This window comes from Lissotriton helveticus, chromosome 11 (assembly GCF_964261635.1).
Source record: "Lissotriton helveticus chromosome 11, aLisHel1.1, whole genome shotgun sequence".
Lineage (NCBI taxonomy): Eukaryota > Metazoa > Chordata > Amphibia > Caudata > Salamandridae > Lissotriton > Lissotriton helveticus.
The window spans coordinates 694,942,840-695,014,928 of record NC_136072.1 but is presented as its reverse complement, the minus strand read 5'-3'; positions in this window follow the sequence as shown (position 1 = coordinate 695,014,928).

Sequence of the window (72,089 nt, the reverse complement as noted above, 5' to 3'; positions counted from 1 at the left end):
CAGACAAAGATACTCGGTTGTACGGCTTTACAACGCGTCCTTTTACACCGCGTGCCGTTACAACGCGGTTTTTTCAACGCAAGTCGTTACCACGACTTGCGTTGGAGGGGTGCGGACTTAGGAATTTTTTTATTTACTATTCTAACACCAGCCTACGTACAGTAGGGAAGGTGTTGGATAGTAAATTTTAAAATTCCTTGTCCTGCAGCGCCCTCCAGCGCAAGTCGTGGTAACGACTTGCGTTGAAAAAAACGCGTTGTAACGGCATGCGGTGTAACAGCCGCGTCGTAAAGGCTGTTCCCCAAGATACTCTCATGGGTTTACGTCCTTCCAGTAACTTTATGGCTCCCACCAGCCATAAGGTTCTGGATGTATTTGAGAAAGCAGTGCAACAAGACTTACACTCGCTGTTTGACACTCAAACAAACAATCGAAGTAACCTTATGCTGAAAGAAAGACAAGCTATCAAACAACTAGCCAATAACCAAACATTGACTATATGTAAAGCTGACAAGGGCGGAGCCATTGTCGTTCTGGATTCTACGTATTACCAACAAGGTCTACACGAACATCTCCACAATCCAGACTTATACATGCTGTTGAGATCAGATCCGACGCAGGCTTTCAAAGAAGTACTAATAAAGATTATCAACAAAGCCGTATCTGCTAACACCATCACTGACAGAGACAAAAGATACCTCATCAAGGATTATCCTCAGGTACCATATATTTATTTAGTACCTAAAATCCATAAGAACTCCAGTCAACCACCATTCAGACCAATTGTGAGCACTACCAATTCAATACATGCCCCCACGGGCACCTACATTGACAAACACCTACAAGTAAGCGTTAAAGGTATGAGTACATTCATTCAAGATACTACCGATTTTTTAAACAAATTACAACAAATTGTAATCCCCAAAGACCAATCCATTGTCTTATGTACGATTGATGTCAACGCTTTATATACCTCAATCCCCCACAATTTGGGATTGGAAGCTCTTGAGACTGCTTTAGTACAAACTGACAAACCACTGGATCTCCAAGTGTTTATAATGGAATTGATGCAATTCATTTTACACCACAGCTACTTCAAAACTCCTGACAACCAGTACTATTTGCAACTATCTGGAGTAGCAATGGGCAACTGTGCTGCTCCGGCATATGCTAATCTTTTCATGTATGCATTTGAACAACAACATATACTGCATAATGCACTTTGGCAACCTTACATGCGTGCATACTACAGATATATTGATGACATTTTTCTTGTTTGGCAAGGTACGGAGACCCAATTTCTTGTTGCAATTAATCACCTCAACACTGTTAACGACAGGATTCAATTCACTCACACTCTAAACAAAACCGAAATTGCCTTTCTGGATGTACTTGTCAAACTGTGCGGTAACCAATTTACCACTTCCATTTTCACCAAAGTCACAGATCGCAATAATTATTTACACCACAAAAGTTTCCATCAACCCAGTTTGAAAAATCATCTCCCGTACTCACAACTATTGAGAGCCAAACGCATTGCTTCTACTGAGGATCTATACAACACCAACAGCTCAAAAATTGTTCAAAAATTCCACCAACATGGATATCCAGAACATATCACAGCCACTGCTGAAAATAGAGTAAAACTCAAGAACCGAGACGAATTACTGAAACCTAAATTGAAAGTCCAACAGCAAGTGACCCGAACTGTTTTTGTATCCAAATACTCTACAAAATCAAGACAAATAAAAGAGGTTATTCGCAAACACTGGCCATTACTGCAATCAGAAACTGACTTTAACCATATTTTTGAAAAGCCTCCAATATTTGCTTACCAACGCACCAAGACTATACAACAACTAATCAAGCAACCTACAATCACTGGACAAACCATGTTTAAAGGAACTATCCCATGCCACAACTGCAGCCATTGCAACAGCATAATTCCTGGATCCACTATGACCCACCCCACCCAAGGGACTACCATTAATCTTCGAGTTAATGCTACATGTGACACGAACAATGTTGTGTATATGATAAAATGCCCATGTGGTCTCCCTTATGTGGGCAAAACTGAACGCAAAATAAATATTTGGCTAAATGAACACCGGAGCAACATCCGTACAAAAAACTTAAAATCTAATATTGCCGCGCACTTCATTCAGCAGTCACACAACCCGAGTCAGATACGTTTTATGATTTTGGAAACAGTGGAGAAACAACCACACATGGGTAACAACAAACAGTTACTACAGCGAGAACTACACTGGATATATAGATTGCAGGCGGTTCAGCCTAAAGGACTTAACGAACGTCTTGAATTTGGATGTCATTTATGATTAATGTCTTGATGTAAATGCTCTGATACTAGTGACCAAGTATACTGTAAATATTGACCTCCATTTAGCTGTGATATGACAGTAATTTGTGAATACTTGCATTCGAACAGTATTTTCACCCGAGGGTGTACTTATACGATCGTGTACATTTCTCACTGTCTTACATTTATGCTTTTTTCATCTGACTTTTGTTATGGTATTATATGATTTACTTTAGATTGCGCCATCTTGCAGTATTTCCATTGTACCTCAGCTTCCTTTTCATGTGTATCTTTATTTCCATTTTCATTTTATTTTTTCCTGCTTTACATTTTTTCCTGCTTTACGTTTTTGCTTTCTATCAACTTTCTATGGTTTGGCTATAAGGGATGCATGTTACTTTTACTCTACAAGTCTATGGGACAACCTTCACACACACGGATGCCGAGCAGGTCTCTTTTCTATGTTCACTTTTCGAAACTCTTTTCAATGCGCTACTGCGCATGCGTGGCGTCTTCCGGGTTCCTGCTAGTCACGGAGCCTGGTCCTCACCAATACATGGCCACCGGAGGCTGATTTTTTTACCTTTTTGTTACTCTGGTAAGACATCGTTGATATCACCGTTTCTTTGTCACTTTATAATCCTTCGTCACTACGACTGTTTGTTTAACTGCACGGGGAAGCGCAGTGCATGGTTTCGCTATTCACCATACTCATGGTTCTTTCACACTTGTTCTCTCACGATTCATATAATCTGTACTACCTCAAATTTGGAAACAGACACCGCTTTTCTTTGGCTGTTCTTATTTCTTATTACCTATTTTTTATCTAGCCACTGAGGACATTCACGTGGAGCACCCCCATAACTACCTTTTGGTTTCTGCTTTATACCTTCCACTTTTCATTTCCGATCCATTCACCTTTTATTAGACTTGTATTCACTCGCCTAATATTGCGTGCAATTATATGTACTTACCGTCTCCTGGATATGTACTAGTGTACCTATTTTTGTTATTTCTATTCAATTACATACCCCCTGAGGAAGCGCACTTTTGTGCGAAATGCATTGGGGATTCCAAAATTATGTGGAACAGTAACATGTTTTTTGAGAAACAAATATGGAATAGAAGATGATATTATCCAATCATATGAATAGAATATGGTGATGAATAAATAAATGGTTTAAATAAACGCAAACTGTATGGAGCTAAACCTACAAGTTATTTTGGATTAACTACGTGCAACAATAGACAGCACAGTCGTGCTTTAAGAGTACTTCAGGTTATTCCTACTCGCCGTAGGATTTCCCGTCACTAACCACTACCCCATCCCTACTCCGGATTGCTCTGCCTAAGCTTAGCCTAGCCTCTCTACACTGGTGATTATACCCTTTAGCTAGTCTAGGTGGTTGTTTGCTATTTATGTTACAGGGCCTCAGGAAGAGCGGTTTTAGGAGGGAAAAGAGTTTATCATGGATATCAGTTATTACCCTTGACCCTGGGATTACTGGGGCTGCATCCTCCATAGCGGCGATTGCAATGTCCACCTCAGAGGTTATGATTGCCATGGATTCTGCGTTAGCCAGTACACACGTCCATTTCAATCTACGCATGTCGTTAGTCATGTCAGGCACCGGGGCATTAGTCAATTGAAAATTCCCTATTGTGACCGACCACCAGTTGTGGGCCACACAGAGAGGGTTATGGTCACTCTCCAGTCTACCCTTTACTTCCATATCACATACTAGCTGCCACAGGTTCAGGCTACAAAGGACATAGTCTATCCGGCTTTGGCTGCGACCATTATCAAATGTGCAGGCGCCTCCCCTGTCACTCTTTGTTCTCCCATTTCGGGCTCTTAGTCCCTGTTCCAGGCAGATGGCATTCAGTCGTATTATATCATTAGTCCACCGCCTAACAGGGGCCAAATCCAAAGTTGGAACGCTCCATTGCATATCCTCCTCCCGCCCCAAAGTATCGTCAGAGATATCTAGGGGTTCAAAAGTCCGGTTTAGATCGCCAGCAACAATAACATTGTTGCCCAAGGACTGTTTTTCCAGAAGAGAGGACAAGGCCTCTAGGATAGGTGACTTCCCTCTTATATTGCCCCTAACATAGACATTATAAATGTCTAATCCTTCCCTGCGGTCTAAAACCATTCTTATCAATTGGATATCGTTGCTACCCGATTCCACCACTTTAATTGTAACGGGTAGATTTTGACGTATCCAAATAGTTAGACCCCCCATGGGTCGTCCCTTGGCACCTTTGCTAGCCAGGATTGAGAAATGTAGGTAACCCGGGAGGAATATAGGGTCACAGGCCCATGTTTCTTGGAATAGACATACATCAAAACCATTGATGAAGTCTATCCAATTTTGGGATTCCAGTTTACTACTTAATCCTGCGATGTTCCATGAGACCATCTTACCTAGACTAAAACCATCTACGGGAGCTAATCCTACAGGAGAAGCCCCAGGATGACTAGTTGATGTTCCTACGTACCCCTCCTCTTCTAGATTTTAATCCTCCTTCTTAGTCGCAATTTTTTGAATGCCTAGAGTGCTAGTTTCATTTAAATCCTGATTTCCCAATACCCCGAAAGTTGATGCAAACTCCCCTAACCTTACCTCTAGATTCATAATTTCCCGATTTATCATGGTATGATCTGGATTGAGATTTTCATTGCCCAATCCCAGTGGATTGTTACCATTTTGTCAATCAACCCACCCCAGATCTGACATCACTTCAAAGCGATTAAAAGTTGGTACATTATAGAGATTTCCCTGCTGGTAAGGTACAGTGAAGGGGTCAGGTCCGGAAGTGGGAAGGTTGTAATAACGACCCACTTCTGGGGTGGTACCAAAATAAATACCAGGTGGTCTCGGGTAGAAGAAGGTCAGGTCGACTACACCGATACCAACACTACTTGTGCCCAAGTTCTGCCTCGAAATTAAATGAGATACCCTGGAATCCTTGAAGTTAACTACTACACAGTCCCCCTCAAAGCGCTTGGGGGTACTACCTACCCAACCTATCCTTCTAACACCAATGATCAGCCCATCCACTTCCCTGGGCAGTAGTCTACTAATCCTTAGCCAGTGCATTGCTTTGTTTTTCAGCATCTGGAAGGATTCTTTCTGCCCAGCCAACAACGGTGGTACGTTGGTAAGGATGGCAACAAAAGGATAGCAGTCTGGGGGCAGATTCATGGGTGGTATCCTGCGGGGCGCTTTAGTAGGGACTGTGCCGGGCAGACTAGAGGGGAGAGGAACAGGGCAGGTCGATGGAATTTGAGATGAGGCATTGGGGTTTTTGGATCCAAGATTCCCAGTTATGGGTCTATCATTAATACCCATGACCACAGTAGCTAAACGCTTCTTGGGTTGAGATGTATTAACCTGTGGATAGTCCGGAGGGTGGGGAGTGATCTTGGGGATTTTCCCTGAGAGACGGGGCCCCGTTTTGGTAGAAATAACAACAGGAGGAGGGGGCTCTGGAATTGGTACTCCACTTACCAACCCACTTATGTTAGTGGAATTATTACTGTCCCCCGTCCTAAGGTGGGTTTTAATTAGGGATTTGGTTGAGAAGAAGTTATCTAGGGTAGCCTGTTCAAAACAATCTAATCGATCGGCTAGCCTTTCAACTCGTTCTACAATGGGGGTCAGTAATGACTTCAGCAACTTCTCTAACTGCATAAGCAAGGATGAATCTAGAGATGAGGTCTCAGCAGGCCCTGTCACCGTAGATTCACTAGGGTTAGATGCAGAATTAACCAGGGTGACTCCATCTTTGACAACTTGAGCCCCACCTAAATCGACCCCTTTAGGCTTACAGGGGGCTCCCAGACCTATACCAAGTTTCCTAATTTTCTTAGGATGTTTGGGGAATCAACTCTTCCTTGGGGTAATGTATCTTTTCCTTTTAGCGCGAGGGTTTTTGGAGACCACATGGGATAACACACCCAATTGGGCAGTGTTTTCCTCATCGGTAGGGGAAGCATTTCACATAATAGACAAAGGGGGAGGCAAGGTGGTCGAGACAGCTACCGAAGGGGTATTTCCGGTCTGGAGGTCCAGACCTAGCTTGCCTTCCACCCTAACCAAACTGGGCGACTGTGAAGAGGTATGGGACTTATCTACTGGCACTGGCATAGTTAAGGGTGGTGAAGAGGGAACCGGTGCCAGGAAACCCAAGGGTGGCCGCTTCTCCAGAGGAAGTTTAGGAAGCTCAATAGTTTGCCTACGCTCGGCGCGTCTCTCAGCTAGGGCAATCTCTTTTTCGATATCACGGGTTGCCCTACTAAAGTACTTGTCTAGGGGGCCCAAGATTGAAATCCCTACCGTGGGCGGGAGGGGAGTCAGTGCGGGGGTGATTGGAGGGGAAAACATACCTATTGGTCAGGGCTGCTTGAAGAGTGGGCAAGAACAATGTAGACCAGAGCGGGTCCACTCAAAGCACAGGAGCGAACTAGAACTATGGTCCGTGTGATAGGTAAAACAAAAATGACAATTTGCCTTGCTTTTTACAGCGATGTCCGTTTGGCGATGTAGGATGACAGAGAGTGGGCCCAGCCTCCTTCAGCCCCTGACGGCCACAGATGGCCCGCCCTTGTCCCGGGCTTCTCCCGGGACGCTCCCGCGCACTCCCGCGCAGTGGTGTAGTATACCTGCTATACAGGGAGGTGAGATGATTAGGGGCGGGGCGGCCAGGCAGGGAGAGCGGACCAGGTGGTGAGTTCAGGTCGTACAGGGACTCCAACCCACACCTTCCCTAATCACATCGCTCCAGCGCTATTCCAGGAACCAATACTTTTAAAGAGTCCTCAAGCGGCGAAGCGGGACCCGCGAAGCAGGTCCGGCGAGCAGCTATGAAATCCTTTGGGCAGATCCTTATGCAGGGATGCGGCTGTCAGCTACAGCTTCTCACGGCTAACCACCGGCAACAAGGTAACAAGGTAAACCCAGCTGAGTCCAAGGGAGTGGCAAGTTTTAAATGCTTCGTGGTCATGGGGCGGGCGGCCAGGCAGGGAGAGCGGCCCAGGTGGTGAGTTCAGGTCGTACAGGGACTCCTGGGAAACGGAGTCCCTGTGTTCACGCTCGCAGCCCTGTCGCCGTTGCAACCCACACCTTCCCTAATCACAGCGCTCCAGCGCTAGTCCAGGAACCAATACTTTTAAAGAGTCCTCAAGCGGCGAAGCGGGTCCGGCGAGCAGCTATGAAATCCTTTAGGCAGATCCTTATGCAGGGATGAGGCAGTCAGCTACAGCTCCTCACGGCTAACCACCGGCAACAAGGTAACAAGGTAAACCCCCAATCAGATTATCGAGAGTGATAATATGTTTGCTTAGGAAATCTGTGTTTCTCCATTTTCCGGTAGGGTTATATAGTGGTGTTAACCTCTGGAAAGATAAGGATTTGCATACATGTCTTAACTCCTAGTACCTTTATCAGAAACATAGAAACTTCTTCTACTGTTTACTAGGCATATGTTAGCAAGAGAATAACATGGCAATGTTCAAAAGACCATAAGTATCATCTCAGGGTAAACTTAGCTGCACGAAATTGAGCTTAAATTTGTTTTTTATGATGCCCGAATGTTGTTTGGTATTCTAGCTTGAATTCTGTTTTCACAATTATGCCTAATTGTCTCCTGTGACTAAACATGAAGGTTTGACAGAATTGTTCTTTAAAGTTATTGGAAGATTAAGAATGCATGCATTTTAGTAAGATTCACACAAGCCATGGTTTACAAGTTTTTTGTTCTAGATGCCAGTTTGTGTGAGAATATTTGTTTTTTATTTTGTATGTATCAGATTGTGTAGCATTTTTAGAAGTTAATCAAGTTATCATAGAGGTTGCATTTTTTCTGGATCAATTTCAAGTAGCACTTTAGAAACTATCTCGTTATCATTGATTGAATTGGGATTAAAATTGAGAAGGTTTCAATTCACTTTTTAATAAATGTAATAAATAAAGACTATCTACTTGTAAGGATGTAAAATGTGCTCATTGAAGGACTGGGACGTGAAGGCTTCAGCTTAATTTTGAATCCCTGGACCTGAGAGGTTTCTCTAAGGGTGAGGAGATATGTTCATTTGCTAACTTACAATCATTAGAGAGCCCATATTCAGAGGGTGCTTCATTGATGTGGAGCTTATTTCCTTGGAATGGGAAAGTACCCCACTGCCAAAAAGAGCAATGTCTACATGGAAGGGAACCGATAAGACCAATGTTAACTGTTTTTTAGATCTGGTTTTACTAAACTATCTATAATATACTTACATATAGGGGCTTTCAGTCACCTCTCTTCATCCATTGGTCTGTTTATGTGCCATTCACATTTTGCTTCCATCCACTAAAGCATATCGCATGGGGTAGTGGGGCGGCCTTCCTAAACCACTGGTTAACTTCACTTTGAATGACTGCATTTTGCTCTCTCACAAGGAGCACATCTGCTCACCAGCTAGTTCTTTTCAGTGAAACAGTTTTTGTTTTCAATTATTTTAGTGTGACATTTGTGTTTAGAGCCTGATGTGATAGCAGGATGCTTCTGATACACATTCTATCTATGTCAGATCGCATCTCCTGCCACTGTAAATTCCTTTCAGAGGGTTTTACTTTTCTGACTGCTGCTATTTCACAGCATACCTGATTGTTTCCATTTGAAACTGTTCTGTATTAAGTTATCCCCTTTTTACTTTTTGCTTTATCTCATTTATTTTATTTTATTTTTTTTTTATTTATTTCTTTGCCACTATTTCTTCCACTCTGCACCTGTGAAAAGTGGAAAAACAGTATTGTTCATTCTGGAACCCATTGCCTAATGTCCACCAAGCTTTTTTTGGGAGTTTGAAAAACTTATGAGCTCCATGGAAGAAGTTGTATGACTTTAGGAAATTATCGGGAATTATTCAATTGAGGAGGACTGGGAAAAGATAGCAAGTCTCAAAGACAAAACTTCAAAAGACACGATTTCCTGGTTTGGCGAGCTTGGAGTTTTTATCTGTGAAGTTTCGAGCCTCTTATCTCATCAAGTCCAGCTAGGCCAAATCTGCTAGCCTTGCCCAGATAATGGATTTTGAAAATTTGAAATATTTAAAAGTCACAAACCAAGCTATGAGATCAAGTAACTGCAACAGAGTGTGCCCAACTAAAATACAGTTTTATTGACTATGATTTCCACCAAGTAGATTTTTCTACAACAATGTACAATCAGAAAATCAACATATCTTCCCCTTATGAATCCCAGCCAGGTCACATAGCACAATTTGACATTCAGAAGGAATGCTAAGTCTGAAGGCAAAGCTCTTACCTGACGTGACTTCATTTCTGGTTGTCTTCAAATGGTGTTCTAGTCTTTTTTTTTACCCATAAAACTTGAGCAGATGGAATCAACCTCAGCCGTGTAGCTAGGGGGGGCGAGGGGGGCGAGGGGGGCGGACCGCCCCAGGCGGCACTGTTTTGGAGGCGGCAAGCACGCACTTGTGGCCCGTTGCGGAGGCCTTAGTGGTTTATTTGGGGACACTCACTGTCTGACACTTTGTCAGTCAGTGTCCCCAGCCCCTAAATAAATTATTAAGGCCGCCGCAACGGGTCACCAGTGCTGTGCCCTCGCCGCGGCACAGTTTGATCAAGTGCAAGCAAAAACTCACCTGCTTGCAACTGCTGCCTGCAGCCAAGCATGCTGCACGCACGTGCACGCATGGGGGTGTGGTCGCGACCGGGTCACTTCGAAGTCAGGATGCATAATCATGGCCGAGCCGACGCTTGCCACTGACTGGAGCAGTTGCCGCGGCCACACTGAGGCTGCAAAACCGTAAGTTACTGATAATTACATTTAATTACCTAAAATAGCCCTACAGCGCGCAGCTACCATAACACCAGTAACTCACCGCATGTCCCGTTACGGAGACACTAAGAGCCCGATGTTCAGATTAGAATTGGATTGGAATGAGTAAATACGAGATGTTCGGTAATGGAGTGAAAGCCTGAATGTTTACAGGTGAGCCCTCCTTCCTCCCTTTTTTGAAGCATTTCAATTCAGGTTATGCCACAGGAGGAGCAATTGTGTTTAAATGTACATGTTTCAGGCAGTCCGGTGCGAGCAATTTTTTATAGGCCCAGCATGCACTCCTCTTTTTGCCACCCCCTAGGCCCCCAGACCTTAGCCAAAAGGACTGAATGTAAGCTGGCTTCCGGTTTCCTGGCCATCATGTACCGGAACCAAGCATTCACATCAGTCCAGTCTCGGTAAAGTGTCTTGCGAGTGATCTTTTCTTCCTAAAGGCCCAAACTCATAATGAGCACAAACCATTTTGTTCTGATAACAGGAGAATTAGGGCCACACCTTGGGGAATTTCTCCACAATGATCGCATGGAAACTAGAGAAACCTTGACCCAGATCAGTAGTGTCTCCTCAACCTTCTGCCTACAACAGGCTTGGGAGCAATCCCTTGAGTGTGAACACATTTTGCTGCATTTAGCCTCTTCCCTTACCTGGGTCTCAGTGATCAAGTCAAATATTTCTACACATGCCTTGCTCCAGGTCTCTACTTTCAATACTGTGGAACAATGAACCCCTAACTGATATCACTCTGATTGCAGTTCACCTAACCCCATATGAAGTAATACGATACCTGCAGATACGGTACCTGCAGCAGCTGCCTCCTTGCTGTTTGTCTGGCTGTTCTGCTATGATTGCCCCAGGCCCAGTTGTAGGCCTTTGCCCCCCCCCCCCAGAAATACCAGACAGCTGGGAGCCCAGCGCAGCCCCTGTTTGGTCAGTCAGCTGTATGGACTGCAGTTGCCCCTGGTCGCCTGTCCCGAACTGCGCCACCAACCTCCTTGCCTTCTCCATGTTGTCTCCATAAGGCGGCCCAGCCTTTATCCCCTAAACAACACTGGAGAGCTCATCAATCTTGGAGAGCCAAAACAACACACTCGCTAGTTTAGCCACCAGGCCTGACTGGGCCCCAGAGGCAGTGGACTCTTGATCCTCCTCCCCAGTGCTAGGAGCTGGGATAGTTGCCGCTCTTTCACAGCCACACAGTTATCACCACTCTGGACAATGCTTGTGTTGTCTGCCGGCCTACCCACCTGCAACGGCACTGGCTGCACAGCAGACCCCTGTACCCTCAAATCAAGTGCAGAAGACAAGTGACCGTGATCAGCTTGACTCTTCTTCTCCCTACAATGCAGCTGGCCACGCCCCCCAACAGAGGGGAGGCTTACCAAGTGACCTTCCATCTTGTAAGTGTGCCCAGTCCTGCCGTGGCCCCCAATAATTGATGACTCACCCCAGTTGGGACGTGCCTTGTGGCATACTATATTGTGTCCTGAACTGAATGTTCTAAACTACTTAATATACTGTGTATGATGTACGTTTTCGAATTGGCTAACACTCTGCAGCTAGATGTGCTTGTACATATGGGTTGCCAGCATTATGTAATACGACATGTTATTCTAAAGTCTAACTCTTCTGCAACGTGATGTTATATTCCAACAGAATGTAATCCCGCAAACTACTTTGAATAATGTTGAATGAAGTTTAAAATACATTCAGAAAAACCAAATCAAATATGTGGTTCAAAGTCCTTAGAAAGTGTGGGAGATTGTAACTCTGCAGACAAAAACATAACTTTAGTTCAATAGAATCAGTCATGAAACAATACCACCTTAAAATAAAAGTCTAAGTCCATACAAACATAGATGATGGCACTCTCACAACAATCGATTCCACTGAAGAAATTCGACTGATACCACAAAGAGGATGTTGCTTTGAGGATCATAGTACATATTAGACTTCAAAGTGAGTCAGACAAGAGTATACAAAAAAACAGTAATTGGGAAGCAAAGATCTTCGGCGTAAGTGCCTACATATTAAACAGCACCTCTTTGCCAAAATGACTTTGAGATCAAATCTGAAATCGCAACAGTAACACGTATAATTAAAGGGGCACACGTTATATTTTGTACAGAACACACTGGCTGCCCCTCTTCTGTCTTGCGATCTCAATTCTTCTTATTGACTTGATGTTTTATTATTTTGTGCATGTGATGCGCTTTTGTCTCCGTTCACTCAAAACAAAACTGACCTGTTTGGAATAGCTTGTTGTAATGGACGATGAATGTGGCACTAACGAGGATGCTGCATATTGTTGAACCTTGTAGAAGAGGACATTGAGTAGTTTTCTAATGGTCCTATTAGGCAACAGCATGGATGTGTTCGGTTTATTGTACCCGCCTTTGAAAGGTATTCTGTTCTCGTACTTCCAAGACGCAGTATTTCAAGTTACTAATGCAGAACCTTGCTATACTTGAGCATATGCAAATTGCAGCATCCTACCTGTTAGAAAGTTGTGCAAGAGAAAATTAAAAGAATATGATGGCACTTAAGCCCACTGACTTACAACATAATGAATTCGAGTTGACTTTCCACATTCGTGTTTCTTTGCTATAAAACCAGGGAATGGATCTGCATGTGGGAGAACCTCGTTGGCCCCATGTCCGAATAATTGTTAAAAGCTAATACCTTTAGGTGTATTTGCTGCCTTGAAAATGCTTTCCAGTGTAGATCAATGCATGTAGCCTTATTGTGTAGCTGAGGTTATTCTGATAGGTCGTCTCGTTGAAAACATTTGTCTCAGTTTTGGAATAAATGTATTTTTTGCATTCGAATTCTGATACTCATGTAAAGCTCTCTGATACCTTCGGGTCTAGCCAGTGCTATATAAAACCTTTCAAATAAATAATTGTGTCTGCAAAACTGTGCAGTAGGGTTAGCGCCAACACAAAATTCATGCTCGAAAAACATTTGAGCACTTTATTTCCCATTGATTACTGCAGAACTAAAACACGGGTGGAAATTCACATTCAAATAGTGTTTGCACCCCGGTGTATTTTTTGTGATCACAACACTTGGAATAAAGTCACAAGTAGCACGATGTTTATCTAAGATCGAGGTAACTATTAACAGCAATACTACGTGTCTCTCGGACATCTTTCAAGTGCTCACCGTCCTTTTCCCCCTGCACCCCCCCCCTCAAGGGGCGGCAATCTGAGGGATAGCCCCGGGCGCCACAAGCTCTAGCTACGCCCCTGATCAACCACCTCCCCTTGCACTTGCTACGTAGCTTGTTAGCCCCAGTGGGGGACTAACACCCCGTTTTCCAATCCCTTTAGGTTAACATAGGATTTAGATTTTCCTATATTTTTCTATGAGCACCATTCAATATTTTCATAACTCTTGACCCCAACTTTCTATTTAATTATGTCAGTGCATTTTTAGCCATGTTCAAAACAGTTGATGTGCAGAGGTTTCAAACTGGGGGCCTCCTTTATGAAAAGTGACGCATCGCTGCGTGAAAACAGCGATGCGTCACTTTTCACTGCGTACTCCTTGCGACACCAATGATGCGTCGTATTTAATGTATGACGCATCATGTCGCAAGGAGTTACAGATACGTCAGTATTTCTGACGTGTCTGTAAGCTCAAAAGTGACGCTTTGCTGGACTGTGTCACAAAAGTGACGCAACTCCAGCAATGCGTCCTTTCACATGGGGAAAGCCCCATGTGAAAGGGCTTGCGTCAGTCTTACGCCTGCTGTGAGGCAGGTGCAAGATTTTGACGCAACAGCGTCCTAAAAGTGACGCAGTGAAATCTCATAGATTTCACTGCGTCACTATTACGAGGCTTTTTGCGGGGGAACGCCCCCTCTGCATACATTATACCTGACGCAGGTATAATGTGGCGCAGGGGTTTAAAAAGTGACGCATCTACCTAGATGCGTCACTTTTTAAATATGGCGCAACAAGGCGCATTTTTTTACACTGCTGGTGCGTCACAAAAAGTGACGCACCGGCGGCGCAAAACTGACGCACGGCCTCATAAATGAGGCCCTGGATTTCTTTGGGGACTTTATAATATTTATTTCTTAACTTTATTGTTGTTTTGATTTTCAGCCCAACACAAATAGGGCAATCATGTATCCATTTGAGAATCTCCGTACCCCTGTAAGTAACAATAATCAGACCCTTCAGCATTTTGGGATTTCGTGATTCATGAAATAATCCCAAAAATAGCGGAGTAGCGTGATGACTACGATATTTATCGTTTTGGCCGCAAAACGCCATACAGCCATAATATCTGCCTACTTCCTCCTACTGCATTAGGAATTACAAAGGGGCTCCTGTGTGTTGGCCCTGCGGGACATCACATTCACAGTTGCATTTTCTGACGCGTGGATCCAGAGCACCGCATTCCCTCACAGAACGAAGGGGAAAGCAATGCTGTTTGTTAAAAGAAAGATGGGAAAATGAAAGTAGCACTTCACTGGCAATCTCTGTAAAGTCGTCCTAATGAGTTTGAACGTGAATACAACCAATCTGGCCACTTTTTCTTATTTTATTTATTTTGATGGATTTTGGAGAAAAAAAGTCTTCCTTTTTTTTTCTTTGTCCCAAGGCTGCACTTTGGAAGGGAAAATTTGCAGAAAAAGCATTGGCATAGGAAGGGGGGTGCAGTGGGTGTGGGCCGCCCCAGTATCATCACTGAGGCGGGTGACAAAATGGCAACAATATGTGTTTTAAAGACATATTTTTTCCATTATGTCAAGCCGGGGGTGACAAGAAATTTTCTGCACCAGGTACCACCTGACCTTGCTACGCCACTGAGAAAAAGATGACATTTTCACCAACATGTTTTCTTCTTTCTTTTGTATCCATTTAACAGGGGAACAAATGAAGGTAAGGAGAGGAAGTCTTAAAGTCAGTTTTCAGCAGGTGAGGAGGAGCGAGCTAGAGACAGAATGAGGGGACAGAGTAAGAGAGAATGAGCTGCCAGTGGCTTAGTGACAAGTTGACAAATGTGAGCTGCAAGAGACTGGTTTCACAGTAAGATGAAGGCTTGATTTTATGTTAGAGCTAACCAGTCTATAGAGTACTTGTGGACATTGTGGGGGCTCATTTAAGAGTTATTTGAATGAACCTGCCACAGTTAGTCCCTAAAATCCACAGGTGATACACCACCTTCCCGAGATACCTGACTGCTCTGTCTCTTAACCACTATTTGTGCATGTCTGTCTTCTCGTCATCTGAGAGCCCTGTCTATGCATGGTGGTACAAAGTTAAAAATCTGCATTTAGATGGAGCTGTTGCCTATTGCACCCTTCTGTTTCAGTACTAGTTTATAATTTAAAGCCTATCGCAAAAGCATTAGATGAACTATGCCCACACCAGAGAAACAACCTTTACTTGTTCTCCAAATCATCACAATAGACAATTTGGATACTGTGAGTCACACATCTCGCATATTTCTTTAATATTATCTAGGTTTTCTGAGGTCACACAGCGACAAGCTCCCACTAAAAGACCCAGTGACAGCAGAAGTTGAACCATACCTGCAGAAGATGAACCTACCTGGCTAGATATTCAAAAATATTTCAGGTGCTTCATAAAATGTATCTAACCGCTTGACCTAAATAGAAATAGGTTTAGTAAAGGACCCTAAATCATGCAACTGTTGAAATCATCTTGTCATTGACACATTATTGGAAAGGTCACTGAATGGCAGACTCAAGAATTAGCATAATTTAGGATCATGGCACTTTTCAACTTTTTGTGGTCCGCCAAGTATTTTGACCATAAGCGGGCCCACTGAGAGTGCTTCATGTTTTTCTTGACATACATTTCCAATCAGAGAAACATGCTCTCCTTGGAAGGTGGTGGGACAAAACTGAACCAGTAACCACAGATCAGGGTGACTACTGCACTTTCCAATCACATTATATGAAGGCCAGGGTCGGACTAGGATTGAAAATAGGCCAGAGGACTAAAATAAAAGCAGCCCTATTAGTGCATCAGATAGCTAAAAAAAAGTGACCCACAATGGCAAATAGGGCCGTTTTGAACTTTTGGAGACACTATAGGTGATTTGTAACATATGCATGCATTTGCGTTTGCTACCAGCAATGTTTGTGGTAATAACAATGAAATCAACAGTGTAATTCTGCCTATCAGACCATTAAACAGGCTCACGAAATGCCAAAAAGTGTCCCACACAATATCTTATCAGATAGGCCAGTCCAAACCTAATGGATAGTGATATTCATTCAAACTTAACTTGATAGTATAGAAGCACTAACCATTTTTTCTGTACTGCTACAGGAAATTCCTTTATGTAACATCTTCATGTGCTGTATCTTTGGGTCCATGTCTGTTGTTCATGTAACTGGGTTCGAATGTCTTTTATGTTCTTCAAGGTTCTTGCATACAGCACACAATGGTGGTACCATGCCAGTTATCCAGTCCCTGGAGTACCTCCTGTGGTGCTCCTTAGACACCCTATTGCAATTTCACCTTTTCTGGTGTTTTTATTTTATTTTATTACATTTAGTTTTGTGTGACCCCTTTTGTATATCTCATGGAGAGCTAAACAAGAATTCTTATGCAAAAAAGAAAACATCCACAATACATTGAAGATGCAAATCACATAACTGTCCTCGGAGCCCCAAACCCTTAGCACACTACAAGTCAAACAAGCATTGGAAATGCAATAGGTCTCGCAATAGAATAGTTAGACATTTTTCTTTTTGCAAATGGAAGAGTGGCGTTGCGTGGATGAGTGGCGTTGCGTGGATGAGTGGCGTTGCATGGATGAGTGGCGTGTGTGAGTGGCGTTGCATGTGTGAGTGGCGTTGCGTGTGTGAGTGGCGTTGCGTATGTGAGTGGCGTAGCGTGTGTGAGTGGCGTTGCGTGTGTGAGTGGCGTTGCGTGTGTGAGTGGCGTTGCGTGTGTGAGTGGCGTTGCGTGGATGAGTGGGGTTGGAATGCAATAAGTATCGCATTAGAAAAGTTGTAGTTATTGGTCTTGTAAATGACATAATGTATTTATTTTTGCGATGTTAAAATTGCTATATTGATGGCTTTGTCATTTACAATGCCAATAGTTATAACGTTTGCAAATGTGACACCTATAGCATTTGGAATGCAACATGTTTAGTATTTACGTGACTTATATGGCAGCTCTGGTCGTTATGCTACATCTCTAGATAGTTTTATCTTCCGCAAATGTGACACCTATTGTAACACAATATGTGTTGTGAGGGTGAGTGAGGGTGAGGGGTTAAGGGTGAGGTGTTGAGGGTGAGGGGTTGAGGGTGAGTGAGGGTGAGGGTGAGTGAGGGTGAGGTGTTGAGGGTGAGGCGTTGAGGGTGAGTGAGGGTGAGGCTGAGGTGTTGAGGGTGAGTGAGGGTGAGGAGTTGAGGGTGAGTGAGGGTGAAGGTGAGTGAGTGTGAGGGGTTGAGGGTGAGTGAGGGTGAGGATGAGTGAGGGTGAGGGGTTGAGGGTGAGTGAGGGTGAGGGTGAGTGAGGGTGAGGCTGAGGGGTTGAGGGTAAGTGAGGGTGAGTGAGGGTGAGGCTGAGGGGTTGAGGGTAAGTGAGGGTGAGTGAGAGTGAGGGTGAGTGAGGGGTTGAGGGTGAACGGTTGAGGGTGAGTGAGGGTGAGGTGTTGAGGGTGAGTGAGGGTGAGGGGTTGAGAGTGAGTGAGGGTGAGGCGTTGAGGGTGAGGGTGAGGGTGAGTGTGGGTGAGGGTGAGTGAGGGTGAGTGAGGGTGAGTGAGGGTGAGTGAGGGTGAGGCTGAGTGAGGGTGAGTGAGGGTGAGGGTGAGGGTGAGGGGTTGAGGGTGAGTGAGGGTGAGGGGTTGAGGGTGTGTGAGGATGAGGGGTTGAGGGTGAGTGAGGGCGAGGGGTTGAGGCTGAGTGAGGGTGAGGGTGATTGAGGGTAAGGGGTTGAGGCTGAGTGAGGGTGAGGGTGAGGGTGAGGGGTTGAGGGTGAGTGAGAGTGAGGTGTTGAGGGTGAGTGAGGGTGAGGGTGAGTGAGGGTGAGGGTGAGTGAGGGTGAGTGAGGGTGAGTGAGTGTGAGTGAGGGTGGGGGTGAGTGAGGGTGAGTGAGTGTGAGTGAGGGTGAGTGAGGGTGAGGGTGAGTGAGGGTGAGGGTGAGTGAGGGTGAGTGAGGGCGAGGGTGAGTGAGGGTGAGTGAGGGTGAGGCTGAGGGGATGAGGGTGAGTGAGGGTGAGGGGTTGAGGGAGGGTGAGGGTGAGTGAGGGTGAGGTGTTGAGGGTGAGTGAGGGTGAGGAGTTGAGGGTGAGTGAGGGTGAGGGTGAGTGAGTGTGAGGGGTTGAGGGTGAGTGAGGGTGAGGGTGAGTGAGGGTGAGGGGTTGAGGGTGAGTGAGGGTGAGGGTGAGGGTGAGTGAGGGTGAGGCTGAGGGGTTGAGGGTAAGTGAGGGTGAGTGAGGGTGAGGCTGAGGGGTTGAGGGTAAGTGAGGGTGAGTGAGAGTGAGGGTGAGTGAGGGGTTGAGGGTGAACGGTTGAGGGTGAGTGAGGGTGAGGGTGAGGTGTTGAGGGTGAGTGAGGGTGAGAGGATTTTTGTTTTATTTATCACAATGTTTTGATCCCCTTTACTTTTACGGTTGGCAACTGCTGATGATGATACAGTGGGGAGTCAAGCGAGTACCAGTTTGACACATCCTCCATGGTGGTTGCTCCCGTGAGGCGTTGCCAATCCCCCTCCCCCTTTTTTCACTAGAAAAGGGTTGAGGGACGGTGAAGTACAGCACCAGGGATTAATGGGCACACACACATATGGCTTTAGGAATGTATAGTTCAAAGTAAATGTGACAATAGACACTGAACCTAGTAGTATGAGCTAACACATCCACTACTAGGCTTATCTCAATTTATAGAAAGAAAGGGATAGTTCACCTTGCAATAAGGTCAGGCACATTGTTCAGAGCTGCCTGTGCTGTACCTGCTCCGTGTGTGAGGGAAGCTTGCACTGCTGCTGTCGGTGCTGTACCTGTTCCATGTGTAAGGGATGCTTGCACTGCTGTTGCCTGTGCTGTACCTGCTCCGTGTGTGATGGAAGCTTGCACTGTTGCTGCCTGTGCTGTACCTGCTCCGTGTGTGAGGGAAGCTTGCACTGTAGCTGCCTGTGCTGTACCTGCTCTGTGTGTGAGGGAAGCTTGCACTGCTGCCGCCTGTGCTGTACCTGATCTATGTGTGAGGGAAGCTTGCACTGCTGCTGCCTGTGCTGTACCTGCTCCGTGTGTGAGGGAAGCTTGCACTGCTGCTGTCGGTGCTGTACCTGTTCCATGTGTAAGGGAAGCTTGCACTGCTGTTGCCTGTGCTGTACCTGCTCTGTGTGTGAGGGAAGCTTGCACTGTTGCTGCCTGTGCTGTACCTGCTCCGTGTTTGAGGGAAGCTTGCATTGCTGTTGCCTGTGCTGTACCTGCTCTGTGTGTGAGGGAAGCTTGCACTGTTGCTGCCTGTGCTGTACCTGCTCTGTGTGTGAGGGAAGCTTGCACTGTTGCTGCCTGTGCCTCACCAAGATTTGTGTAAGTAAATGGAGATGGAGGGAGAGAGTTGGAAGAGAGAGTGAAAGAGGCAGAAACGTGGAGAGTAAAAGAAAGAGCGAAGGAATCTGTAAGCTGAGAGATGTGGCATAACAGAAGGCTTGGTAGTGCGGGCACTGCTGCTTGGGGTATCTGCGAGATTTGTGTAAGTAAATGGAGAGGGGGGAGAGAGTTGGAAGAGAGAGTGAAAGAGGCAGAAACGTGGAGAGTAAAAGAAAGAGCGAAGGAATATGTAAGCTGAGAGATGTGGCATAACAGAAGGCTTGGTAGTGCGGGCACTGCTGCTTGTGGTATCTGCGCGATTTGTGTAAGTAAATGGAGAGGGAGGAGAGAGTTGTAAGAGAGAGTGAAAGAGGCAGAAACGTTGAGAGGAAAAGAAAGAGCGAAGGGATCTGTAAGCTGAGAGATGTGGCATAACAGAAAGAATTTGCAGAAACGTGGAGAGGAAAAGAAAGAGCGAAGGAATATGTAAGCTGAGAGATGTGGCATAACAGAAGGCTTGGTAGTGCGGGCACTGCTGCTTGTGGTATCTGCGAGATTTGTGTAAGTAAATGGAGAGGGGGGAGAGAGTTGGAAGAGAGAGTGAAAGAGGCAGAAACGTTGAGAGGAAAAGAAAGAGCGAAGGGATCTGTAAGCTGAGAGATGTGGCATAACAGAAGGCTTGGTAGTGCGGTATTGCGGGCACTGCTGCTCGGGGTATCGGCGCGATTTGTGTAAGTGGGTGACTGAAGCAGAGTGGGTGAATATATATGTCTGATGCTTGTCGATGTCTGATGCTTGCATGTCTGCTGGGGTGCAGGGTCAATACAAGTCAAGCTGATGTCCGCAAGCACTAGCGTTGCCAATAGGTCTCGCAGTAGGAAAGTTGGAGCTATTACAATTGCAAATAACAATGCCTTTTTTTTTTGTTTTCATTTTCAAAACAAAAAGGGCTTTGTCATTTACAAAACCAATAGCTCCAACTTTCCTACTGCGAGACCTATTGGCAACGCCAGTTCACGTATCTGCATGTATAGCGCTGAAGAATATTCCTGAAGTGTTTGCAGTGAACAGCGCTTCGTTTAAGACCTCTTCAGTTCAAAGTTACGTATGTGGCAGTAGGGAACAGAGGGCTACGTTCTACAAGCTCCTGTCGAAAAGCGCCCACAAGACAAAAACTACTTCAAGATAACAAATATAATAATTATGCGGTATTGCCATAGCTCCTATGCCCAGAGATTGCGGCTCCTAAGCACGGGACAGAAAGGGGTGATGAAAATACATGGCAAGGAGAGGGGTGAGAACACAGGGGTGGAGGGGGCCGCAAGAGCAACACAAGACACACATGCAGGGTGAGAGCAGCACAAAACACAGGGTGAGAGCAGCATAGGACACCGCTTGGGGTGAGGACAGAACAAGACACACATGGGGTGAGGACAGCACAAGACACACAGGGTGAGATCAGCACAAGACACACACAGGGTGAGAGCAGCAAAAGACACACACAGGGTGAGAGCAGCAAAACACACACACAGGGTGGGAGCAGCACAAGACACACACAGGGTGAGCGCAGCACAAGACACACACAGGGTGAGCGCAGCACAAGACACACACAGGGTGAGCGCAGCACAAGATACACACAGGGTGAGAGCAGCGCAAGATACAGTGGGCAAGGGCAGCCGAATACAAAGAGGGTAAGGGCAGCAGAAGACACACAGTGCAAGGGCAAGCGAAGACACACAGGGCAAGGGCAGCAGAAAGCACACAGGGCAAGGGCAGCAGAAGACACACAGGGAAGCAGTAGACACACGGGGAAAGGGTAGCAGAAGACACGAAGGGCAAGGGCAGCAGAAGACACAGGGTTAGTGCAGTAGAAGACACAGAAGGGAACGTTTGCCACACAGTAGTTAATATTGGAGACAAGGAGGTAGCCCATTCAGGTGGAAACCCAATCTTAATAAATAATCAATGAGGAAACTGATCAACATACCCAGAATCACAGTGTGACCAAGCCGGTGGTATAATATAAAGCAAGCTTTGGGAGTAATTGGTCGTCACGTTTGTGAATAAACAGGAACATAAATGTCAGTTTACTGTCTACATGATTAACCAGTATCTTAAAACAGACTATTTAAAGTCTGCCAACGAGATGGCATTGTAGACACGTGCAAGTTAGGGGGAGCACTGGGAGACCCGCATATCTGCTGCTTTGGCCGATGGAGGTTCGTTGTCCGGATAGAGGTGACTGATTAGCCCGTGGGGCGGAGACGGAAGACCGCCCGGGGGAAGCGGGGGCTGTAAGTTGGACAGCTGGGGTGGAGGTAGTGAAGGGTCCGGTTGCAGGGCAGATGGGGGGGGGGAGGGGGCAGGCAGTAGCCATAGGGGACCCTTGCGGGCAAGGGGAGGGGAGGACCTGGACGTGGTTGGGAAGCAGCGGTGCACGGGAGCAACAGGGGGGGAGTACTGGGGGGCTTGCAGGAAGGGACGTATGCATGAGTTGGATAGGCTTCATGCCTTTCATCGTTCTGAGGCCGGTTGGGTTGGTTACAGTTTCTGCGGTCGTTCGGGAAACATGGCGAGGGAGGTCAGGCGCTGTCTGGGAGGGGTGAAGGGGTGTATTGCAATGGAGGATGCGGGGAGGGCCAAGGGTGATGGGTGCAGGTGGTGCCGGATTGACCCGGAGTCAGCGTTAATTCGGAGAAGGCAGCAAGTTTTCTAAATAATTGAGATTGCAAAGTCATGGCAGCAAGCTGAGATGCGGATAGACGTGATTAAAAAACAAGACGGAGGGCATTGCTGTGGGGAGGGGGTGGAGGAGAAATGCACACGGCGGGCAGGGGAGGGGGCGGAGCGGGGAGAGCGGCATGTGGGTGTGAAGAAGCCGGGGCCTTTGAAGTGAAGCTAAGCTTCACTTCAAAAGGTGTCGGAGGAATGCGGCTGAGGGAACAGACGGCGATTGCGGCTGAGGGAACTGATGTGCACGCGCTTTTAAGCTCAATGCACATGCGCATTGAGCTTAAAAGTCACGGGCACTGCAAGGAATCGCCACGATTCCTTGCAACTTGGTTAAAGACTGTTTAAGCCGCAATAGTCTCGCAAGCTCGATGCGCATGCGCATCGACAGGCGAGACCTAATAAAGGAATGGGTCTATTTGTGAAATCTAACAGTAAGAGGCCAGGTGAAGTAGAAGTGGAAGGGTAATCTAGGGTAAATGCAGGGCAGCTGCTGGAAAACCTGGAGTTTGGCTTTTGCACACAACGGGAATATCAAAACGGGGTGTCCTACAGCAGATGTCTCTGAGAGTTGGAACCGTTAGCCCAAAGTCAGTACAATGCCACAAAAAAGCAGGATTACAAGCAACCATGTGCTATTGTGCTTGGACAACCTATGATCCAGAATGTTACCACAAAGGAGAATATAGCAAACAAACACTCTTAGACACTTTAAACATCCCTAAGTCAAAGCTAAACACTCTGCTCAAACAGTTTTAATTGTTTTAAGGCTGAAAAGGAATGATTTCAAGTAAAAATACGTGCTACAATAATGCCACTAAATTTCTATTTTTGTGCCACAAAATTTGCAAATCTCTGCCGCAATATCCTGGGGGGTCTGATTTAGTAATTTCCAGAGGTCCCATTTTGGGAGATTGGTGTTGTGGTTTATGTACCTCATGCAGTTTTCTTCGATGAAGACATTTCTGTTAGATAGCAAGGGAAAGATTATGATTTCCTAAAAAAGACATCATTACTTTGTAGGTCTAGATGTTTTTGACTTTGTAGTTCTCAACCAATAACATGCCTGATTCACAAGAGGTAAACATAAACGAAAGTCTAACTTTATAACTTTCGGAATTCACAAAAGGGCATTTACAAGTGGTAAAGTAAGACTCTTGTCTCAGTTGAACTTAAGTTTGGTCTTAAGTCTAACTGAGAGAAAAATTAAGTTAAACTGAGAGAAAAGTCTAACTTTACTACTTGTAAATGTGATTTGTGAATACCGAAAGTCATAAAGTTAGACTTTCGTCTCTGTTTACCTATGTGAATCGTGTCCTTCGTTTTCTACAATATGAATTCTACATAACATAAGGTGATTAAAATAAATAGCGCCATCATTAAGAATGGATGTCAACTTCACCTTTTTCTTTCATTATAGAGAAACACCCTATGCCTTCATATATGTTCACCGAAGCAAAGAAAATAAATAATGTATGGTTTGAGTGCATCAGTCACTACCATATTAAATGTGTATGTCACATTTCATATTGTGAAATTGATTAAAAAGCACCAATTTTAATTTCTGGATTAAGCTTTAAAATCCCTGTGCATAGTAATTCCCCTCTAATGCCTCATTTGCAGACATTTTTGTTTGCATCATAAGTTAAGGTTAAAACCCAAAAATCTAAACTCTGAAAATGAATTTGCTTTTAGTAGCTACAACATTTTCTAAAAACAAATCTCATTATTTTTTCAGCTGTTTTAATCTTCCTATAATGCGCATGAGTTTTGGTTATAAGATGTATTTAACTTAACAAAAAAACTGTCTTGTATTGCAACATCCATCCATCCTCAAAGCACACAATGGACACCCTCTGGCCATGTGCTGCAAGATCTGGGAGCAGTGCTTAGAATTGATACACTTACATTTACTGCTCCCAGGTCTTGAGCTCAAAGTACTTACAGCAGACAGTAGCAGGCTGTATGAAGTTAGATCTACCTTGCATTTAGGTTGCCATCCCAAAGTCACTTGAAACGGCATTCAGCCATCCAGGTGTAGATTAAAGGTTGTTCCTTTAGCCATTCCTTTCACAAAGCATTTGGCATAGGCACCAAGCATATTGTAATTTGCTATTCAAAGACAGTTCCAGACACATGGCGTGGTCTCTATGTGTGCTCTATAAACACACCCCTGCAGAAGTGCTTAATTTGTAACATAATAAATGCCAGTGCCCAAAGCCAGCCACCAGTGCTATTAAATGTCCAAACACTGCATAGTCCAGAATCCACCTCATGCCTGTTTAATACACTTTCAGACACTCCTTCTCCCTTTATCTCACTCTTGCAGGCTCCTGCTTTCTCCCTCGTTGGTGTTTTTTCCGTCTTCTCTTCTTTCTTCTTTTCTGTTTGTGCGTTTTCCCCTCTGTTGCTCTCAGGTAATGTCTGATTAGAAAACATATGTGCTGATGGGCTCTACCAGTCTAAAAAATGAGTGCCGGTGGAACCCACCATGAACCACTGGTTCAAATTAAGCTCTACCTTTGTCACAGAACTACTGTGCATGGCCTTTGAACATGTGCACTCGGATGTTGGTGCAGAACATTTCAACTGTCCATGCAATATGAACAGTCACCATGTTGCTATAACTCACAACACACGTTTTTGGATGTATATGGGTGTAGAGTGATCTCAGAACAAACACTGCAGAGAGACATCATGGCCTTTGGCTGTGAACACCAGGGTCTTTCCCTACATCCATCAATGCACAATGAGATTCGAGTACAGGGAATAGACTACAGTTATGATCTGATAAACAGTCAATGAGCTTGGTTTTCACACATGCTCCAGGATCTGGGCACCCACCACTATGTGCCCTATTCCTATATCTTCAGAGCCCACTCAACATGGAAATTGACATAAACATCAGAACTGTTGGGAGTGTGTTTCCATACCACAACACACCCAGGAATAACTACTCACTCACAGCCATCTAACACTTGCACAGGGATATGAGTCTTCACCTATTAACTGTACCCCAGGTTAAAAAACACAGAGCTCTTGCCTATGTACAACAGGCTCTGGGAATGGATAGCAGGCTACAATCAGCATCCAAGTCTGCAGAACCTGAATCACATGACCCAGGCCATGTACCCTGAGCTCTGTGGTTGAAAGGATGGTCTTTTGATGTGACATTCAGCTAGTATCTCTGTCCTCGGTCTCTCTTAAGTGACATAATATTCTCTTTATCAGCACATTGATTTTGTTTCAATTTAATTACAAGTTTCACTCCTTTATCCAATTTTTTTTTTCAATTTTATTTATTATGTTTTGGCTCTCGACGAGGGCCACATAAAATTCAAATACAAATTACATTACAAGGAAAAATTCAATCAACACACAAAAAACAGAATGCATCCATTGACAAATACACAAAAAAAAGCAATGTCAGACCTCACCGAAACATCTTAATAAATAGCTAAAAAACCTTTAAAAAAATTAAAAATGTGGAAGCAAAACATTATATTTGGAGGGCAGAATAGACATTGTAGGAAAATATTCACATTAGAAATACCCAGTTGGAGACATATTGGTTTTAACCATTTGAGCCGCAATGGGCGGAGTGCGGGGCAAATCAACAAGACATGCATGCGATCCTGGGTACTCAGGTTACAAAAATTACACAACGGAGAGGTTCCATACCACTTAGACAAAAGTAGATTTAGGGGCAAAAGATCATAACGTAAAAGGAACCAAAATCTACGCACACCATGTGGCATATTCCATGTGGCATAGGGTTGGGCCAACTTCATAGCATAAGAATTAAGGAGGAGATCACAACCCCTTTTTTCTTGTATTGTATTCTTATCTGTTTGAAAACAAAGTTCCCACGATGCCTGTTTTAGCAAGAGTTTTAGCTGTGACGGTGAATGAAGAAACAAGCCACTTTTTATCTAACTTTAAAAAAAGACACAGCCCTTCTAAAGTTCTTTACTAGTCGTGAGAACTCTTTAAAGTTGCCCAACAATTCCTTTTTGAGGAGGGCTCTCATTGACCCTGATTCTGCTCTTGCCAAGCAGGCCACCCATCTTACCAGGGCACATAGTCCCTGGACCCAACTGCTCCTGAGGCCGAGATCAAGCCTACATGCGGCCAAAGAACAGGCGGTGTTCAGGGTAGATAGGGATCTTAAGAGTTTCCCTTCAATTTTATGACAAAAAACCCAGTGCTTCAGATCTATGAGTTCTATGCCATATAATAACGTAGAAGGTATCTTTGCCCTATACACCTCCAGCAAACAGGCAAAGTGTCTTTTTCCGGTGGAAAGATAAAGAGAATTTAAACCTTTGCCGTGTGCAAGGGCTTTGCGAGAACTATGCTCGATATGGGGCCTCTCACTCAAATTAGCCGCTACTATTTTACCCAGAAAGGTATAAGATTTAACAACCTCTAATTTCTGATCACCGATGCACCAACCAAAATTTTCAGAACGGCACTTCTTTTTCCCGGCAATACACATAATTTTGCTTTTAGAAATGTTAATCTTCATATAATGAGAGTCAGCAAAAACATGTAAAGCTTGCAGCCGGTTGGCGAGACCTTTAGGGGTTAAATCTAAAACAAGAATGTCATCAGCATACATCAGACAAGAAATAGGAGACCCCCCTACCACCGGGGCTATACCCGCACAGGCTGTCAAGGAAGCAGGAAGATCTACAGTATATAAGGAAAACAATAGTGGGGCCAAGAGACAGCCTTGTTTAAGGCCGTTCGCGGATGGAATTCTATGCGAAAGTCCCCTTTCGCCCCCTTGGAGAACGCTGCACCATGTATCCGTATGGAGAGCACGTAAAAGGTCCAAGAGATAAAGTGGTAGACCCAGGGCAGCTAGCTTTCTCCACAGTGTTCGACGGTCAACTTAATCGAACGCCGTGGAGAAATCAATGAACGCAGCGAACACCACCCCCCCTCTCACACGTGTGTATTTATCGGCAATCACATGGAGAGTGGTGAGATTGTCTAATGTACTGTGCCCCCTGCGGAAACCAGTTTGTTCGAATGGTAACATATTATTCTCCTCGATCCAGTTATCAAGTAGAATTAAAATACACTTGGCAAAGACCTTACCAACTGAGTCGAGGAGAGCCATCAAACGGTAGTTCATAGGATTATCCCTAGCTCCCTTCTTAAAAATAGGGACCAGTATACTTCCCTTCCACGAGGCGGGGACAATTTTTGTGTCAAAGCAGGATTTGAACAATGGATAAAGGATCTTACTCCATAGCAATGGTTCCTGCTTCAAAACCGTCATAGGTAGTTAATCCGGTCCCATTGCGCCAGAAGAGCGCATGTTCTTAATAGCCATTTCTATTGTTTTCTCTGTTGGATAAGTAGCCGTAGCCTCAGATACTACATCAGGGTCACTATCTGCCGCTGATGTTACATTCCCTGCATACAGCTTCCGGATGTAAGAGGACCATACTTCTTCGGGAATGGGGATGGGGAGAGGGCTCGTTCTAGTACCACATCCCTTCCCAACTATGGACCAAAATTCTCTGGCTTTGCCAAGTGTTACTGCTTCCCGCAAATTTATCCATACTGAGTCTTCCTTTTCCTTTTTTAGTCTCACTTTTAATCTGGTTTTCCTTCTTTTTAACCTCGATATTTCCTTAGCTAATTCATCTGATCTACCTAAAAATTGGTCACGCACTAATTTATTTATTTCCTTATTAAGGATGCGCAATGCACTAGGAAAAAAGACCTTTTTCTTAGAACAAGTAACCTTTTTTACATTTAAAATGATCTTCCTCATAAATTTTTCAAAGTTATCAAATTCGGACCCATACCAGTCATTAAGTTCTAATATAGTTTTGCATAAAGTACCATGCAAACTTACAATGGCAGTAGGGTTCCAAAAACATCTACCCGAAGATCCATGGAAAGTAACATTATTATTATTAAGGGACCAAGACTCAATAGGCGGGGGTTTTAAAGAAAGGGTTATAGTGATTATGCTATGGTCACTCAAGGATGTGGGGGCTATCTCAAGATCCTGAATACGTGAGAAAATGTCATAGTCTGAAATCACATAGTCAAGAATTGAGACACTAAAAGGAGATCTATGGGTGAATTTTGCGGGCACATCAGAGGGAAATCTTCCATTTACAATAATCCCCTCAACCGCCGATAATTCTTCCAATAGAATCTTCCCTCTTTTGTTGGTTATTATTTTATCTGGAAAGATGGATTGTGGGATAGCATATGCCTCTTCTTTGGGCTTATTTCTAAATAGATTTAGACTAGCATTAGATATTTTACAGTTTAAATCTCCAACTAAGATAACTTCAGGTGGAGTAGAAACATTTTTAATCTGTCCAATATACTGGAATACATGCTTCAATAAAATATTAAAACGCTCTTCGGGAGGGATATCCACGTTAATAATTACGACAGCAGACTTATTTACAGAGCTGGGGAGATTTGCTATTGTTATAGCTTGAAAGAGATTACTTGGGTCAATGTAATGCGAGAATCTCCAGTGCAGTTTATTAGATAATAGACAAGCGATTCCCCCTTTGGCATGACCTTTCCTGGATGGGGCAGCCGGCGCTTCCAATACATAGTAATCCTTCCCTACATGTATATTATTGGAACACCATGTTTCTTGGATGCAGATCACATTTGCTCCTAACGAGAATAGAAAATCAAGTTTCTCTGGATTGCTATGTATCCCAGCTGCATTCCAGGAGATGATTTTCAATTGATTATTAAAGATGATGGAATAATTTGGAGTTATCTACACTCTTGGTAGATAAAGCGCTAGGCAGCCAATTCCACCGATGATTATCCTCTGATGGCGAAGAGTTCTGAATTAGTGGAAGAGGCGCTGCCTGCGAGACCAACCGTTTCCCTTTGGAGACCCAGATCTTTAGATCTGCAAAAGGAAAAGAAACCCCATCTTGCCTATCACCCTTTCGGGTCATCCTGTGGGGTGACAAGGGATTACCAGAGCTGAAAATAGGCAAAACATCAATACCTTTACATTGGAAATTCTCCGCTTGCTGTAATATCAAATTTACGATAATTTTAGAGTAGAATTTGACCCTTATACTTGATACAATATCTCCACCTAACAAAGTAACCAGCTCAATATCGCTTGATTGAATAAGGTGAAGACTTTCCAAGTCACTAAAACATTTAAGCAGCCAGGATCTATTTAAGGGCAAATTTACATCAAATAAAGGAAAAAAGTCCAAAACCAAAGTATCCACATAAGACATTGATATTTTAGCATGGGAAGAAAGCAGTGGGCATACACCGGCCCCATCCGTGGGAGCGAAAGAAGGCGCCAAAGGGTTAAGAGCCCCCAGTTCCACCGGCAAAGTACTTCCTGTCTCTACCATAGGAGGGGCCGTCTGGCCATGATCACCATTCTGAAGTAGAACTTCCACGGTCGTAGGTGGAGTATTAGAACTGATCTCTGGATGACAGGACATATTTACCAATTTTGTGGTCACCATGTTAGAGTCAGTGGCATTATCTTCATTGTCTGTTAAGATAATTGCATTTTGGAAGCAAATCCGCCTTTGTCTTTTCTTCCTATATTTACGCACAGGTTTCCTTTTTTTTCCTTTATCATTTCTCTGGTGGCGAGTTTTTTCTTTTATTTCTTGATCGTCATCTTGTTGCCCTTTTTTTTCCGGGATAAGAATTGGGAATAGTTCCTGTGCTACTTTGCAAACTGAAGCAGACAGATTTTCTTCCTCTATTTCCAGGACGGAGTTCTTTACACAATAAGACGCTGCGGGAACAAACTGGGTCGTAGCGATTTTTTCTTGAGCTATTACTGGAGGCTTTATAACAGAGTTCTCTGCCGGTACATTTGCATTCCCTGTTGCCAGGCTGATATCGGCTACGGTGGAGGGATCACTCCTCATTTCAGGAGCCTTTTGCAGCATTGTATTCAATATTTTGGTGACAGAATCCAAAATACAATCAGAACTGCCCACAAATTTGCCCAAGAGACATAGTATGGAGGATAACAAATGTTCCAGGGCAATCAAAGATTCCGATATAGGTTTTTCGCCCATGGCACCAGAAGGGCAGATTCCAGATAAATTGAGATCCGGGCTCATGAAAGCGTTTAACAACGCAGACATGTCCTTTGAAGGAGTGCTACTATATAACAATAACCCAGATGCGGTGGCACCCACTGATTGCTTGGTGGCATCTAAGGATTTCACACAACCTGTATTCATGTAGCGGCCACAGAGTTCAAGGTCGATGGATGACAGTGAGGGATCTCCACCCGACCTAACGTACGTTGTAGAAGCAAGTGGCGCGGGAGAATTGATAACTTGTTTTCCTTCCAAAGAATGCACTTGAGACTCAGTAACACCATCAGCCTCGGGATGTACATGGCTGGACCTCGCAGTGGATTCAATTTGGAAAGGGTCTGACATTAGTAAGAGGGGAGCCGACTCATCAACCACTTGAGCTGGGACCACAAGTGCGCCAGATAAATAGCCATCATTTTCATCAACAGATACTTTCTTATCCACTGCTTTTTCCCACAGATCGAAAAGCTGGCATTGTCCCTTTAGTAATGGATTGTTCACAGATTTATTTCCTAGGGGGTTGGATTTTGTTTTAGCACAAGTCCTTCCCCCCACTAATCTCCCAGAGCGAAGTTTCTTTGTCATCCTATAAGATAATTTTCCAGAGGATGTCGTGAATAAAAGTGTATATCCACAGGAAATGTAATTAAAAATATAATAAACCGTAAAAGAGGTTTAAGTATGGAGGAAAGTGAGCAATTGCCCTCCAGTAAATGTCAATGGAGCACCAAACAAATACTATGCAACAACTTCGCGAAATGACATCTCGTGTTAAGTGCGACACGGATATTTATGCACCAAATGAAGATAACCGGGCCCAGCCCAGCCTACCTCAGTCACCGAGGGCCACAGAGGGCCCGCCCTTTGTCCGGGCTTCGTCCGGCGCGTCCCGCGCGCGTCCTCGCGGGACGAGGGACCTGCCCGTGATTTAAACGCCTCCTGGCGCGCTGTTTCAGGCGTGCTCGTTGCCCCCTAGGGATGCTGGGGGGTGTAGTCCAGCCGGCGGAGCAAAGCCCGGCCGGTCAGAAGAAGCAGGCAGCTGGCGGAGCCAAGCCCGGCCGCTGTGCTGCGAGGAAAGGTTTCGTGTCAGGCAGCAAAGTCAAATGAAAAGCAAACGGGGAACTCGGCCCCTGCCCGTGATTTAAAAGCCTCCTGGCGCGCTGTTTCAGGCGTGCTCGTTGCCCCCTAGGGATGCTGGGGGGTGTAGTCCGGCCGGCGGAGCAAAGACCGGCCGGTCGGAAGAAGCAGGCAGCTGGCGGAGCCAAGCCCGGCCGCTGTGCTGCGAGGAAAGGTTTCGTGTCAGGCAGCAAAGTCAAATGAAAAGCAAACGGGGAACTCGGCCCCTGCCCGTGATTTAAACGCCTCCTGGCGCGCTGTTTCAGGCGTGCTCGTTGCCCCCTAGGGATGCTGGGGGGTGTAGTCCAGCCGGCGGAGCAAAGCCCGGCCGGTCGGAAGAAGCAGGCAGCTGGCGGAGCCAAGCCCGGCCGCTGTGCTGCGAGGAAAGGTTTCGTGTCAGGCAGCAAAGTCAAATGAAAAGCAAAAACTCCTTTATCCAGATGTAGATGCACATCCTGTACTCAATGTTTATTTTTCATATGAGGTGGCACCCATTCGGTAGTGAATTTGTGTATTCTAGGCATTCATTTGTTACTGCATCTTATGCCTTGATCTCACCTAAACCAATGCATATGTGTAAATGTTAAGCAAGAGAAAATTAAACAAGGTTTTTCTTCACTGAATGAGTGTGGGAGTCAAAACAGGCCAACTAAGTTCCGTCTGATGGAAAAGAAAGGATCACTGTATTTCTGTTACCGAGTCTATCTTGACTTGTGTTCAAAAGAATATCATGGAATAAAGTGTCATATATTGTTGATAGCCACTAAGAATCAGTGCTTGAATTTGGTATGAGAGATGTAGTGTAGAACACACCGAGTGGGAAGGGTATGCTCAGAGTCAAGCTATCCTGGCTGATGACGGCTGATAGGCAAAAACCGGTCCTAGGATGCTTGATTCTGGTCCAGGGAAGACATGGCTTGGCAGTTTGGGCTGGAGTGTTCCCATGAGGCACAGGATCAAGGCTGATTTGCATATGGCCATGTCTGAACTTGGGGGTGTGTTGAGTGCAAAAAAACGATGGATTTAGGCCCAGATATCTGTACTGGGGTGAATGTATGACATTGTTCTGCATTCTGTCCATCAACTGTTGTTTTTGCATTTGTCATCCCGAGTGGGAAGAGTATGCTCAGAGTTGAGTCCCGTGCTCTACACACCACTGGAGTCAAGCTATCCTGGCTGATGACGGCTGATGGCCAGAAACCGGTCCCAGGATGCTTGATTCCGGTCCAGGGAAGACATGGCTTGGCAGTTTGGGCTGGAATGTTCCCATGAGGCACAGGGTCAAGGCTGATTTTTATATGGCCATGTCTAAACTGGGGTGGTGTGGAGTGCAAAAAAACAATGGATTTAGGCACGGATATCTGTACTGGGGTGAATGTATGACATTGTTCTGCATTCTGTCCATCAACTGTTGTTTTTGCATTTGTCACCCCGAGTGGGAAGGGTATGCTCAGACGTGAGTCCCGTGCTCTCCACACCACTGGAGTCAAGCTATCCTGGCTGATGACGGCTGATAGCCAGAAACCGGTCCTAGGATGCTTGATTCCGATCCAGGGAAGACATGGCTTGGCAGTTCGGGCTGGACTGTTCCCATGAGGCACAGGGTCAAGACTGATTTGCATATGGCCATGTCTGAACTGGTGTGTCATGGAGTGCAAAAAAACAATGGTTTTAGGCCCAGATATCTGTACTGGAGTGAATGTATGACATTGTTCTGCATTCTGTTCATTAACTGTTGTTTTTGTATTTGTCACCCCGAGTGGGAAGGGTATGCTCAGACGTGATTCCCGTGCTCTCCACACCACTGGAGTCAAGCTATCCTGGCTGATGACGGCTGATAGCCTGAAACCGGTCCAGGGTAGACATGGCTTAGCAGTTCGGGCCGGACTGTTCCCATGAGGCACAGGGTCAAGGCTGATTTGCATATGGCCATGTCTGAACTGGGGTGGTGTGAAGTGCAAAAAAACAATGGATTTAGGCCCATATATCTGTACTGGGGTGAATGTATGACATTGTTCTGCATTCTGTCCATCAACTGTTGTTTTTGCATTTGTCACCCTGAGTGGGAAGGGTATGCTCAGACGTGAGTACCGTGCTCTCCACACCACTGGAGTAGTCAAGCTATTCCACACCACTGGAGTCAAGCTATCCTGGCTGATGATGGCTGATAGCCAGAAACCGGTCCTAGAAGGCTTGATTCCGGTCCAGGGAAGACATGGCTTGGGAGTTTGGGCTGGACTGTTCCCATGAGGCACAGGGTCAAGGCTGATTTGCATATGGCCATGTCTGAACTGGGGAGGTGTGGAGTGCAAAAAAACAATGGATTTAGGCCCAGATATCTGTACTGGGGTGAATGTATGACATTGTTCTGCATTCTGTCCATCAACTGTTGTTTTTGCATTTGTCACCCCGAGTGGGAAGGGTATGCTCAGACGTGATTCCTGTGCTCTCCACACCACTGGAGTCAAGCTATCCTGGCTGATGACGGCTTATGGGCTTGAACCGGTCCAGGGAAGACATGGCTTGGCAGTTCGGGCTGGACTATTCCCATGAGGCACACGGTCAAGGCTGATTTGCATATGGCCATGTCTGAACTGGGGTGGTGTGGAGTGCAAAAAAATGATGGATTTAGGCCCAGATATCTGTACTGGGGTGAATGTATGACATTGTTCTGCATTCTGTCCATCAACTGTTGTTTTTGCATTTGTCATCCCGAGTGGGAAGAGGATGCTCAGACGTGAGTCCCGTGCTCTCCACACAACTTGAGTCAAGCTATCCTGGCTGATGACGGCTGATAGCCAGAAACCGGTCCTAGGATGCTTGATTCCGGTCCAGGGAAGACATGGCTTGGCAGTTTGGGCTGGACTGTTCCCATGAGGCACAGGGTCAAGGCTGATTTGCATATGGCCATGTCTAAACTGGGGTGGGGTGGAGTGCAAAACAACAATGGATTTAGTCCCGGATATCTGTACTGGGGTGAATGTATGACATTGTTCTGCATTCTGTCCATCAACTGTTGTTTTTGCATTTGTCACCCGAGTGGGAAGGATATGCTCAGACGTGAGCCGCGTGCTCTCCACACAACTGGAGTCAAGCGATCCTGGCTGATGACGGCTGATAGCCAGAAACCGGTCCTAGGATGCTTGATTCCGATCCAGGGAAGACATGGCTTGGCAGTTCGGGCTGGAATGTTCCCATGAGGCACAGGGTCAAGACTGATTTGCATATGGCCATGTCTGAACTGGTGTTTCGTGGAGTGTAAAAAAACGATGGATTTAGGCCCAGATATCTGTACTGGGGTGAATGTATGACATTGTTTTGTATTCTGTCCATCAACTGTTGATTTTGCATTTGTCACCCGAGTGGGAAGGGTATGCTCAGACGTGAGTCCCGTGCTCTCCACACCACTGGAGTCAAACTATCCTGGCTAATGATGGCTGATAGCCAGAAACCGGTCCTAGGATGCTTGATTCCGGTCCAGGGAAGACATGGCTTGGCAGTTCGAGCTGGAGTGTTCCCATGTGGCACAGGGACAAGGCTGATTTGCATATGGCCATGTCTGAACTGAGGTGGTGTGGAGTACAAAAAACCAATGGATTTAGGCCCAGATATCTGTACTGGGGTGAATGCATGACATTGTTCTGCATTCTGTCCATCAACTGTTGTTTTTGCATTTGTCACCCCGAGTAGGAAGGGTATGCTCAGACGTGAGTCCCGTGCTCTCCACACCACTGGAGTCAAGCTATTCCACACCACTGGAGTCAAGCTATCCGGGCTGATGACAGCTGATAGCCCGAAATTGGTCCTAGGATTCTTGATTCCGGTCCAGGGAAGACATGGCTTGGCAGTTTGGGCTGGACTGTTCCCATGAGGCACAGGGTCAAGGCTGATTTGCATATGGCCATGTCTGAACTGGGGTGGTGTGGAGTGCAAAAAAATGATGGATTTAGGCCCAGATATCTGTACTGGAGTGAATGTATGACATTTTTCTGCATTCTGTCCATCAACTGTTGTTTTTGCATTTGTCACCCCGAGTGGGAAGGGTATTCTCAGACGTGAGCCGCGTGCTCTCCACACAACTGGAGTCAAGCGATCCTGGCTGATGAAGGCTGATAGCCAGAAACCGGTCCTAGGAAGCTTGATTCCGATCCAGGGAAGACATGGCTTGGCAGTTCGGGCTGGAATGTTCCCATGAGGCACAGGGTCAAGACTGATTTGCATATGGCCATGTCTGAACTGGTGTTTCGTGGAGTACAAAAAACCAATGGATTTAGGCCCAGATATCTGTACTGGGGTGAATGCATGACATTGTTCTGCATTCTGTCCATCAACTGTTGTTTTTGCATTTGTCACCCCGAGTAGGAAGGGTATGCTCAGACGTGAGTCCCGTACTCTCCACACCACTGGAGTCAAGCTATTCCACACCACTGGAGTCAAGCTATCCGGGCTGATGACAGCTGATAGCCAGAAATTGGTCCTAGGATTCTTGATTCCGGTCCAGGGAAGACATGGCTTGGCAGTTTGGGCTGGACTGTTCCCATGAGGCACAGGGTCAAGGCTGATTTGCATATGGCCATGTCTGAACTGGGGTGGTGTGGAGTGCAAAAAAACAATGGATTTAGGCCCAGATATCTGTACTGGGGTGAATGTATGACAGTGTTCTGCATTCTGTCCATCAACTGTTGTTTTTGCATTTGTCACCCCGAGTGGGAAGGGTATGCTCAGACGTGAATCCCGTGCTCCCCACACAACTGGAGTCAAGCTATCCTGACTGATGACGGCTGATAGCTAGAAACCGGTCCTATGATGCTTGATTCCGGTCCAGGGACGACATGGCTTGGCAGTTCGGGCTGGACTGTTCCCATGAGGCACAGGGTCAAGGCTGATTTGCATATGGCCATGTCTGAACTGGGGTGGTGTGGAGTGCAAAAAAATGATGGATTTAGGCCCAGATATCTGTACTGGAGTGAATGTATGACATTTTTCTGCATTCTGTCCATCAACTGTTGTTTTGCATTCGTCACCCCGAGTGGGAAGGGTATGCTCAAACGTGAGTCGCGTGCTCTCCACACCACTGGAGTCAAGCTATCCTGGCTGATGACGGCTCTTAGCCAGAAACCGGTCCTAGGATGCTTGATTCGGTCCAGGGAAGACATGGCTTGGCAGTTCGGGCTGGACTGTTCCCATGAGGCATAGGGTCAAGACTGATTTGCATATGGCCATGTCTGAACTGGTGTTTCGTGGAGTGTAAAAAAACAATGGATTTAGGCCCAGATAGCTGTTCTGGGGTGAATGTATGACATTGTTCTGCATTCTGTCCATTAACTGTTGTTTTTGTATTTGTCACCCCGAGTGGGAAGGGTATGCTCAGACGTGAGTCCCGTGCTCTCCACACCACTGGAGTCAAGCTATCCTGGCTGATGACGGCTGATAGCCTGAAACCGGTCCAGGGTAGACATGGCTTAGCAGTTCGGGCCGGACTGTTCCCATGAGGCACAGGGTCAAGGCTGATTTGCATATGGCCATGTCTGAACTGGGGTGGTGTGGAGTGCAAAAAACAATGGATTTAGGCTCAGATATCTGTACTGGGGTGAATGTATGACATTGTTCTGCATTCTGTCCATCAACTGTTGTTTTTGCGTTTGTCACCCTGAGTGGGAAGGGTATGCTCAGACGTGAGTCCCGTGCTCTCCACACCACTGGAGTCAAGCTATTCCACACCACTGGAGTCAAGCTATCCTGGCTGCTGACAGCTGATAGCCAGAAATCGGTCTTAGGATGCTTGATTCAGGTCCAGGGAAGACATGGCTTGGCAGTTTGGGCTGGACTGTTTCCATGAGGCACAGGGTCAAGGCTGATTTGCATATGGCCATGTCTAAACTGGGGTGGTGTGGAGTGCAAAAAAACAATGGATTTAGGCACGGATATCTGTACTGGGGTGAATGTATGACATTGTTCTGCATTCTGTCCATCAACTGTTGTTTTTGCATTTGTCACCCCGAGTGGGAAGGGTATGCTCAGACGTGAGTCCCGTGCTCTCCACACCACTGGAGTAGTCAAGCTATTCCACACCACTGGAGTCAAGCTATCCTGGCTGATGACGGCTGATAGCCAGAAACCGGTCCTAGGATGCTTGATTCTGGTCCAGGGAAGACATGGCTTGTCAGTTTGGGCTGGACTGTTCCCATGAGGCACAGGGTCAAGGATGATTGGCATATGGCCATGTCTAAACTGGGGTGGTGTGGAGTGCAAAAAAACAATGGATTTAGGCCCAGATAGCTGTACTGGGGTGAATGTATGACATTGTTCTGCATTCTGTCCATCGACTGTTGTTTTTGCATTTGTCACCCCGAGTGGGAAGGGTATGCTCAGACGTGAGTCCCGTGCTCTCCACACCACTGGAGTCAAGCTATCCTGGCCGATGACCGCTGATAGCCAGAAACCGGTCCTAGGATGCTTGATTCCGGTCCAGGGAAGACATGGCTTGGCAGTTCGGGCTGGACTGTTCCCATGAGGCACAGGGTCAAGACTGATTTGCATATGGCCATGTCTGAACTGGTGTGTCGTGGAGTGTAAAAAAACAATGGATTTAGGCCCAGATATCTGTACTGGAGTGAATGTATGACATTGTTCTGCATTCTGTTCATTAACTGTTGTTTTTGTATTTGTCACCCCGAGTGGGAAGGGTATGCTCAGACGTGATTCCCGTGCTCTCCACACCACTGGAGTAGTCAAGCTATTCCACACCACTGGAGTCAAGCTATCCTGGCTGATGATGGCTGATAGCCAGAAACCGGTCCTAGAATGCTTGATTCCGGTCCAGGGAAGACATGGCTTGGGAGTTTGGGCTGGACTGTTCCCATGAGGCACAGGATCAAGGCTGATTTGCATATGGCCATGTCTGAACTTGGGGGTGTGTGGAGTGCAAAAAAACGATGGATTTAGGCCCAGATATCTGTACTAGGGTGAAAGTATGACATTGTTCTGCATTCTGTCCATCAACTGTTGTTTTTGCATTTGTCATCCCGAGTGGGAAGAGTATGCTCAGACGTGAGTCCCGTGCTCTCCACACCACTGGAGTCAAACTATCCTGGCTGATGACGGCTGATGGCCAGAAACCGGTCCTAGGATGCTTGATTCCGGTCCAGGGAAGACATGGCTTGGCAGTTTGGGCTGGACTGTTCCCATGAGGCACAGGGTCATGGCTGATTTGCATATGGCCATGTCTAAACTGGGGTGGTGTGGAGTGCAAAAAAACAATGGATTTAGGCACGGATATCTGTACTGGGGTGAATGTTTGTCATTGTTCTGCATTCTGCCAGTCAACTGTTGTTTTTGCATTTGTCACCCCGAGTGGGAAGGGTATGCTCAGACGTGAGTCCCGTGCTCTCCACACCACTGGAGTCAAGCTATCCTGGCTGATGACGGCTGATAGCCAGAAACCGGTCCTAGGATGCTTGATTCCGGTCCAGGGAAGACATGGCTTGGCAGTTCGGGCTGGACTGTTCCCATGAGGCACAGGGTCAAGACTGATTTGCATATGGCCATGTCTGAACGGGTGTGTCGTGGAGTGCAAAAAACAATGGATTTAGGCCCAGATATCTGTACTGGAGTGAATGTATGACATTGTTCTGCATTCTGTTCATTAACTGTTGTTTTTGTATTTGTCACCCCGAGTGGGAAGGGTATGCTCAGACGTGATTCCCGTCCTCTCCACACCACTGGAGTCAAGCTATCCTGGCTGATGACGGCTGATAGCCTGAAACCAGTACAGGGTAGACATGGCTTAGAAGTTCGGGCCGGACTGTTCCCATGAGGCACAGGGTCAAGGCTGATTTGCATATGGCCATGTCTGAACTGGGGTGGTGTGGAGTGCAAAAAAACAATGGATTTAGGCCCATATATCTGTACTGGGGTGAATGTATGACATTGTTCTGCATTCTGTCCATCAACTGTTGTTTTTGCATTTGTCACCCTGAGTGGGAAGGGTATGCTCAGACGTGAGTACCGTGCTCTCCACACCACTGGAGTAGTCAAGCTATTCCACACCACTGGAGTCAAGCTATCCTGGCTGATGAAGGCTGATAGCCAGAAACCGGTCCTAGAATGCTTGATTCCGGTCCAGGGAAGACATGGCTTGGGAGTTTGGGCTGGACTGTTCCCATGAGGCACAGGGTCAAGGCTGATTTGCATATGGCCATGTCTGAACTGGGGTGGTGTGGAGTGCAAAAAAACAATGGATTTAGGCCCAGATATCTGTATTGGGGTGAATGTATGACATTGTTCTGCATTCTGTCCATCAACTGTTGTTTTTGCATTTGTCACCCCGAGTGGGAAGGGTATGCTCAGACGTGATTCCTGTGCTCTCCACACCACTGGAGTCAAGCTATCCTGGCTGATGACGGCTTATGGCCTCGAACCGGTCCAGGGAAGACATGGCTTGGCAGTTCGGGCTGGACTGTTCCCATGAGGCACAGGGTCAAGGCTGATTTGCATATGGCCATGTCTGAACTGGTGTTTCGTGGAGTGTAAAAAAACGATGGATTTAGGCCCAGATATCTGTACTGGGGTGAATGTATGACATTGTTTTGTATTCTGTCCATCAACTGTTGTTTTTGCATTTGTCACCCGAGTGGGAAGGGTATGCTCAGACGTGAGTCCCGTGCTCTCCACACCACTGGAGTCAAACTATCCTGGCTAATGACGGCTGATAGCCAGAAACCGGTGCTAGGATGCTTGATTCCGGTCCAGGGAAGACATGGCTTGGCAGTTTGGGCTGGACTGTTCCCATGAGGTACAGGGTCAAGGCTGATTTGCATATGGCCATGTCTAAACTGGGGTGGGGTGGAGTGCAAAACAACAATGGATTTAGGCCCGGATATCTGTACTGGGGTGAATGTATGACATTGTTCTGCATTCTGTCCATCAACTGTTGTTTTTGCATTTGTCACCCCGAGAGGGAAGGGTATGCTCAGACGTGAGCAGCGTGCTCTCCACACAACTGGAGTCAAGCGATCCTGGCTGATGAAGGCTGATAGCCAGAAACCGGTCCTAGGAAGCTTGATTCCGGTCCAGGGAAGACATGGCTTGGGAGTTTGGGCTGGACTGTTCCCATGAGGCACAGGGTCAAGGCTGATTTGCATATGGCCATGTCTGAACTGGGGTGGTGTGGAGTGCAAAAAAACAATGGATTTAGGCCCAGATATCTGTACTGGGGTGAATGTATGACATTGTTCTGCATTCTGTCCATCAACTTGTTTTTGCATTTGTCACCCCGAGTGGGAAGGGTATGCTCAGACGTGATTCCTGTGCTCTCCACACCACTGGAGTCAAGCTATCCTGGCTGATGACGGCTTATGGCCTCGAACCGGTCCAGGGAAGACATGGCTTGGCAGTTCGGGCTGGACTATTCCCATGAGGCACACGGTCAAGGCTGATTTAAATATGGCCATGTCTGAACTGGGGTGGTGTGGAGTGCAAAAAAATGATGGATTTAGGCCCAGATATCTGTACTGGGGTGAATGTATGACATTGTTCTGCATTCTGTCCATCAACTGTTGTTTTTGCATTTGTCACCCCGAGTGGGAAGGGTATGCTCAGACGTGAGCCGCGTGCTCTCCACACAACTGGAGTCAAGCGATCCTGGCTGATGACGGCTGATAGCCAGAAACCGGTCCTAGGATGCTTGATTCCGATCCAGGGAAGACATGGCTTGGCAGTTCGGGCTGGACTGTTCCCATGAGGCACAGGGTCAAGGCTGATTTGCATATGGCCATGTCTGAACTGGGGTGGTGTGGAGTGCAAAAAAACAATGGATTTAGGCCCAGATATCTGTACTGGGGTGAATGCATGACATTGTTCTGCATTCTGTCCATCAACTGTTGTTTTTGCATTTGTCACCCGAGTAGGAAGGGTATGCTCAGACGTGAGTCCCGTGCTCTCCACACCACTGGAGTCAAGCTATTCCACACCACTGGAGTCAAGCTATCCGGGCTGATGACAGCTGATAGCCAGAAATTGGTCCTAGGATTCTTGATTCTGGTCCAGGGAAGACATGGCTTGGCAGTTTGGGCTGGACTGTTCCCATGAGGCACAGGGTCAAGGCTGATTTGCATATGGCCATGTCTGAACTGGGGTGGTGTGGAGTGCAAAAAAACAATGGATTTAGGCCCAGATATCTGTACTGGGGTGAATGTATGACAGTGTTCTGCATTCTGTCCATCAAGTGTTGTTTTTGCATTTGTCACCCCGAGTGGGAAGGGTATGCTCAGACGTGAATCCCGTGCTCCCCACACAACTGGAGTCAAGCTATCCTGACTGATGACGGCTTATAGCTAGAAACCGGTCCTATGATGCTTGATTCCGGTCCAGGGACGACATGGCTTGGCAGTTCGGGCTGGACTGTTCCCATGAGGCACAGAGTCAAGGCTGATTTGCATATGGCCATGTCTGAACTGGGGTGGTGTGGAGTGCATAAAAATGATGGATTTAGGCCCAGATATCTGTACTGGAGTGAATGTATGACATTTTTCTGCATTCTGTCCATCAACTGTTGTTTTTGCATTCGTCACCCCGAGTGGGAAGGGTATGCCCCGACGTGAGTCGTGTGCTCTCCACACCACTGGAGTCAAGCTATCCTGGCTGATGACGGCTGATAGCCAGAAACCGGTCCTAGGATGCTTGATTCCGGTCCAGGGAAGACATGGCTTGGCAGTTCGGGCTGGACTGTTCCCATGAGGCACAGGGTCAAGACTGATTTGCATATGGCCATGTCTGAACTGGTGTTTCGTGGAGTGTAAAAAAACAATGGATTTAGGCCCAGATATCTGTACTGGGGTGAATGTATGACATTGTTCTGCATTCTGTCCATTAACTGTTGTTTTTGTATTTGTCACCCCGAGTGGGAAGGGTATTCTCAGACGTGATTCCCGTGCTCTCCACACCACTGGAGTCAAGCTATCCTGGCTGATGACGGCTGATAGCCTGAAACCGGTCCAGGGTAGACATGGCTTAGCAGTTCGGGCCGGACTGTTCCCATGAGGCACAGGGTCAAGGCTGATTTGCATATGGCCATGTCTGAACTGGGGTGGTGTGGAGTGCAAAAAAACAATGGATTTAGGCCCAGATATCTGTACTGGGGTGAATGCATGACAGTGTTCTGCATTCTGTCCATCAACTGTTGTTTTTGCATTTGTCACCCCAAGTGGGAAGGGTATGCTCAGACGTGAGTCCCATGCTCTCCACACCACTGGAGTCAAGCTATCCTGGCTGATGACGGGTGATAGCCAGAAACCGGTCCTAGGATGCTTGATTCCGGTCCAGGGAAGACATGGCCTGCGAGTTTGGGCTGGACTGTTCCCATGAAGCACAGGGTCAAGACTGATTTGCATATGGCCATGTCTGAACTGGTGTGGCGTGGGGTGTAAAAAAACGATGGATTTAGGCCCAGATATCTGTACTGGGGTGAATGTATGACATTGTTTTGTATTCTGTTCATCAACTGTTGTTTTTGCATATGTTACCCGAGTGGGAAGGGTATGCTCAGACGTGAGTCCTGTGCTCTCCACACCACTGGAGTCAAGCTATCCTGGCTAATGATGACTGATAGCCAGAAACCGGTCCCAGGATGCTTAATTTTGGATGAGGGAAGACATGGCTTGGCAGTTTGGGCTGGACGGTTCCCATGAGGCACAGGGTCAAGGCTGATTTGCATATGGCCATGTCTGAACTGGGGTGGTGTTGAGTGCAACAAAACAATGGATTTATGCCCAGATATCTGTACCAGGGTGAATCTATAACATTGTTCTGCATTCTGTCCATCAACTGTTGTTTTTGCAGCCAGTCCTTATTAGGACATTTGGATATAGAGAAGGCTAGGTTTGCTGTGATATTGCATGATGGAGCAAACTGGTAGACATCTTTTGAGTGATATGCTCAGTGCATGATGTACCAACATCATAGAGCCCAACATTTTAGAGTTCCTTTCCATAACAGAATCTTCTGTGGAGGGACTGCAAAATGTCTCTTAAAGAAGGACATATGGGCAAATGTTTGGAGAACTGGCAAAACGACTCAAAATATAATTTCTGGTGATTAAGGGAAACTAATCAACCAATGCCTCACCAACCACTAGCTTCTCATTGCCATGCACTCTGGAATCAGGCCCAACGATCTTACAGAAACAGTACTTGTCTCTACCACAGAAAATAGCCACATGATCCTTGACTGAGGATATACAACAGCCTTCATTCTCCTAGAACTTTCTGCAGTATTTGACACAGTCACACACTCCATCCTCATCTGGTGCCAGCTCAAGATTGGCAGCCAAGGCAATAAATTCTGCTGGAACTGATCCTTCTTAACGGATAGAAGATGAGCTCTCAGTCTGTCACCTTACTCCAAGGAGGCCCACAAACTCATCTGCAATGTGCTTAAAGGTTAATCGCTTAGGCCCGTCCGCATACAGGATCCCTCTTGCCAACAACATCCACACACACACAACATCAACATCCTCTCTTACGACGACACCCAACACAAGAAACAAGTTCTCCGCCTGCATGACCGAAGTAGCTAAACAGTAGAGAAAGTATTGGATAGTGGAGGGGTAAACATTACTATTCCCACTCCAGTTAGTACAACAGTGGGGAAAGTGTTGGATAGCGGGGAAATAAAAATGACAATTCCCACTACGATGAGTGCAACAGTAGTAAAGTGTTGGATAGCGGAGGGGTATAAATTACTATTCCCACTCAAGTGAGTCAACAGTAGGGAAAGTGTTGGATAGCGGAGGGGTGAAAAATACTATTCCCACTCCAGTGAGTGCAACAGTAGGGAAAGTGTTGGATAGCGGAGGGGTAAAAATTACAATTCCCACTCCAGTGAGTGCAATAGTAAGGAAAGTGTTGGATAGCGGAGGGGTAAAAATTCATAATCACACTCCAGTCTGTTCAAAATTAATAACAAACAAAATATCACCAACACACAATATGAAATTTACAAAAATGAAAAATATATACAAATATTTAAAAAATCAAAAAAATAGAAACATATTTTAAATAGAAATGACAAATACTTAGAAATATTATATTAAATAAATATAAAAATAATTTACAAACACATAACTATTTTTAATGAGAAAATATTATAAACCAAAACATTAATTATTACGTAAATGTAATCTTTTTTATTACCTACCCTATAACACCGCATATTCACAACACACATCTAACTTTAAAAAAAATGTACCTCAATAATTAACATAATTAACTATCAATTAAAGAAATATATTTAATTAAAAAACAAATTAAAACAGATAAAATGAATTAACTTCCCACCCTTTACCCATATAATCCCCACAACACATACCTTAAATTTAACTGTGAACAAATTAATTGCACAATTACAATTATTTTTCAATTAAAATAACTCACACACAAAAAATTAACAATTACCCTAATTACCAATCAATTGATGAATATGACTGATCAACTATTCATTAAATAAACATAAATTACTTTCCACCCTCTACCCTTATAAACCCCACATTTCACACCTAAAAATAATTACACAATTTCCATAATTAATTTTAAAATAATAAATTATTATCAATTAACAACTACTTAATAATTAATTATAAATAAATTACTTCCCACCCTTTACCACTATAAACCCCACAACTCACATCTCAAATTAATGACACAATTGCCATATGTAAATGTTAAACTGTAAACTTTGTTTCATAACATCCATAACCTTACATATATTAGGCAAGGGCAAAATTTAAATTACGCTGATGTAATACGTGTCATTTCAGGAATTTTGCATTTGCGCTTGTTATTATATGAAATTCCCAAAATGACAACTTTACACCACTTTGACTAGTGTGTAATTATAATGTAATGCAAAAAACAGAAAAACAGCACAGCGCATGCAGTTGTGGATCACTTAACTCTTTTTAAATGTCCTTGTATCAACATACAATAAAAAGTGCAGAAAAAGAAAAGCACCCCGAACAACAGCTGTTAGTGCTCTGTTCTTCCCATGTGTTCACAGACATTTTATACTGCAAATTGTGTGCAATTGTGTTCAGTAGCATAATAGTCTTAAATGATTGAAATTGCATATCTCTGGGTCCACTGATTAGATTTTTGTCATTTTGGTGTCATATTTTCTAAAATTTACTCTATAGTGCTGCATAAATACTTTTCACATTTCCTCTATGTTAAGCCTGACCTCTTTTGTGCCATGGTACAGGAGGGTTATGGGCAGGTTAATGTAGTGGCTCACCCTAACAAGGATGGTGGCCGTTGGTTCAAAAGGGTTCACAACCCCCTCAACCACTAACCCAATTTCTTACGTTGGTGATCAGTGGTGGTATTCAGTACTTTCATTTGTGCAGCACCATAAAGTGACTTATGTAACACCAGATTCAATGTTATTTTAAATTCTCCTTGAATGGCCATTTTTTATTTGCCTTTTTAAAATTCACTCCCATTCGACCTGACTGTCTGAACCTGTCACCCTACTTGAACAAATACAATGTGAGCTCAGCAACTAGGAAAGCTACACTGCAGCTGAGCTCAGAGGATTCTGCAAGGAGAGGGGGCTTCTAGTAAAAAGGAGGAGCTTCAGAAGGCCTTGTAGCCTATGAGGAGACCCGCCAGAGACAGCTGAGGAGGAGGAGGAGGCTATGGAGGAGCAAGAGGAGGACCTGAACACAGTTTTTAATCTGTAGCACCCCAAAGAAGATGATCCCCCTGCCAGAGCAGGGAACATTGTGTCTTCCAATGGTCTGTGGACAGAGGAGCCGGGAGGATAGAAGTGTGGACAGAGAATTCCAGCTGCAGCTGACCAAATTAAAATTGGAGGCAGTCAAGGTGGAGACTGTTGCCAAGAGTGAGGCAGCGAAGGAGGAGGCTGCTGCTAAAAGGGCTTAGGAGGAAATGAAACTGCCCCTGTAGGATTAGCTGGCAGATGAAAAGAAGGCTGAGTGAGTCTTGAAAGAAAGGAAGATCTTATTGGCGTGTGAAGTGAATCTTAGGGAACTGGACCTCAAGACCAAATACAAGGCCTTGCAACCATGATGGCAGTCAAACTGCAGTGTTCAATGGGGACAATTGAGTCCACAGGCCTTAATACATTGTGCCTATGTGCCTAGCTATGTGGTGGGGGATGACATTGACAAATGGTAATCCATATATGAGGTATCTCTAAGGATGTATGTGGTTCCAGAAGAGGAATTGGTGTGAGTCTCTGGAAAGACATGCCCACAGTGGTGATGGATACCCTGCTGACTCTAGAGACAGATGACCAGATGAAGTATAACCCAATAAAAGCTATTCTTGTCAACAAGTTTGTGCTCACCCCAGAAAATTACTACATGTGGTTTAGGGAGAGCCACAAGCTGTCAACCCAGTCTTGGGTGGATTTCATTTATCACTCCAGGAAGGCAGTGAGTGGCTGGCTTAGGGGCGGCAAAGTTAATTATTATTTTGGGCTATATAATTTGATTCTGAGAGAGCACGTGCTCAATACCTGTTTTACAGAACTGCTGCAACACTTGGCTGGTAGTACCCTCACTGCCCCAGGGAGCTTGCTAGGGAGGCAGACATCTGGTTTAGTACTAAATTGTCTAGGAAGGTACTGGGGAGTAACCCCAAGTAGGGTGTTTCATATTCCCCCCAGCAGAGTGAGAGGGAGGTCGAATTGAGACACACACAAGCCTCAGAATAAGTTTGGGGAAAAGGGTTCCTATATTCCTTCTGAATAACACGGTGGAGTTTCTGGTGGACAGTGACCCAGGCCACCCCAGTTTCAACCTTGGTGCTTTGATTGTTCCCATCTAGGGCACAAGCAGGGGGACTCTGTCCAAAGAAACCGTCCGATGGTGGGCACTCTATAGGGGAGGCCAATGTGGCCTTAGGGAGGTAGTTGTCCCCAGGGGCAGGTATTAGAGAATGCCCCATTTAGGAAGTGGACTCAGAGGGTAGACCTGTGATCCCTGAGGGTGCAAGTCATCACTTTCATTAGGTGAAAGTGAAAGGGACCCCTGTCACTACTCTGAGGGACACCGGGGCCAGCCAGACCATGGTAGTGGAAAGGCTGGTTTCCCCAGAGCATTACACCAGACAGGTCTGTAGATAACTCAGGGACAGAAACATTGAAGGAAGTGGTCCGATTAGGGTCATCTGGGTCACTCACGACCACCTATCTGCCTTCCATACCAATGAACAGTCAGTCAGACAGTAGAGAATACAAACCAATAACTGTTTAATCAGGTACACTCAGAGTGGAGCCCAGTCGCTAGGAGTGCTGTAGAGGGACTGACATCAGCAAGCATAGCGATACATTATGTACATTTCAGAATCAATGAAGGCAAGTCCACAATGGAATTTTCCAAGCAGATGCAGCAAAACAGTGAAATACAAAAAATAAGTTTTGATTATGTAGCCGGGCACACACTATCTATCAGTCGAGGTCATTGTGCCTCTGCCCGCCACTAGACAAGTGGGAGAAGGCCTCTATCTAAAGGGAAAGGTAAGCGCTAATAAGAACAGTGCATTCATTAGTGTAGCAAAACTCAGCTTTGAAGAAACATAACCTAGAAAAGGCTGTTTCTCGGAAATGGCAAAGGATTAATTTTGATCATGATTCAAAATGGCACCCAGATACAAAATGGTGCTGCACATGCTAACTTACATAGAGCAATGCACAAACCAAATCATTTAGGGGCAGATGTATCAAGATTCCATTTTGCGATTTCTAAATAGCGATTTTTAAGGAATCGCTATTTAGAAATCGCAAAATGGAATGTATGTAAAAAATCGCTATTTTTTAGCGATTCCTTAATCTTCCTTATTTGCGAATTCGCATTTTGCGAATTCGCAAATAAGGAATAATTTTCCATGCATTCCTTTGGGCCAGGAGGCCCATAGGAATGATTGTGCAGTAATTCTCAAATTGCGAATTCGCAATTTGCTAATCGCAATTTGAGAATTATTTCAAGTGTGCAGAGGTGTCTCAAAGACACCCAGCTGCATCCCTGAAATGTACATGTGTGTGCATTTGGCGCACATACATGCCCTATGGGCATGTGTGTGCGTCACATGCCACCTTCAAAAATGCCAAATTGTGCATTTTTTAAAGACTTCGCAAATTACCATCAACTACAAGTTGGTGGTAATTTGCGATTTCTTAACCAAAAATCGCAATTCAAAAATGCTACATACATAGCATTTAAGGAATTGCGATTTCTTAAATGCTATGGCAAAATAAGGAATCGCAAATTTTTGCTATTTCTTATTTTGAAAATTTTTGATGCATGCCAAAACATGCAAATAGACCGCAAAAGGCTTGATACATCTGCTCCTTATATTCTAACAGACCCTTCTTTTAGCATGAGCTAACTATTCTGTATCGAAAGGAAAGAAAAAACATGTATATAATAGTATTTTATACACATTCCATATTCTCAACATCAGGAAGGGAGGCTGAAAGGAGAGAAGCAGTCTTGAAGATGCCCTCATCTATTTACATCAGATCGTCTACCTCCTTCTGCAACATAATTGCAGCATTTGTGTCATGAATTGATATACTTTTCTTAGGAGTGAGAAAATAGTTACAATAAGAGCAACATGAATGAAGACACTGAACAAGGACACAAGAGACCAAAATTACGATGAAATAAATCACCTTTTTAAGGATCTAGTCCCAACTGCTAAAAGGTGACAAACTCCAGTTCTCACTTTCCATTCCTTTAACATTTTCTGAATGTCTAAAATGTGTTGGGTAATATTCTTTTCCGTATTGGTTTCTGACTACACACTGGTCTCCTACTACCATGCACATACCACAACTTTTAGCTAGGATGAAGTCAACTGCAAATCTTGTCTGCTCAGAATATATTCGCATACTTTCCAATTGGGTGGTGATGTCACGCAAAGCTGCTACTGTAGAGTTAGACAATATCTGCAGCTTACATGCAAAGTATTCTCTAGTTTTTCCCCCCTGACTATAGCAGTACCACCATATGTAATTATGGAGGAGAGAATGTGTCCGAAAGTGATACCATTACTATAGTTATTGACTTCAAGATCTGTCACTCCTTCACAAAATTCCTTTGTTAGTGTCCTTTTAACCCACTTTACTTCAGGCTTGGCTTGTTTGCAAGGCACACCCAAAGGCAGCACCAACCCAAGTGCTATATCATTTGTACCCTTATGCATATTAGAATAAGTTCCATTAGACAAAAAGAAGAAACCTGGGTGTGCATAAATCGGTCTATCATAATCTACAGCAGAATATCGACTATTTATTCCTACAGTTCTTGAATCATCTGCCCTTACCAAAGAGATCGTCTCTTTATGCATCACTAATCCAGAACAATTTATGTACAATGACGTGTCAGTACTATTGATAATAGGACAACAGGCAGGATAATAACTGATCTGCCGGGGGATTGTCAATTCTTTGTAATGCCAACCCATCAATGTTATGTTTTATTCTTCCATATAGAAATGATCACAATAGGTATTGTTATCACAGCCCCGATACCCCTCCCCCAGGGGTTTTCGATGATACAGGCATGGTCCCGAAGAACCAGATCTAAATACTACTTTTATCTCTACAAAATCAGGGGGTTCAGTATATGTATAATTTACTAAAGACAATGGATATGCGGTCCATGAACTGGTGACAGAATCAGTGGGGTAACAAGCAGTCCCTTCTCCAAAGAACCTCTTGTGTGTATTTAAAAATGTATTACTTCGGGCTGCCATTTTTTCTCAAACTTGAGAGATAACCTTCTCATTAATGCATGATGATTCAGTCTGATCACGTTCCAAAACCTATGACACCCCACCTAAGATCAATAGGAATAAAATCATAAGAACAGCACATAATATCTTTTTCTTTGTAGACCAAAATATACATGTATAAACAGGGGGAATCTCTGGCTGCTCTTCTGCAGCAACCATCCTGAAAAAGGGATGCATAATGAACGATGAAATAGGAGCAAAATGTAAGCAGGAGAAATATACAAGTTCCCAGTGTCCGTCGGAGCTTCACTGGTACAGGCTCCTATTGTCTATCAAAAATGTTGAAGCTCTTAAGCGCTGGCGGTGGAGCTTGCTCTGTCCTGAGCTAGTGTTCCCACGTTGACCAGGATAATATACCCCCAAGGGGATATTTTTGACCTATCCTGTCCAATGTTCAAACAGTACACAAATCTCTCATCACCTTAAACTAGAGGTGGGCGGAATTTGCGTAATCGCGTTCCGCAAATCACCGCGAAACAATAACAAATCTCTGTGAACACGCAGAAATTCCGCGAACATGTGGAATTGCTTGTTCGTGATGTTTTTTTTACTGTTCGCAATCGCTGTTTGCATGCTCGGGAGGAAATATCTTGTGAACACGCATTTGAGAGCACAAACAAGCAAAAAATTTAGCGAAGTTGCGGAACTCAGAATTTTGCCAATTTCGCATTCTCTGCAGAACGGGAAATTACCCAAATTCCGCAAATTCCGCAAATTCCGCGAACGGAACGGAATTTACCACCCAGGTCTACCCTAAGCTAACTCAGTTGGTACTTTAGCAAAGTACACCCTAACTTACACAGTCTATCCCTAACTAATCTTTCTTCTCTTTTGGTGCACTGTCCCCCAGCCGAGGGTGCAAATTATACCTAGTGACTCCAGGCACAGAAGGATCAATGAAAAGAGGCTCCTGGATAGCTCGTATTTCCGTAGGAAGTGCTGCATTCAGCACTTCATAATTTTCCTCATACTTTTGCGTCCAAGGCAGCCTGGCGTCACTGAAGAGGACGAACCGTGGCACCATCTCACACTTGGAGTCCCCTATTCCATCCTTCACCCACTGATCATAGGGCAAAGGTAAAGTTATTCTGCGACAATGTGTCGCATGAATACAGTACTTACAACCAGCAAACTTGACTGCTGTAGGCGTAGGTAGGAGGACCTGCTCTGAACCGTTCCAATCTGGCTCCAAACTCTTCTTCCACTGAAAGTTCCTCACCAACACAAAGCCCCCAGGCTGAATGTGGTGTCCGGGCCCCTCTGGTGTTGCCGGCAGGGTTTCCCGGACCTGTTGGTGAATTAAAATTAAACTTTTAGTTAACTGAGCAAGATACTCAATCAACAATGCAAACTCAATATCAGAGAACCGCAGAGGGCGCGGGACACTCCAGAAATTTGCCCGGCATACAAACACGACCTCGTACAGTGACAATCCTGTCCTAGAATGTGCTGCCATCTCGTTGACAAAAGAGATAGCGGTAAAGCATCTGGCCACTGAAGCCCTGTGGTCTCCTGAATTTTTGCCAATTTGATTTTGAGAGTACCATTGTACTTCTCAACCAAACCTGCTGACTGTGAATGATTGGCAGCATGAAACTTCCGCTTAGTGCATAAACCATCACAAATCAATTGAATTACTTTGGCATTGAAATGACTTCCGTTATCACTCCAGATCAAACGGGGCAAGCCGAAATGAGGAAAGAACTCCTTCAGGAGTACCTTTACAGTCATAATGGCTGTATTGTCCTTAGTGGGATAAGCCTTAACCCATTTACTGAAAGCACCAAAATATACTTCAATTTATTGCATCTTTCTAGCTCTATATAATCAATCTGAAGGACCTCGAAAGGGAAAGTCGGTGGTGCAAAATTCCCAGGCGGTGTAGGGGTACCCTTTCCAGGATTATGCTTCATGTACACCATACAGTACTTCACTAAATGTGCAGTTGTTTTTGAAATGTTATCATTATGCCACCCAGGATCTAACAGCTTGCACATACCCGTAGCACTAATATGGGCTGGCCCATGTGGCATCGTGACTACAGGAAGAATATATGCATTGGGCACCATCCATCTCTGCTTCCCTGACTTTTCAATCCAACATTCCTCATCGTTCAGTTGTGCTGTACTTTCTAGTCACACTGCCAACTCTTCGATTGTGACTTTATTTTAGTTTCTTTAGCTTTCTGATTCGAAAAAGCATTTCCCCTTCCTACATCATCAGTGACTTTCCGGTGGGTGCTACACTTCACTATCGCCAATTTCTTAGGGAGTGTCAAAGCAGACAAAAGCCACAATATAAGGTGCCCATGCTGGATTTTGGTGCTATGTGAAGTAAGAAACCCTCTATCAGCCCAGATCCGCCCGAAATTGTGTGCAACCCCGAAGGCATACTGGCTGTCAGTATAAATATTGACAACCAGCCCCTCACTTAATTCGCAAGCTCGTATGAGGGCAACAAGTTCAGCAGCCTGCACTGACTGGTAAGTGACTCATGATGTCTCTACTTCTGTATGCAGTGTGGTAATAGCATAAGCAGCAGTGGTAGTGCTATCTGGCACTTTAAAACAAGAGCGATCAACATATAGTTCCACTTGTGGGTCAGAAAAGGGAACATCAGTCAAGTCTAACCATCCTTTTGTCTCTTCTTCCATCCGGGAAGATACAATCATGTTGGTCAACTTCATCACTCTCAGAAGGGAGGGGCAAAAATGTGGCTGGATTCAGAGTGGCATTTCTTTTGATCGAGATGTGTTTAGCAAACAATGTTAATTCATAGCAAGTCAGACGTGCACTGGTGAGGTGCTGTGTCTTTGTCCTATTCAAAAGTGTATCCACAGCACAAGGTACCATAACTGTGAGATCAGTATCAAGTATGAGTCCAGCCGATTATGTTATCGAGATGGCCACGACCGCCCTTGACAGCACGGGAGGGCTCTTGCGACATGGTCAGGATCAGTAAAGAAATAAGCCCACAGCCATTGCTTATCTCCAAATTGCTGCGTTAATACAGAAAGCGCGCAACCAGCCATCTCATGGATGAACAACACAAACAGTTTAATATAGTCAGGGGTGCCAAGTACTGGAGCTGAACAAAGCGCAGTTTTCAAGTGCTCAAAAGACTGCTGACATTCAGGCGTCCCAGGCAGGGGCTCAGGCATGTCTCTAGTGGTTAGTGCAAGCAAGGGTTTGATTAGTAAGGAGTAGTTGGGTATCCACTGCTGACAGTAGGAAGTGATACCTATGAAAGCTTGCACATCTTTCTGAGTCTGTGGGATGGGCATTTCAACAATGGTACTGATGCGCAATAAGGCTCGCTCTCCTTCCTGTGGGATTTTACTCTGAGGAATATGAGGCAAAAGAGCATTGTCCTTAACTCTTATTGAAACCGGTGATATATGAAGCAGTCCCACATCAGTATCAACTCTCGCTCACCAAGTAGGTGGCACATAAACAAATTCATCAGGGAGAGGTGCATTCTTAGGACAAATACTGTTTAGCACCAACTAGGTCTGGGCCCATTGTAATATAAACACCTGCCGGAAAACAATAAATTGTTGTCGCAGGGTTTCTGTTCTCACATAGAACTGTGCACAGAGGAGTGGAACCTCGGCAAATTAGGGTGTCCCAAAACTTACCTTAGCAACCAACTCACCCCTTACCGAGCTAGCTACAGTGTCTCATTGGACATATCAAACTCCCAATGTTTAGACAAACCAGAACATGAACTTACAGTACCTCAGGGTACGTGGAACTCATGAACACTCTTTTGTTATATTATCATTACAAACCAGAACATGGAGTAAAGAAGACACATGTGCATTTGAAATGTTTATTTACTAATGCCGTCTTCTCAGGCGCAGTATCTTAGATAATACAAGTATACTTATTATCAGTAGCAAAATTATCAGCATAGTTACTAAGACATAAAAAGCGAATGGTGACAGCATGTTAACATGCTGTAATGAATAAGAGTTAACAACACTTATATCTCACCCTCCCTAACACATATATTATATTATTAGCTAAGAAGGTCTCTTTGGGTTGTTTTAGGGCGGGCCCATACCTTAGTGTCCTAGCATGAAGGAATCACATCAGCATACACCAGCTCTCTCTGCATGTGCACCGCATCAAGTGTGTTAACAATTCTCGTGCAAAGCAATATCAATCCCGCCTCAAGCCCAAGTTGGCAAAGGCTGCACTTGTGTTATGACTATGAAGGCGTGGAGATCAGACCTCATAACAATTCCATATCGTGTTGCTCCTGAAACTTCAGCACTCTCCGTGCAGACATGGTTTATTAAACAAAACTGATATCAGAGCAATAACATATTATTCTCACATACACCACGGCAAACCACTAGGTTGAAAGCTAAGTCAACAATTAAGGGTCGTGTGCAGAAGTTGCAAGAAAGGAAAAATGGCGTTTAAACCTAAAATGTACCTATGCTAACTTAACACGATATAAGGATATATAGGAGCTATATAACACCCCCCCATGATCCGAGAACGGACTAAATAAGATAACAGAAGTGCCATCACATGAGAGCAGAATCCAACAATAAACGAGCATGAATAAAAATTCAATTATAAAAACTAATGCTAAAAAATAGCCCAAAAGTATAATGTGGCTCAAGCCAATAGGCAAGCAAAAATAAAATGTCTTGACCAAAAGTCAATAAAATCAAGGAAATGCTATTAATCAGCATGTCAATTCGAGGCAGTGTTTATGATAAGACTGTATATGAAAAGTACGCTGCAACAGCCTCCAGGAGGAAGTCACTGTCCTCATCCGAAAACAGTTCAGCCATCCAATTTAAAAGATGAAAGGAACATACGTGATCTCCCAGCACCGGATCCTCTATAACCATCAGAGGACAGCTCGGTGGGTTTTCAAGAAAACTTTGTTCCAAGAAATTTTGCGCTGCCGACAATACATCCCAGGGACCCATTAGTCCATGTGCCACCGCCAAGGCCATAATCCTTTCGTCAGAACAAACCAACTCGTGAGCAATGATAGGACTCATCAGTTGATCAAAATCGACGTCAGAAGAAATCGGTCCGCAGAGACACAAATCAATGGCCCAAAGGAAATCACAGGTCAGGCAGCGAAATACAGGCTGGACACAGGTGAAATAGGAGAACCGAAAAGATAATCCAAACGCCGTGCTTAGAGTCGCCAACGGCAGTGTGCCATAATAATCAAGCATGCGGTTGCGAAACCGCGTCAGTAGCAGTTGAGCGTGGTCTTGCACAGGAAGGGCATCCATATTTAAAAAGGCAGAAAACCACCAAAGCGCCAGCCGCTAATGCAAGAAAAAACGGGAACCCTCCAAATAAGGATGAAAAAATAGAATGGAAGAAGGCAGGGATGACTCCAAAAATCTTCTCAAAGGAAGTCACGAGACCACTGCTAACAACTTTAAAAAAATGTGCTAGGCCCGTTGTGGAGGATGCGTTAAAGATAGAACGAACCATGGCTCCGAAATGCAAAGGCAAATCAGTATTTAAAAGAGCCTGAACCTCCGTACGGGTATTAGCAATGTGAAGCACGAAAGTTTCACGGGCCGAGCTCAAGGCCACCTCTTTCTGGGACAAAAGAGCTCTTATTCTAGCCATGCCGCTGAATTCTGCTCCCAAGGTCGGTATCTGTGGCCAAATGGAAGACTCCCTATGTTCACGTGTGGGAGGATAAAGAACATTTCTGCAGCAAATAACTCGCTCACTTACTGTTACTATGAAAGCTATACCTTTAATTAACCCACAACAGTTTTCATTATTGAGCATCAAATAACTACCATTTTCTAACAATTTAAACGTGGGGATGATAGCCGGAACCGGCGTGCCCTGTAAAACGCAAGCCATATTCGGTCGGTCCTTGTTACATGAACCGTGTAACTGTATGTGTCTGCACATTAAAGAATGATCTGGCGTCTCAGTACACTCCTCCCCTGTTAGATAAACCTCCTGTTCATCCTTGAAACATCTGTATGTGTATGGGAGCGACCAGACCTCATGAAGAAAACCGCTACCTAAGGGTTCAAAACGACCTATTGGCACATATTTCATACAATTTGAAAACTTATATAAAGCAAAAGGCAGTGTTATTAAACCGTGGATAAGCCACGTAGCAGCAGTGGCTTCTGCCACAGAAAAAGGTAAAGATTCCAACCTTTCAATATGTAACATAGAAAAGGAAGCATCACGCATTGAAAGCAAGCGTTGTTTGTCAGTCAAATTAAATGGTGCAAATAAAGAGGAAACGTTCATGTATCCCCAGGGAACTTTACCCATTTTCAGAGTCTGAAGTGTCCATGCAAACTGCATGATTGACCGTAATTGATTTTGACCATGGTATAATACTGACACTTCATCATGCACAATATCAACAACAGACGACACAATATTATCCAATGTGTAAATTCTAGAGGAAAGCACGTTAATGCTATTGTCAACAACTGCAAGCACTTTCTCAAGATTTGCCTGATCAATAGCCCTAAGGCGTGTAGCAGCCTCAATCTGTGACAGTTTCCAAATTTCATTGTAAACCCCATATAACCACCTTTTCGACCTGCCACTAGCTGGGCCTCTAATGAAATCATTCAAATCCACGTCTGCATTCAGTTTGGAAAGGTGATACTTAACCGCAGGTAAAGTTGAATGTTTCAGCCAAGCTTGACACAACTTGCCCACAGAGTAAGAGGTGACAGTATGACTCAAATCAAACCGGGGATCAGATCTAACAGTCTTAAAACCGTCAGTTATATTCAAAAATCTTTTTTGGCAAGAATCAGCACTACGGTGCCAAAGCAGCCAACCCTTAGGATTCATACTGGAAATATTAAAGGAGGAATTAAGAAGCAGAGCCTGTATATCTTTAATGGACAATTGAGTAAAATTACTCCAATCCTCATATTCCTCCAACTCTGGGAAAGACGGGGTGTTTAACCTTTTAGATGTAGCCAATCCAAAGCATGTGGTCTGGGAAATGGTTTCATTTAAAAACAACATATGATTCGGGATGAGACATGCACGGTGCAAAGCCTCAGTGCCTCGTACCTGCCAGGCCCTTGAACCCCAAACCGATTTAAGGTCTATGGTTTCCTTCCATAACTCATACCCCCCAGTAACTAATTGATCTAGGAAAGCCTTCGAATACAACAATTTTGTATTTGTAAGTCTAACCTTGGACAGTGGCTGTTTGTGAAATTTAAAATAAAAGGACTCGGGATTGGACTGATTAAAGTCAGTGAAAGAAGTATACTTTTTAAGAAACGTTTCTGAACTCCCTTGTGTAGGTGCTGGGCAATGTTCCCACTGAGTAAAATTAACAGCATCCCTTCGGGAAGATGTCTTGTGTAAGAAGTGATTGCCATAATGTTGGTAACAGAACAATCCACCATAATTAGCAGATTCTAAATATAAATCCTCAGCATCAAAAGCAGCATAGTATTTCAAATCAGAAAACAAACACACCACAGCATTAACATCCCAATCATCAGAACGAATGTTTTGTTTCACCACATCCCCCATATTCACTCTAAGTACATTAGGAACATTAACGACTTCCGTTGGGCCATGAATTTGAAACCGAACTGCATCCCACGCGATTCCATCCAGAACAGGCCATGCTGTGATGTTAACCAAAGTCAAGTCTCTTTTTAATCTGTGTGTAGAATGTGAAGAGGAAAGTGGGGCCAAAGTTCCATTCAAATGAGTAATGCATGTTCTTTCCTCGACATAATGTCCATTGATGATTCGAAAAAAATAAAACACAAAACCAACTGACATAAAAATGTAAATCGAAGCAAGGACCAGCCAAATGTAAGTCCAAGGTGGTATTAAAAAATGTTTTTTAAACAGGCTTGCATAAACTGCAACTCGAGAGGGTTCCTTTGAGGTAAGAGAAACAGAGTCAAAAGAAAATCTGGAATCTGTGGCTAAACGTGTTTGCAGGTCAGGTATGGACAAATCAGCGGGATAGGCATAGTCTGTGTCATCAATGTTAGTTCCCGGTAAATTATTTAATAAAGGACTGGAAACAGCAGGTAATTCGATGGCCACTTCAGGTTCAATATTAGAAGCAGTGGGCAGAATTGAATTTCTCACAATGGAAGGACAGGAAACAGCTGGCGTCATGCTAAGAAGAATCGGCCACTCTGTGTATCTTGACATTGTCAATAGAAATAAACCTGTTTTCTTTACGACCTGGAAGTGGTGGTAATATGACTGTTCTTGTGCCCTTCACTCCAAGCACTGGGACTGGAGCTCGATAGGAGGGACCAAACTCTTTCTTGTTGTCGATCTTCTCTCGAACTAGTTCTCCAACCTGGGGTAGCCAGCCAACTACCGGGATCTGCAACGCATCATCCGATGTGGAGGGCAAATGTTCCTTTGCAAGACTGTCTCTGGTCTTTTGTAGATTCTGTAAAACATTGCAATGTTCATCTGCGTCAAAGGAAGTGGCACGAACCACTGAGTCTAGACCGTCAAGGTCAGGGACGTACATTTTGATGCCAAAGAGCATTTCGTATGGGGTCCGCCCACCCAGAGACCTTCTAGGGAGATTATTAAGAGCACGCTGCACGCCATAGAGATGAGCCAGCCAGTTTCTGCCAGTGCCTATAACTCGGGCTGTCAAAGATTGCTTTAAATCACGGTTCATTCGTTCTACTACACTATTACCCTCAGGTCTGTAGGGTGACGAAAACTTGACTTGGACCCCCATTGAAGTCATGGCATCCTTATACGCCTTAGAGGCGAAAGCCGGACCCTGATCCGAATGGAAGGTACCACAGGCAAAAATCCCTATAAAGATACGCAAATCTCTAATGACAGTCCGTGAATCAGCGCTGCGATGTGGCCATACCCACACAAAGCGTGTGCATGAGTCAACTGCTACTAAGATGTACTTATACGCAGTATCAGATGAAAAAGGACCGCAGTGATCTAAATAAACACAGCCTAGTGGTTTATTAGAAATGTACAACTGAGTCTGTGGCGGACGCGTAGCAGTTGAAGGTTTAATCTGCTGGCATATGTCACAAAGAAGGACATAATCACGCGTCTGTTTGTACAGTCCCCGCCACCAGAAACGTTGTTGTAGTTGCGTTACAGTGGCTGAGACGCCCGCATGCGCAGACGCCACACCTTCATGAGCCGCTGTAATCAAGTCTGCTCTGCGATCCGAGTTGGGAATCAGCCGTTCCCCAACATCAGGAATTGTCACAAAAGGAACCTTTTCGGGACTTAAGTGGTATTTATACTTCGAAGGGAATCCCGCAGGATGTTTACTTCCCTTCTCAGAGGCAGCAACCGCTGCTAAGATGTCGCTATCAATCTTGGTTTTAGACCTAGTAACCGCTGCAACTAAGTATGTAGATACTGCTGATTTCGCTGCTTCATCAGCAAGCGAGTTGCCAACAGCGTGAACTCCTACGCGCTGATGACCGAGAGTATGAATAACAAAAACGAGTGGCAACTTAGCCTTAAGCTCTGCCACTCGAACCCAGATCATTTTATGTTTTATTGTGCTACCCTTCGAATCATGAAAATCATTTTGAATCCAAAAGAACAAGTTTTCATTGTAAGACTGGACACAGTAGTAAGAATCACTTACAATTAGAGTAGTAACACTTGGATCTGCGTACTCTAACGCTAGTAATAGAGCACGAAGCTCTGCCAATTGTGCGGTGCAATCGCCCAGGGGCATCGTGTGCACTTCCCTGGAAATGAACTCATCATTCAACATAGCACCGACCACAATGGCGCATGCGGAAACGTAGGCATGTTTAGAGCCATGCGCAACCTGCGCCGATCCATCAGTGTAAATGATGCAATGGAAGTCCTCCAAAGGTCGCATAGCCAGAGGAGCAGGATGAACGAATTCATACTGCAAGTACTCTTGCGACCGTAAGGAGGCGTCAAAAATAAACATGACATCCGTGGATGACAATGACGCAGCCCACTGAATCCACCGAGGGTGCAAAGCTTTTGAATTTGGTACACTGGCTTTCGTGACTGCCTCCAAGTGAGGACAGGGTGTTACCACTAGCATGCGTTTCCCCTGAGACAGTGCTCGTTCCTTAAGAATTGCCATCTGTACAGCAGTTAAAACCTTTTCCACTGTGGGAAACCGCAACTCAGCCGAAGTGTACAAGTGTGACTTGTAAGCAATAGGTACTGTGTCACCTTCATTAAAAGTGAGGTATGTGAAACCCACCGTCCCAGGAATTATTCTTATTACCAGGTTGGTGTGGTTATCACGAGTCAGTAAATATTTAGAAGCGAGCAGATCAGCCTGCAAGGATTGCAAAATGGCTGAATGCTCAGGCAGCCAGCATGATTTTGAGAAAGTTGGTTGTATCAAAGCATACAAAGGCTTGATACGCTGGGCATATTCCGGAATGTAAGTTCTGCCGAAATTCAAAAAGCCCAGCAAAGACTGTAATTTTTTCAGTGTTGTAGGAGCGCGCAATTGTGCGCATTTCTCCAAGAAGTGAGGAGCCAAACCTCTACCTTCATTGTTCAGCTCATAGCCGAGGAACAACACCGTGTGTTCTGCAATGTGCGATTTTGCAAAATTAAATTTGTAACCCATATCTGCAAAGGTACAAATGATGGAATTCACTCGACACAGATGCATCCAAATTTCGTCGTCTGTGAGATAAATGTCATCCACATAAGAACATGCATCGGGATCGATACCCTCCAATAGAGTTACTATTCTGGAGGTGAACACTCCAGGACTATTTTTGTAGCCCATAGGGAGTCGCCGGAAGCATTTTTGCACACCAGCGGACGTAAAACTTGTCCATTGGGAGCTAAAGCCATCCAGTCTGTGGGCATAAAAACCATTGGAAATGTCAAGCGTTGTCTTGAAACGCTTACGCACTAGACTATCCACTAACGCAGAGCCGTGAGTATTCTGTACTGCACAGTTACGGCAATGCGAGTTCAAATGCCGGTAATCCAATACCAAACGATATGATCCGTCAGGTTTGGTCACAGTAAAAAGGGGATTATTCATCGGTGACAGACACGTTTCAATAACTCCCTGATATTCCAATTGTTCAAGGATTTCCGCGACGGCTGCTTTAGCTTCACGTCATATGGGATATTTAGGCTGAGGCTGCGGCTCAGACCGCAAAGGAATTTCGTGGCAAGGGGACAATTTGTCCCAACCACATTGGTTGCGGTAGAGAGCCGGTGCAAGAGCCCGAGCCCACTCTTCTGCAAAATGCTGCGCATGCTCAGTGTAGACAGTGTGCGCGAAACTGGGAAGGATTATCTCCTCCCCTCGCGGCGCTGCGAGCACAAAAGGTGGGGGCCAGTCAGCCTCAGAAAGCAAAATGTCGTACGTAGACGACAGGTTCTCCCAAAATACCCCTCTGACCGTACGCTGTATGTCACCTTCAATTAACAGGACAATTTCAAAAAGTCTTTCAGGGGGAGCTAATCTCGTATCGGCTGTTTCTATGACAACAAACACATCAGTCGCTGTCACCTTCAGTAGTGGACGGAGCGCCTCTCTGACTATGGTAATCTCCGCCGCGCTGTCCAGCAAGGTCAGAGCCCACGTCAGATTCCGAAGCCGCGTTCTCACTATCTGTGGCATATCTATGCGCTGTTAAGGCTGCGACTTTCTTTTTCGCAAACTGCGGACGCTTAGGCGTAGAATCTTCCTGCTTCACTGCGCCGTCCGTCTGGCGGGACTGACCACGTCCTTGTTGGCCACCACGTCCACGTGCACCCCCTCCTCCAGTGGTCTTCGGGACCGATGTTTCCTGAAAGGAACGAGGAGAGCGTTGATCAGAAACCTGAAATCGATCAGGTGATTTAATCATCGCGCGATCGCGCAAATCATAAACTTTTTCTGTCGGCGCAGGTGCTTGTACTGCAGGAAAAGAATCCCGAGTCTGTGTATTCTGCTTCCCCTGCGTCTGTTTCTTAGGCCAATTTTGTTTTTTGGACTTGGGCTTGACATCTGTCATTGCAGATTGTCCCTGAGGTTGTTTTTTCTCCTTTACTGGAAAATATTTCAGACCTCTACTTGTGCGGCCAATTGTCTTATAAGCGGCCACCACAATTTTTGCTAACTGGCGGGGTTTGTCGGCATCGGGCAGAGCAGCCAAAGCATTCGACACCTGAAAGTTAACTGCATCTCCTTTAACATTGGAGAGAATGAGATCACTTACAATCTCAAAAGAACCACACAGGCGCATACCCAATTCAACCGCTGCCTCTGGACCGTGATCATTCTGAACACGTCTAATGATTTCAGGCAGGGCAGTCATAGATGGGGTGCCGAAGCACCTTGTATAAACTGCCGCAAATGTTTTTCCCCAGCTTTCACAGTCAACAAGTTCAGGAGTTATATCCTTCGGTAGAGTAATCGTCAACATTCTATGTTTATCAGCAGGAGTAGAATTCGGAAAAACCGCCTCCAGTTGATCAAACTTCTCTGCTAGCCAGAATGGGAAGTCATCGTTGTCAACTGGACGCGCACCAAAAACCGAATTAACCATCACTGGATTGAGACGCATTCCGCCTCGATCCACGGGCGCGGCCGCACCCCCCTGGGGACCACCAGGAAGATGTCGACCGATGTATTGCACTAAAGCACGAATCACGGAAATGGAAACAACATGTAGCCTGCGAATTTCTGCTAGGGTACAAGCCCCGTGATTCGGGTGCGGGGTAAAGCCACCCAACGCAGGCCAATTCGTACCTGGAATTGAGAGCGGACCTAACCTCGCTGCGGACAAAGAGTGGGGGAGGGCGCCATCAAACCAAACTCGATGCTGCCAATGATCAATAGGTATTTCCAATGCCCTGTACGGCGTATATTCAGCCGGGACATCTGAGGCGGTGTAGGAGTGGAACAAACCAGAATTAGCGTCCACAGCCGGAAACGTAACCCAAGAGTAAAATAACTCGTAAGGAAACGCCGGATCTGCACATACCACGAAAATCACAGCCATCCCATCAACTGGGACCTGGTACGTCTGAAGATGGTTGCGTACCGCTACGCGACTATGCTGCGCAATAGCCACCGCCGCCATGACAACACTGGAAACAAGAAAACACAAAGAATACTTTGTAGCACAACTGGGTAGAAATTCAAAGAAACCGTTTAAGAAAGAATCAAGCTTGAATAAAGACCTATTTCAAAAAATAGGTAGGTTTCACCGACACCCCGTTTTCCGGAAACGGAGGTGAAGGGGTTAAGGTATGAACGATAAACTACTCGAGTGTCATGAGATAAGACCACCGAAACCGTTGGGCGCCATGTTGCAGGGTTTCTGTTCTCACACAGAACTGTGCACAGAGGAGTGGAACCTCGGCAAATTAGGGTGTCCCAAAACTTACCTTAGCAACCAACTCACCCCTTACCGAGCTAGCTACAGTGTCTCATTGGACATATCAAACTCCCAATGTTTAGACAAACCAGAACATGAACTTACAGTACCTCAGGGTACGTGGAACTCATGAACACTCTTTTGTTATATTATCATTACAAACCAGAACATGGAGTAAAGAAGACACATGTGCATTTGAAATGTTTATTTACTAATGCCGTCTTCTCAGGCGCAGTATCTTAGATAATACAAGTATACTTATTATCAGTAGCAAAATTATCAGCATAGTTACTAAGACATAAAAAGCGAATGGTGACAGCATGTTAACATGCTGTAATGAATAAGAGTTAACAACACTTATATCTCACCCTCCCTAACACATATATTATATTATTAGCTAAGAAGGTCTCTTTGGGTTGTTTTAGGGCGGGCCCATACCTTAGTGTCCTAGCATGAAGGAATCACATCAGCATACACCAGCTCTCTCTGCATGTGCACCGCATCAAGTGTGTTAACAATTCTCGTGCAAAGCAATATCAATCCCGCCTCAAGCCCAAGTTGGCAAAGGCTGCACTTGTGTTATGACTATGAAGGCGTGGAGATCAGACCTCATAACAATTCCATATCGTGTTGCTCCTGAAACTTCAGCACTCTCCGTGCAGACATGGTTTATTAAACAAAACTGATATCAGAGCAATAACATATTATTCTCACATACACCACGGCAAACCACTAGGTTGAAAGCTAAGTCAACAATTAAGGGTCGTGTGCAGAAGTTGCAAGAAAGGAAAAATGGCGTGTAAACCTAAAATGTACCTATGCTAACTTAACACGATATAAGGATATATAGGAGCTATATAACATTGTAGCTTGCAATTTCTTCAGCAAGTCCAAACCCATCAAATTCTCACCACAATTAGATGTCAACAAAAATGTTGAATCCACAGTAAAGGGACCAATAGTCAATGCAAGGGGTCTTGAAATGGGGCTTACAACCGGTACACCAGAAAAAACTACCAAAACATTATTATGGCCAGACAGAGCTGTCCCAGGGACCAAATTTCGAGAAACAGAACTTTTTGTCGCACCTGTATCCACCAAAAATTCCTTAGTCGAACCTTGCAGTTCTGCTGTCACATAAGGACCAAGCTGGTCTACAGCTATCGGCACTGGTCCTCCACTCTGTCCCCGGCTGTCCTAGCTGTAAGACATTCCTGTCACTTCTTCCATATCATAATCATCATGATAGTACTGTCCATCCTTAGGGTCATCAAAGTAATTATTATCAGTACGACCCTGTGAGGCTGCAAAGTTCTGAGAACCTGTTAGCCCCACCAGCTCCACGACCCGTCCACGAGAACCTCAACCTCCTGGGACCGCCACCTTCTGCAAAACCACAGGACACTCGCTACGCACACTGATTTGAACCCAGAGGTGTTGTGTTCGGCTACCTACTAGTATGTGGAAGCTGTCGGGCAGGACCACCACATCCTCTGCCATTCCCTCTAAAACCCTGCTGCAACAACAGCTTTGTCTTTAAATTCTTATTCTTTTTCTCTGTCCTTTCTTTCTCCTCATTATCTCAATGTTCCTAATATTGGACCGGGTACTTTCAGAAGCCTGCAATCGCGTTGCAATTTTGGGAAGCAAATTAGAAACAAATCTATTAACAAACAACTGAACCCCCCCCTCAATAGACACATCCTGCACACTGTAATCCAAAAATGTAATCAGACACACTCACATCTTTCTTTTGTTGATAGGCCGACAATTTATCCCAGTCTAGTTTTCTTGGCAGAATAAGGGAGTGCATATAGGTAATAATGTGGCATGGCAAAGCAAAAAAGTCTGCTCAGGGTTTATCACCTGGTTTTCTCTCTTGGTCCCATGCTTTAATTTGATCCCAAGTACCACCCAACTCCGGAACATGATCTTGAGGATGGACGTGGCTCCAAATATCAAACGGAACAAGAAGACCAAAAAACATTTCAATATCAGCGTGAGTCATTACCAATGAGGGAGCAGCTTCAGTCAACTATTTATAATAAGCAGTAAGATTTTTTCTAGGATCCGGCAAATGAGTCTTAAGGGACAAAACCTCACTTCTTTTCCCCGGAGTATAAACCCATTGTTCCTGAAACCTGCCCACCACTGCCTCTTGAGTAACATTACCAGTCGGTCCATCAACTCCGGTATCTCTGGGTGATATATAGGATGAACCTCTTGCATTGGAAACTAGAACACTGTAGTAGGACTCTTGTCATGCAACCTGCCCCTATAGGCAACCAATGTGGTAATGTCACCAAAAACTTAACCTGGGACCATAGCATTAGTATACACATGATCTTTAATATCAAACAGAATTTGCGGCACAGCATTCCCAAAGTGTTGCCCCCAAAGACCAATTAAAGTAGAGGACATATGCTTAATAGCATGCTGTTGTATAAAAGGCTCATAATATTTCATCACATTCCAGACATCCTCCACACTGTAAATGGTATTACAACCCCTCTGTGCAGCCTGATTAGCTCCTACCTTCGTCTCTGCTTCCCCCACTGCAGACCGTACAAGAGGACCCAAATGCTCCTTAAATTTTGCCAAGTCTCTATCCTCAAACCCACGAACTGGGATCTTGGTGCCTACAAATGTCAGGGGATGAAGAACCATTGAGGGAAAGGCAAAAGAAGTACCAGGCACAATTGTTGCTGTCAGTTGCATCGCAGGAGTAAGGGCTGGAGACAGGGATTCTGAGACAATAGGTGTGGCAGAAGCACTAACAGTCATCGTTGCCACAGACGGCAAAGAAACAGAAGAAAGAGGAGGAGCCAAAACCACAGCCATTGAAACGAAAGCAGTAGACACAGGAACAGAGGTGGCTGTGATTGCACAGGGACAGTGGGATATATCCTTTGCGGAAATGAAAAAGGAGACTTAATTATAGGCTCTAGCGTACTTCAACGGGCAGGGGGTAGGTTCTGCCATTCACCTACTGCTACCGGCCTCTGCTCGGCGAGGCCGGTAGCAGTAGGTGAATGGCCTTTTTCCTCGCCCGCTAACTAATATGTTTTTACGGCGGGAAGAACCTACCCCCTGCCCGTTGAAGTACGCTAGAGCCTATAATTAAGTCTCCTTTTTCATTTTTCGGCTCATCTATTTGATAGAGCTCATATACCATTGGCCATTTTGCCTTTAGGTACACAGGGGTACTGGACAGGGTGCGCCTTTTAGGGGGCACACACCTTCCGTCCACCTGTTTTTGGTCCTGATGAATACCGGGCAACCGCCCTATTGGTAGAAACATGTCGACCAACTCACACCAACACATATAGAGACTCTCTGGTCGTAACTCACCTTCCAGGGTCTCGCTAATAAATATTTTTTAAACATTGTTCGGTTGCTCCAAAATAAAATTTATTTTCTGAGTTAAACCAGGACAATTTTTAACATTTCCTTTTTTTGCACCTACAGTCACAACCCGCTCCACTGTAGTAGAGGTGTTGAAGCACATCCTGGAGACGCTAGGTCACCAGGGTGGACCCCGATGATGAAGCATGTCACCACTAGGTGGGTGAGTGAGGGGTTTTAAACAAAAGGTTGAATTTTTTCCTTTTTGCCAGTCAGTTCGCCCTCCAGAGATTCAATCTCCGTTGGGGATACTCCTCCTTTTGTTGTACCGAGTTCCTTTCAGGGGAATAGGAGTAATCTCGCTTTCACTTCCAGTGAAAAACATCCCTTGCTCTCTCTTTTGTTTTCTTAAGAATAAGGATTCCCCATAGGTCAATTCAGTGGCTCAGGAGAGTAGTCACAGAGAAATCCAACTCAGTTCAGGGGGGCGTACAACTGACAATTACCTCTGTAGTATAGGGCCATTGACCACGTTCTATCCCCTGATCAGGGAACCCCATCAAGGTTTTGATTAGTCTAACCTGGCTTTATGCTGGAGAGTGGGACATGTTGGATCTGGCATTATATGCGGAGCTATCCCGCCTCCTGCCTAGCTCCACCCACTGCCTACCAACACCCTCCCTCCTCCCAGGACCTACCTAATGGAGGCTGCAGAGCGGGGTGCCGCTGGCGTACTAAATTGGTGCCAAAGGCAAGCAAACTGTGCCCGTCCACACCTGGACTGTGCCCAGCAACAAGACTCCTGGTACCCAACCAACCCACAGATGCGTGACTGTCGCACTCCATGCCCTGCACATCAGAGGCCCCAGCAAAGACTACTGCTGCACTGTAGGACTAGTCTCCTGCACCAGATGCACCTTCTCCTGCATCAGCAAGCCCACCGTCATGTCATACAGCACCACACTGACCTCTCAACACAACACATCAGAAGCATTGCTCCAACTCCAATGCCTACTTCTCAACACACGCTTGATGCACAAGTACTCCACCGAACTTTGGGCCCTCATCACCACCATTACACCTGCCATCCTCTTCCTCACTGAAACCTGGCTCAACCCCACATCTGCCCCAGACATCACCACAGCTATACCCGATAGATATAAAACCACTCACCCATCCTGCACCAATAAGCAAGGAGGAGAAATAGCAATTATTCATAAGGAGACCACACAGAGCACCACTTTCACCGACAACACCACCCCCATTGAGCACCTCAGCTCTAAGCTCCCCAGTGACAACAAGACTACCATCAGAGGCATCCTAGCATACCGACCCCCAGGCCCATGAACCAGCTTCTGTAACACCATTGCAGACTTCATTGCACTCCTAGCCTTAGACTCCAAGGACTACATCTACTTTGAGACATCAATGACCCCAACAACAGCAACACTGCACACCTCCTCATCAGTATGAGCAGCCTCGCACTGACCCAGATTGTTCGCGAACCTACGCACTTAACTGGACATACGATGGACCCCATCTTCACCTTTAGCAGCTGCGTCAAATACAGCCACGCCACTGAACTCACATTGACGGATCACTCCATCTTCCGCTTCACCTAAGTGTGTCTTTTGTGGTTCTCTGGCAGAACAGCGCTGCCCGCGTAGATAGGGTGTGATGGCAATACAGCTTCCCCAGGGCCCTCCACTGAGGGAGGAAGTACAATCCCAGACCCACAAGGGGCCCAACTCCACAACGAATGAAGGGCTAGACTGAGCGTCCTCCCTGCCCACAGCAGGACATACGATGGACCCCATCTTCACCTTCAGCAGCTGCGTCAAATACAGCCACGCCACTGAACTCACATTGACGGATCACTCCATCTTCAGCTTCACATAAGTGTGTCTTTTGTGGTTCTCTGGCAGAACAGCGCTGCCCGCAAAGATAGGGTGTAATGGCAATACAGCTTCCCCAGGGCCCTCCACTGAGCGAGGAAGTACAATCCCAGACCCACAAGGGGCCCAACTCCACAACTAATGAAGGGCTAGACTGAGCGTCCTCCCTGCCCACAGCAGGACATATGATGGACCCCATCTTCACCTTCAGCAGCTACGTCAAATACAACCACGCCACTGAACTCACATTGACGGATCACTCCATCTTCCGCTTCACATAAGTGTGTCTTTTGTGGTTCTCTGGCAGAACAGCGCTGCCCGCAAAGATAGGGTGTAATGGCAATACAGCTTCCCCAGGGCCCTCCACTGAGCGAGGAAGTACAATCCCAAACCCACAAGCGGCCCAACTCCACAACAAATGAAGGGCTAGACTGAGCGTCCTCCCTACCCTTGCAGCATGCAGCAAGAGAGGCCCACGAAGCTTCCCTCTTTCCCTGTACCTGTGCTCCTGGAGACTGCGGGGTTTGGCAGTGTTCACTGGCTTTGGTGCATTGTGTTGTGCTCAAGCCCTTGAGGTGAGGGTGTTGAGAATGCTTCACTCCTCCAGTATCTCTCGGAGCATTGACTCAAGAAGAAGGGCTGTGCTGAGGGGGTTCACGTCAGTCGCTGCGGGATATGGCACACTTGTGAAGCTTACAGCGCCCTTGTGAGTGGGTTTTTTCAATACGACAGGCGGTCAGGCCAAGAGACAGACACAGTGTGCTAATCCTCAGACGCTCTCAGAAGCCAATGTCAGCACTCACTACACACTGATCGGGATAACAGAGAAAGGCCTACTTTCTAAAAGTGGCAATTCTAAAATAGTAATATAATATCTAACTACACCAGTCAGCAGTATTTATCACTATCATTCTAAGCATACTAAACATGGTAACGCTACTACTTTCAGAACAGGAATTATCTGTTAAGTATATATAAGGGAATTCCCAATGCTAGCCTATAAGAGGAGAAGGCCTTACAGCAGTGAAAAACAAAATAAGCTATTTGTCACTAACAGGACATGCCACACAATAAAGGCACATGTCCTACCTTTTACTTACACAGCACCATGCCCATAGGGCTAACTATCTCCTACCTTAGGGATGACCTATATGTGATAAAAGAGGAATTCAAGGCTTAGCAGTAGTTTTAAATGATGCCAACTCACAGTGGCAGTAAACTGTACACAAAGGCCCTGCAGGGCATGCCTGATACACATTTGAAAGGCTACTTTTGTGGGTAGATTAAGCAGTGCTGCAGGGCAGGCCCACTAGTAGCATTTAATTTACAGACCATGGGTATATGGGATTCCACATTACAAGGGAATTACAAGTAAATTAAATATGCCAAAAAGGTGTAAACCAATCATAACACTTTTCAGAGAAGGGAGCACATGCACTTTATCATTGATTAGCAGCGGTAAAGTGCCCAGAGTCCTAAAGCAAACCAAAAGAATGTCAGAAAAATCGGCAAAGGAAGGCAAAATGTTTGGGGAAAATCCTGCAAAAAGGGCCATGTCCACTAGGTACGATCACAGATTGTGCCTTCATCAACCCACCCATCAAGGGCACCATTCAGAGAAAACTCTACAAAAAGACGAGCTGGTACATTCCTAAGCACAGAACAGCTAAATGATACACCAAGCAGCTGGAGAGGAAGTGGGTCGCCAGCAAAGACACCTTGATCTTTCCCAACGATCCCACATCACATTTCACCTCAGCCAACTCCACTTGCAGAAGAGATGGCAGTCAAATCTGCTGACCCATGCACAGAAAGCTCTATACAACCAGGACCCACCTACATTACCACCAGCAGAAATTCCACCAACCATTGAGAAGACTATGCTCCCCCTCCTTATCACACTCCTCATATCCACCTAAGCAAAAGCGGAGGAGAATATTTGTCCCACATAATAGCAAAAACCTGGAACAGGCTTCCCACACATCTCCAGACCAACTCCTCACTTTTGGAATTCCATAGGGCCTCACGGCCTGGCTGTTCAACTGAGCAGCTGAGACCTGCAAGAGCCTGGATACTCTAGTGGGGATTAGCTGCACTTTACAAATCCTATTTGTTTGATTGATTGACTGATCCCCAAAATGTTTGCCTTTACCCTTCTGTTTTCTGAACCCATTTGGTTGGCCTTTAGGACTCAGTGCACCTACTGCTAACCAGTGATTGTACTCTCACATTTAAACAGGGTGAAGTTGGCTTATACCCAATTGACACATTTAATGTATTTATAAGTCCCTAGTAAAGTGGTACTGCAGGTACCTGGGCCTGTTAATTAAATGCAACTAGTGGACATGCAGCACTTATTGTGCCACCCACTTAAGTGGCCCTTTTGAACATTTGTCAGGTCTGCCATTGCAGCCTGTGTTTGCAGTCTTAAACTGCTATTTTGACCTGGCTAAATATACTTTGTGTCAGGCGTAATCCTTCTATTTTCATACATGCAAGTCAGTCCTAGAGCATGCTCTAAACATCCCAATGGGTAGAGTGTGTTGTATTCAAAACATTGGGCATATACGTTTAAGTTGTACATGTCCTGGTAATGAAAACCTCTCATATGGTTACCTTATTAAATTGATAAGTGATCATTTTGGGCTGAGAGCCGGTAGGAACTTCATGTTTGATGTCTAAGGAATTATCATTTAAAACCCTATTAACCCCTTCGGGGCTGATGACGAGCTCAGCTCGTCATGAGCGTAACCTGCCGTGCGCTCATGACGAGCTGAGCGCGTCATGTAACGCGGTAATTTTCAAATTGCCGCGTACAGCGGGAAAATGCACCGCATCGATGCGGTTAATGGTAAAGTCGGATTGTAAGTCACAATTCTGGTAATGCAACTTTCAGAATGTTGATATTTTCTGTCCTAAGCATTTTCAGCCTGCAGCATTTTGCTAGGTAACATGACTAAGTGTAGTTGGCAGTTGTTCTTTGTATATTCCTTCCAGACAGCATATCAATAGAGGGTCTGGG